Genomic DNA, 72089 nt, shown 5'->3' with positions numbered 1-72089 from the left:
TGCATGGACGCATGATTATGATATTTGTATTTGGATATTGTATTGGGTATGCCTGACTCTTTGGGCGCCCATCCATTAGCTTTATTTCTATTTTGTGCTAAAGCAAACTCAAAAAGCCAAAAGCGCGCTATTTTGTAATTTGGGCTATTATTTGAGCTTGAAGATGATTAATACATAAAATACATGCTTTGTGGAGCGCTCACACAAGGCATGGGGAGATATTGCACCCAATTGGTCTCTTGTTCATGTCGTGCATTCTTTCTACCTTGAGTTTTGTGCAAGACCTTCCGGCGCTCACTATGCGGGCATACAACATCCGATCTGTGCACCAGGCAGTGCCCAAATACAATTTTTAATAATAAATATTTAAAATGTGTGCCCATGCGCATACAATAATAATAGATATATGTCAGACCCTTTCAATAAATAAACATGCCTAAATAAATATTAGTGTCATGTGTTTAATGATAAGATGCGCGCCCATCAAAAATGATAATTTTTTCCTTGGATACACGCTATCGCCGCCAAGTGCTTCAAACGCCAATGCTGCCTGCTCTACACATCAACTGAAGCATTCACAATTGTTAGAAAATAATAAAATTAAACTGACAAAAGTAAATACCTAGTAGTCTGCAGCTAGAAAATAAATAAATAGTTGTGTGTGTAACCCATATTACATATAGCACTATTTTTTATTCTCCTTTGATTTGCCCATTGCAATTAATTAGATTGAACTTTTAAACTTTAGAATTGAAAATGAAACTTGAATGCTTTCTTGTTAATCCTCTGTAGGCTTCCTGTAGTAGGCAAAAGATAGTGCTTTCTCTTTCTCACTAGATTTAGAAGAAGTTTATTACGAGGGTAGTCCTACAATATTGCTTTCATTTTGAAATATATTTGTGAATAATCTATCTCTATTTTCATCCAGGATTGAAAATCTTCATGCTTTTCCTATCCTACATTTTTTGAAACTCCTATTGTTATTGCTTTGCTAATGGTTTCTGAAACTTGCGACTAGATAGAATAACATAGTAATTGGCTATCATACAAGAAGAAAGGCAAAATTAACCTTGTGAAATATATCATCTTGCTTTGGGTAATATATCACTGCTTTAGGCAATTGTCATTGCTTTAGGTAGTTTTCACCACTTCAGGCAATTATCACTCCTTCAGGCTGTTGAGATATTTGCAATCACACCTACTGTGGCCTCTTTGTATGAGGAAGTTCTAGGATTAGGACATGCAGGCTACAGGAATCCCATATGCATAGAGAGGAAAAAATACTACCCATCTAACAACTATAAAGCATTGTACTTGACTACCACTTTTACACACACATACGAATGAATACATGATGATGCTTTTCTTTATTAGAAGAAAAGGCAAGGATTCGATAAAGAAAGCAATGGGTAAGAAGCTCTTCCATTCATTCTTTTTTATAGTACTTTGTGAAGTCACCGAAAGTAAGGCACAGTGAAAATATCAAATTGTTGAGAGATTTGATATGCAAGAACATCATTATATATTTTACAAATAAGTCCATTCAAGGCTTTTCTACTACTTTTTGGGCCTATGAGGCCAGTTCGTGTACCATTCTAGACCCAGAAGGCTGTACATAGCAGTTTTAGGGTATAGTGCAATTTTGATTGTATTGATCGAAAGTAGGTGCACAGGTTATAGACTATAAGTTTCTATCCGGGTATTTCACTGTACCCTCTATATCACGTGCATTCAAGGACTATTTATAAACATCCTTATCTGTGAATATAAGTAATCCCTTTATATGGGATGCTCTTGTATGTAAAAGAGTGTAAAAATAGTATTTTAAATATCCCTTATGTTGAAGCCAGGTGATACATACATATATTTATGACTGATCTCCCTAAGTTTGCCTAGAAGCAAATAAAAGTTTTATCTACTAACAAGTTGAAAACTATATATATTATTGAACTGTCATTCAATGAAAAAGATTGCTTGATGTGTTGATGTGTACTTGTTGTAAAAGATTGGAGAACTTTCTTGGTATATTGTATCAATTTTGTGATAATGGCAGAGAATAGTGCAAACCCCATCATTGGAAAGCTAGACAAGAATGAGTACCCATTATAAAAATTTCATGTGGCAAACTTCCTTATTGGGAAATGTCTCCATGAGTGTATTTTAGGTGAAGAAAAGAAGCCAAAGTTAAGTAATCATGTGACTATAAAACAATGAAAGGCATAGAAATCATGGAATGCAAAAGACAAAAATATGATGTATTGGCTAACTACAATCTATGCTAGGATATATCAAAATTTGAAAATTTCACATGTAGCTTGGACAATTTTTGAGAATATGTTTTCAGTAAATACAAAGATACTGAAGATTCAACTCAAGCAAGAGTTGAATACTTTGAAGAAAGGGAAGATATATGTAAATGAGTATGTTTTCAAAGTGAAAAGCATTGTACATACCTTAACAACTATTGATGCAATGCTTGATGATGATAATTTGGTTTTATCTAATTTGGATGGCCTCAATAGTAAGAAGGCCTCACAAATCATTTCTCACTTTGGTATATGTATAAAAGTCATTTCTAGTTTTTAATAAATTGGTCTCTCTCATAATTACTAAAAATATCAACATGCAAGATGAATCATTTGAAATAAGTGGGTAACAAGTCAATGCATTTTACTCAAGTTCAAGAAGAGAACATGGCAGATCCTCTTCAAGAGGCTGTGATAAGGGATATGGTAGTGATAACCATCAAAATAGGCTGAATCAGTAGTTCAGTAACATGTAGATTTCAAGAGTCCATGGAAAATTTAGAGATAGAGGAAGCTCTAGAGAAAGAGGTGGATAGCAAAACATAAGTTCTAGCAAATTTCGTATTATTTGTCATTACAACAAGAAAACTATGCATTGTCTTCATGACAAAATTAAGATGAAAATAAGCATCTATTTGTTATGTAGCATATGATGAATGCTATTACAGAAAAAGATACACATAATGATGTGTGGCATGTTGATTCAAGTGTATCTAATCATATGACAAGTCATGCTAAATGGCTTGAAGAGATACAAGATCTACAAAATCTAGGTTATGTGCAGATGAGTGATGATTCATGCCACTCAAATTCACACATTGAAAGAGTTCCATTGTCCTTGCATAATGATTACTCAAAGAGTCTATCAAATGTATTACATGTGCCATCAATCACAAAGAATTAGTGTCTTTTGGCCAAATGGTAGAGCAATGGCTATAGGTTTGATTTAATATACAAGGTTATTTTATGAAAGATTTTAATGATAAGTGCAGGTTGGTTACAAAGGGAAGTAGAGTTGGCCGCATGTTCATCTTAGATACTCAAACTCTTGCAATGAATGCTAAAGGCAAAGGAGTGGTTGTAGACATTGAAATATGGTACAAACGTACTACATGCAAATGTGTAAATGCTAAAATTAATACAATCCAAAGGATTGGTTACATCTGGCGTGCTTTTAGAGTTGTAAAATTTCATAAAGTGTGTGAATCATATTAATATGTTTGGGAGCCTATACAAAACATATCTCTTAGTAGTAGCAAATATTTTATCACATTTATTGATGATTGTTCAAGAAAGCTATGGGTGTATTTTATAAAGGAAAAGAGTGATGTGTTTGAGTTTTTCAAATCTTTCAAGGTTGTTATTGAAATAGAAATAGGCTTAAAAGTTAGATACTTGAGGTTAGATGGAGAGAGACAGTACCTCTCTAATGAATTCATTGACTTTTCGAGGTCTCATGGAATAAAGAGATAGTTTACTTATGGTTATACCCCATAATAAAATGGGGTTGCAGAAATGAAAAATAGACATATTGCAAAAGTTGCACGAGTATTGATTGTTTAAAAAAATTCACAAAAATATTTTTGTTTTGAATCTATTCATGCTACTATTTATGTTATGAACATAACTCCCACAACTATAATTCATGGGATGAACCCCAAAGAATACTTTACATGCAAGAAGCTCGATATGTCACACTAAAAAGTGTTTGGTTATATTTCCTATGTTCATATGTTGGAAAAGCTACAAAAGAAGCTTGATCTAAAGGCTGAAAAATGTATTCTTATTGGATACACTTTAGAGTAGAAAGGGTATCATTGCTATAATCCTATCCACAAGTGAGTTTAGAGTATTAAATGATTTTTTTTAAAAATAATATGAACTATTGATATGCATTGGATGATGATGATAGTTATATGTAGAAAGAAAAGCAAGAATCACGGAGTCTTAGTGGATGTGAAATATAATCTAATACTACATCTACACTTATGCTTAGTCTAGGAGACTAAGGAGTGGTTCCACATCTTCAAGTGCATATAATAGTGTTGCACGTAAAGACAAATGGAAGAAGAAAGTGTTAGATGGTAGTGATACATCTACTAGTCATTTTGATTTTGATGGAGATTCTAGTGGTTTAGAGAGTTTGGATGATTATCAGCTTGGTATTTCTTTAGCTAGGACACCAGATGTGCAGAGAGGATGTGGTAGCGTAGTTAGATTCTCTATTTAAAAATTTTATTTTGAAGGTTATGTGGCTCACCATTTTGCTTATATCGTAAAGATGGTTACGGACTTTGAGCCCACTTGCTTTGAGAATGCTATTGGCTATGCTTATTATTGGGATGTAGAAATGGATGAGGATATAGCTTTGTTAGAAGTCAATAAGACTTGGAATCTAGTACCATTGCCTAAGGGGAAGAAAAATATTGGTTATAAGGAGGTCTAGAAAATTAAGAAAATTTCAAATGGTTCTATTAGCAAGTATAAGGCTAGGTTGGTTGTAAAAGGCTATGCTCAAACATATAGCATAGATTATGAAAAGACACTCAATCCAGTTGCAAGGATGGAACTTATTAGATATGTGATTTGGGATTTGATGGATGTTCTAGTAATTTAGAGATTTTGGATGATGATCTTGGTATTTCTTTAGTCAAGATACCAAGTATACAAAGAGCACATTGTAATATAAATGCTTCACTACATGATCCAATGGTATATAGGTCTGGCAAGATCAGATGTCCCATTAAAATATTTGGTTTTGAAGGTTATGAAACTCACCATTATGCTGATATAGCAAATATGATTGGGGATGTTGAGCTCACTTTCTTTGAGAATGTTGTTGGCCATGCTCATTAGGATGCAACAATGGATGAGGAGACTACTACATTATTGGAAACCAATAAGACTTGGGATATACCACCATTACTTAAGGGCAAGAAAGCTATTGGCTATCAGTGGGTCTACAAAAGCAAGCATAATATATATGTATCTATTAGTGGATATAAGGCTAGGTTGCTTGCAAAACGCTATACTCAAGCATACGGCATAGATTATGAAGAGACATTTAGTCCAATTGCTAGGATGGTAACTATTAGATATGTAATTGCTTTGGCAATAGCCAAAGGTTGGATTTTGTAGCAAATGGATGTTAAGAATACCCTCTTGCATGCTAAATTGCAAGAAGAGGTGTAGACGGAGTAGCTAGTAGGTTGTGAGGATTTAGAGCATCCCACACATGTATGTAGATTTAAGAATGTGCTCTATAGGTTGAAGCAAATACCTACAACATGGTCTTACAAGATCATAGAGTATCTTGTCAACATTGGATTTTATGTTTCTGATACTCATCACTCATTGTATGTAAAAAGGAGAGATGCAGGTTTGGTCATCATAGTCATCTATGTGGATGACTTAACTATTATAGGTTATAGTGATAGAGGGATACCTAAAGTTTTAAAGGATATTTTGAAGAAGAAGTTTGAAATGAAGAATTTGGATAAGCTAAGGTACTTTCTTGGTATTGAGGTGATGAAATGTGATGATGGTATATGGATGTCCCAAAGGCAATATGACTTGGATATATTGTCCAAGAATGGTATGATAATATGTAAACCTCTCTGATTGCCATTGGAGGAAAATGTGAAGTTAGGTATTGATGTTGAGGATGAGATTTCTAGAAGACCCTACTATGTTTAGGAGGATAGTAGGAAGTATAAATTTGCATAAGTATCACAAGGACAGACTTGAGTTATGTTGTCAATCAATTTATGAAAATGCTAGAAATCCTTATTTGCATATAGTTAGATGCATATTGAGCTATGTGAAGTCCACTTTGCATTATGGATCTTTTATGACATAGATAATGATATATAAGTATTTGGATACACAAAATGTAGATTGGGCTAGTAGCATGTCTGATAGACAGTCTACCCCAACAGGTTTATATTTTCACTTGGTACTAGAGTAGTTACATTGAGATATAAAAAGCAATCTACAGTTGCTTTATTGAGTACACAGGTTAAGTAGAAAGGTATTGCTATAGTAGTATATGAGATGGTATGGTTGTAAAAGTTTTAGGGTGATTTCATTGTGTAGGAATATGGTCTAGTTGTCATTCATTGTGATAACATGAGCAACATACAATTAGCTAGGAGCCCAGTATTCCATGCTAAGTGTAATACTTCTGTGCAATAAAAAATTAGTTAGTTAGTTCAAAAGTTAGTTAGTCAATTAATAAGCTAGTAAGGTTACTAACTAAAGACTAACTAAAGTAAAAACTAACTAACATTAATAACTAATAATTTTTATTTAATTTAAAATATGAAAAAACCAAGAGTTATAATCTATTTTTTTTCCCGAATTGAGAAGGACTGTAGCTACCCTTCACATAAGTTACAACGTGAACAAGAGTTATGATCTATATTAATCACTATATTAATGTGTATAGTATGGATCGTCCAAAAATATCAGATTTTGGGAAAAACTAGTATATTCTAGATATTAATTATTGTAAATATCCTAAAATGCTATGGAGATTTCTAGAATAGGATGTCACGTAAAAAAAGCAAGTGGTTTTTTTAGTTTTGTAGATTTAATACAAAAAAAGAAGGATTGACAAAATTGCACATGTCATGATCACAGTTTACAAGTAGTAAACAACACTTCAAATAGAGAGAAGAATGAGTGATCTAGAAGATTTCTAATCAAGTGCCTCTAGGTTTTACCCCCCTTTCGGAGCAAACAAAACTATTAGAATTGTAATTTGAGCATCAGCTTGTTAATTTTTCCAAGTTCCCCTCCATAAAGAGCTCTTCTTCTCAGCCGCAAGCCTTCTTCTATTGTTTAGCTATAAATATGAGACATGGGGAGCAATTAGAGAGGACAAGGAGACCCCAAGAGGCTGTGAGAGAGAGGTAGAGAGAGGAAGGTAAAAGGATACCTATCCAAGAGATTTCGAGAAGGAGCTTGAGAGAGAGACAGAGAGACAGAGAGAGAGAGAGTAGTTAACTCGAGAGGCTGCAAGAGAGAGAGAGAGAAAGAGGAGTTACCCCGAGAGGTTGCGAGAGAGAGAGTTAGCACAATTCCCACTATCTCGGTCTTTGACTAAGCCATCTTCTCTTATGCTCTCCCATCTCAAATCCATTCCTCCTTCTTTATCTCTCGAATGCACTTGCGGATGATGGCCCCCAAGCAAAAGATCTCTCCAAACACTAAAATTCCCACCACAACCAACGGGACCGTGAACCAAGGGATCGCAACTAGGGGAAATGCATCTCTTATGAATCAGGAGCACCCTGTTGTATTAGAGAAAAGAAATTGGGAGAAAAGAATGTTTACATTAATTATCGAAACTTAATTGAGTATGTTTCAAGATAATGAACGTACTAGGAAAATTTTGTTTATTGCATTCATCTTAGGTGATCGATTAAAATTACACTTAGAAGCCATTAAATTACACATGAATTGCATGGAAATTTTATGCTAATATATATATTAAAAGTTTCTAGAATATTCATTAAACCACAATTAAGACGTAGATTTTATACATCCACATGTGTTTGCTTGCTTGAAATAATAAGAAAATCCTACTACATCTCACAAAACATAGATTGAAATTGTGATAGAATACACTATAGGGTTCCTAGGAAGTTAAAAGAATTTCAAATCGTAAAGATTTCAAGGATTCTTCTCAAGGCCCATCTTGCTTGAAGCTGAAAGGAATTCAAAGTCCTTAACTATATGAATTATGCGACAAACCCTAGTTCAATGAGTATGTAAGGTTTCGTTGTAGGGAAGCCAATGTCCCAAATTGCAATCAACATTGCAAGGTTATCTTTGGAAATCATGAACGGTAACGGGGATAAAGTCGACACTAGATACTATCGCATCAAATTAGAATTTCATTCATTAGAGAGAACAAAGAATTGTCTAGTACATATTGTACACTTTTGCATGTGTTTGTACTTAGAAATACATGCTTGGAAAAAGAGTCATCTAACAAAGAAATTGATAAGAAGAAAATCTTTCAAATTGGATTCAGATTGAAACACATGGGAAAGGCATGTTGAGCACCCCCAGCTAGCCGTCAAACCTATCCAAGGGGGTTTTTGATAACCACGTTGGGAATGTGGACCAAACTCGTCGTGAGAGGTCTCTTCGTAGAAACGTCTATTCATAGGAGGATACTCATGTGCTAGAGGGGACTTTGGCTATAGATCCCCTACCTCTGGGTACTACTCAGATAGTCTACATGACTCGGGAAGGAATCTCGAGGCCCTGTTACTAGTGCAAGGGTGGAAACTTTGAGGAAAATAAGACACATCCTTATGAATTGCAAGAATCGTCCCATGCACGAGATTTGTATCTCAGTTAAAATTTTAATATAAAGTTTACTTTCAAGGAATTTGTCTGATTTGTTTTCATGTCAGTGCATAAAATTACGTAAAGAAACATGTGACTAATGAGTTAATTAATAAGGAAGCTGCTTGTATATGTTACCACTAATGTGCCCCTAGGTAAGTAGGAAACTAACTATATGAAGGGAAGCGGGTGGGCGGAACCCCCGGTGGGTCCATGCTACAACACGGTGTTCCTAGAGAATTGAAAGGCTTCTCAACATTCAAATCATGATGACATATTGACCTTAGTTAATGTAGGGTAGAACCCTATCTCATATCGTTTTAAGGGACCGAAATGGGACTTTACCCTACAGGTAGAGAGGTCGAGCGATGCATCCCTCTCATCTTCCATTCTCTTTGAACCAAGTGCGAGATGAGTCCACCTCATTTTAGATGCTTTTTGCAAAGTAGATCTCATTTGAGGACCGATGCTAGAAGGATGTAGAATGAGTTGACCATTAGAAACCTATGAAGATTCAGGTTGATCCTAATAGGGTTGGCCGATACGTTTTGTTGCGGAGTAGACTCGGGATTCGCTAACCAACAAACTCTGTAATATTTTGTGGGAGTACCAAGCAATATCGTTTAGATCAGACTCCCGATGGACTACTAAAATGTGCTAAGAAGCATCATTTAGATCAGACTCTCGATGGACTACTAAAATGTGTCGCGACCTAGGCACGTTACACTAAGAAAAAACACATTAAGGTACATTATCACTTTGTGAGAGAGAAGGTACTTTATAGGAGAGATTGACTCGGTATATGTCAGCACATAAGATTAGATAGTTGACATATTAACAAAGGCATTGGGTGCAGAGAAGCTTCAAACATTTTGAAGATAACTTAGATTTGCAGAGATATAGTAGTTGAGGTTGAGGGGGAGTGTTGAGGTGGCAAGCTCAACACATGTGGACATTGATGATGGACTGCTTGGTTAGATAAGTCCATATGTCTACACTTAACATGTCACCGATTATGATGATGCTCACATGGCCATTGACTGATCACTTATTATATTTGGTTTGTTGTACCTACATGTAGTTGGCATAGTTATAGCACCAATGAATTAGTATAGTTAGTTATGTACTATTTGACTTAATAGGACACTTATCTATACCTTTTCTATATTATATTGTGTAAAAGAAGAAGAAAAAACTAGCAAGGAAAATATTTTACCTTCCATCTCTCTTCTTATGTTCTTGAGTGAGATTCCTCTTATGTGTATAGTGTGTGTTTGGTGCATGAGCTCATACAAGTCCCCCCACCATGTGATTTGTGAGACAAAATATTGTATAGATGCTATCTCAAATCCAAGAAAAATATATTCTAGACTCCCCCTCTTTTTCACTACTAAATACAGTTGAAATCAACCCATAATCCACACAAAACACTCCTTTTATGTTCCTTGAATGTTCTTTCAATGAGAGAAATTAAGAATCAATTGATAGATGAAGAGAAAGATGATACTGAGCAAGGACACATTACTTCCTTATTTCCTCTATTCTTCTCTATCTAAAACCAATCCAATACTTTCCTCTCGCCTCACCAATGCATGAGGAACAACACCACTTACCTTCTTTGACTTTTACTCCACCTTTTCCTTATATCCTTGCCTAGTTAGCATGATGTTTCCTCTCTACTCAATCCATCTTGCTTGGGCACCACACACTACATATAACAATTATCTCCTCAAGTGGCATAATAGGTTTTTGACCATACATTAATTTAGCAGGCATAAAACCTGTCACTACACTATGTGTCATCTTGTTAGCCCATTGCCTTTTGGATTCTATGATGTAGTTAGCAACAACTTAATCCCAAACCATGAGAAGAATTTTTTAGCCCCTTTGTCTACAATAACCTTTCCAACACATCCATAGTGGAAAAACACCTCTTTGAAGAGAAATCTATAGATAGCTTTTGTAGTCTTCATACTGAGAGCTCTTCATTCCACTTGGTTTGTTAGATCCTCCCATGGGAGTACAATATACGTTCTTTCCAGAAACTTGTAAGCAAGCAATGTCAACTAAATTGGCCACCCAATCATTGTGCATGGACAATGAATTCGTCTGCTATGAGCATCCTTTATGTCTCACATCAAAATATACTTGGCAAGTATTACATGACTCCACAAAGTGTGTAATGTCTTTATACATGCCCCACTACTTGTATCTCTCTTTTATATTCATGAAGGTGCCCCATAGACCTCTATGGGAAGCACACAAGCTCTACTACTACTCTCGCATAACCTCTACTTGTGTGGCTCTATCTTGAAGATCTTGACATGGAGATCGTGCTTCTTTTTAGTATGCTTCCATGTAAATAGATCCTTTAGAAAAAGTCCATAGACCTTCCTCTTTATCCTTTTGAACTCCTCTTCTATCCAGTTTACCATCTTGAATGGAGTGCTAAGATATTATCCTCTTCTCAACCATTCACCTGCATATTCATCTTCGAAGAATATCCCCATAACTGAGACATAACATCTATGATGTTTTCTTGTTGTTGTATATCCTTTTTTCATGGTTGAATACTACTTTATTGATGTAGAACTCCTTACAATATTAGTATTTCCAAATAGTGTACCTATTGTACTTATTGAATTCTTTGCTATTTCAACATTTGTGATAGCTAGACCAACATTTAATACACTTGTAGCTACCTATATATAGCAACTAAAAAATAATTCCCTACTATACTACAAGCATTTTCAACAACCAATTCACCATCCTTTTCATTTGCCATTATCTTCTTTTCATCTTCAAATTGTGCCCTTAATAACATTTCAATCACCAAATTATCCTTACTTGTTATATGCTATAAATTAGTATTCAATGATATTATACAAGCTATCAAACATAGCAATATTCTATGATGTAGCACAATTGGCAATCATGCTCGATAGCGGTAGACAATTTGTTTCTATAACTACATGAGTTCTTACAAAGTACTCCTTGTCACATTTCAGAGATGGTAAAATATTTGAAATCTTCATTTGAGGATATTGTTGTTGCCTCTCATTCAGCACTTTCACTCTAAATTTGATAGCATACATATTACCTTTAGCATCATCTAATAGGCCTTCGACTTACTTAATCTTTCTTCTTTAGTTTTGATACATAATTCAACAACTTCTTTAATTTTTGAATATCATTTGTATGCTTCCTCTCCCAATGAAACTTTTGCCCCTTCCTCAATAACTTATAAATTCCAACCACATGCATGAAATGACGAATCCATATTAGATAGAAGATGCATGCAACCAAAAACCTTGTGACTTTTGATGCATTGGAGCAGATTTCAGCTTGCAACCTTTTAATACAATCAATCTTGATTGCTAAGGGCTTCCTACCATAAGGGCCACACATATTCCCTACAATCAACACCTCCTCAATACCAAAGATAGACTCTGCACCCCATAGACTGAGATGCATTTCCTCTAACCAAGCCAAAATCTTTTCACAGTTAGCTACGTGGTAAAAAGTGATCAAAATGCATAAATTGCAACTGCAATGGGCCTCAAGGTTTGATTTGATTAACCAAGTCCACTCCACTTCCAGGACTAGTAGTAGACATTTTAAAACCATTTGGCTCCTTTGCATGGGGCAAATGATTTGGAAATATGTTGTGAAAGTAAGAATAATGCTTCATTATTCTATCCCTTACCTCTAGCATTGCTTCAAGGCCTAAGGATAATCCTTTTATATTTTTCATGGCTATAACCCTATTCCTTTGAATCCTACAAGAGTAAAAAGTCTAGGACAACATTCATTTCATGTGATGAATGATAACTTTAGCCATAGTAAAACAAAATTGCTTGCCTTTCTTCTTGGACAAGAGGACATCCTACAATCCTTGTCATTCAACCCCTCATTCTTCTCATACAATTCGTAGCCCTTTTAATAGGGACATATCAAGAGAAGCCATAGTGAGCTATGGGATATAATCTCTCAAGACCTTATGAATTGCATTCATCATGTGGGAAACTAAGTATGTTGCCTCCATTGAAGGGTACACATGTGCACCAAGCCTAATGGCATCTTCATAGTAGTAATATCTTAGTTTTCCAATGCCAACTGAAACTAATCATAGCCAAAGTATAAATCTTCAATGGAATAAATAGCCTTGATAGGAAAGGCCTCTTCAAACTCATCTATAATAGGTCATGCACCTAGATTGCTTATCTCATGACCTTGTTCACTGGTTAGATATCTTGAATGAACCGCAAATGCCCCATTCTTCTTTGGAACTATAAAAAAAACTATCAGAATATGGAATTGAAGAGGGCTTCAAAATACTCATCTTGAACTTCTCATTTAAGAGCTCCATCAATTTAGACAAGTATGCTTGAGGCACATGAATCAATTTAAGACTCTGTGAAACATGTGAAATTGTAAAGATGACCATAGGAGTTGTGATAGTTGGATCAATGCAACCAATTTCAACAAGCTGAAAGGCCAAATACTTCCCATGCTTTGCTATTATCTTTATTAAACATTCATTTTCTATTGGTAAGAGAAACCCATCACTTCCATAACACAATCTCCCAAAAAACTCTATACTTATGACAATGATATGCAAGTATCATCCATTTTCTAATAGCATCCACCTTAACTAGAGAAAGCCACCTTTCATATGAGCCACACATGTAATCCATAATCAAGACCACATTTAACCCAAAGTTTGAGTTCTATCCTAAAAAACTAAGATTCACCTCTTCCAATCTAGTGAAGATCCTTTCAAAGTCAACTATATGCTTTAACAAACCTCCTAAATTCATTTTTATATTTTCTTCTTCTACACACTCTTTCATTAGTACATCATTTAGAAAAGGCATAGTAAACTATAGTATATATTGACACAAAACCTTGTTCATGGCATTCATCATATGAGCAACAAAATTTTTTACTCCTTGTGGTAAAGTGCACATCTCTAGCAAATCTAATGATGTTTTCATAGTGGTAAGATATTTGCTTTCTTATATTCAATTAAAAGGAATCATAACTAGAATAGATGTCACCAAAATAGTAAATATTTTCTCCCAGTAAAATCTTAAAAATTTCTTCCACAATTGGACCTAACACTACATTCTTTTTAGTCACTTTGTTTATCAGCTATCATACATATCTTGACGAAACCTCAATGTTCTAGCTATTTTTCTTTAGCATTATAAGCCCTTTTTTCGAATACAGAGTTCAAGAAGGCTGTAGAGTTCAAGTTCTAATCTTCTCATTTAGCAAGTCAATCACCTTCAGTTGATCAACTTTAGGCACTAGATTTGCCCACAAATTCCAAGGCACATGAGAGATAGTAAAAATAAATATAGGAGCTACAACATCTAGATCAACACACCTAATTTCATGCAATTGAATTACGAATTCTCTACCATGTTTGGGAAGTATATCCATAAATCACTCATAGAAATCTTTAATTCCTTTAGAGATTATGGACTAAACTAACGGTTGGCTAGTCTCTCACATTTGGCTGACAAGATGCTAATTCAATCTTATCCTCATCATTAGTAGAAGGCAATGGTATTGATGATAAGCTTAACCTTTATGGCCGAAGTTTTATAGTTTGTATCAATCCTCACTTCAACACTTTCATATAAACATATGCATTCTTGTTTCTCAAACACTGAAGTCACCTAATGCTACGTATCAAGTTGAACCATCCTATTTTAGTTTTTAATCTAGAATTTGATATTTTTGAAAACATGATTCATGGTACCAACGTAAGACAACCCATCATACGTTCTTTATATACATTTTTTTGCTTCAAGCAAACCATGTCTCCTAATATCTTTTTTGTGTATAGAAAATCTACTATTTTGTAGCTCTATGCATGCTTTTACACTGCTAGAAACATATCATATCATGTGCTCAAAATGCAACAAAATCTATAGAAAAAATACATGAACCTGCTATATGAGTCAAGAGTATTTTCCATCTTGAGCCATCATAGTCTCCCTTTGGAATTGTACTTTGCTAAAAATCCATTATCTCACAAAAATAACTCAAGTTTTTAATATTAGGAGGCAAAGTATCATCTTTTGGATTATTAAGATTTTTTAAATGATTTACACAAACAATGAAAATTTGCACAGCTCACTTTCCATTGTGGCTTCTAATCCTAGACGATGTTAAACCATCATCCAAAACTTTGGTTTCCATGCAAATTGTTGTAATGTATAACTATCCAAGGATCACAAGACATGAGGAAGAATCTTGTACAAGGAAGTGTTGTTCATTTTTGACATCCTCAATGGTAACTATCACATTAGGATATGTTGCAAACAAGTCCGCAACTGCATGATTAATAGTCGACATCCTTTATCCATGCTCCATATCCACTGGCCATCTACCATTTCCATGAAGACTTTTGAGCACATAACATTAATTTTAGATCCGTGATCAATTAAACAAATACAAGGCACCTTAAGATCTCCCATCTTTACTAGCATCTTAATGGTTGCTCTATTCTAGTGATTCCATGTACTTGACATACTCCTCTTCAAATTTTAGATAGAGTAGCAATCAAGTTTCATGGAGATGAATTTTTTCATCTTTGGAAAAATAGCATCCTTATATGTTCCAGAGTCTTTGGGTTTATGGCCCATAATATAGTACCAAATATAGTTGCATACAAAGCCTTGAAGAGTCTAAAATTTTAGTCTTATAGACCACCCTTTTCTTCCAATTTAGAAAATTTCAAGTGTGAATCTTACATGTCTCTCACCAACTCATCCATTATATCATCATTCATGAGAGTCACAACAAAATTTATTGTTTGCCTATTCATTGAGTTTCCTTATTTGTAGGTAAAGGAAAATCACCTAGGTGTATCTTTTCCCTTTGTGGCTTGAGCATTATAGGCACACCATCTCTTACATCTTTTCAATCTAACTTTAATCCTTGATCTATGGGCTCATCTCCCAAAAGTATCTCAAGACTCATCTTTGTAATGCAGAGTGCTCCAAGTAAATAAATAACTCAATCTTTTTAGATGTAAGAGATTCCTATATTATGTCATCCAACAGGGCAAATCTCTACTCAAACCCATGAAGCAACTCTATTATAATAGCAAAAAGAATTTGTTAGGCTTTGCAATCTACTCCAAGAAGGTTATATTTGCGACTAGCCTTATATATTCTATGAAGTATTCATCATTGAATGTTTTCTTGAAATCATCCTAGGCAGTTCCCTAAATTGTATAAATGTCATTTATGCATGCCTTGACTTTATATACCATTACTTGCACAAAATATCAAAATATCAACCCATCTAGTTCACATGAATCCAAAAAAAGCTTAATTTTTTTGTGTAGACCTTCAAATACTTGGATACATTCCTACCATCAAATAGTTTCACGTCATTTTCCACAACATGCAATGATTTTGTCACAATTGATTCATGCTTAGCAATATCCTAAAGTTAAATGTGTAACTACAACTATTGTTGGTGGTGTAGTTATTGCTATTACAAATACATATTGAAGGTTTGAAGTGATTACATTATTTGAAGTGATTACCTTATGACATTCGATTGCACTATATTATCTCCCATCTTGCAAAACTCTTCCTTTAACATTTCACATTTTAGTTCACAAAAGATGTTGGGGTATTTTTTCATGTATGACTAAAATTCATAAAGATTCAAGTAAAAAGAGCTCAACACATGGAGAAACAATTCTAGTCTTATAGGAAAGAAGAGAAGAATTGATAGTTATGAAACAAACATGGGTTCAAGATGTAGGGCTCAAAATCAATTTTTGTATTTCATGGAACCATCCAAGATTCATAAATCTCAGACATAACTAGCATATACATTAGTTATGGGATCCATATTTCATCATGGACATGGCCAATATCAGTCTAGAATCCATATACATCATTATTAGACAACATGAAACTCTTTTATCCTTCAATATAAAAACTTAATTGTGTATGAGCAAGCTCAACCCACAAAAACTTTCCAAATCATTGCTTTTATTTTCAAGAATAACTTACATACAAGAAGCCCTCAAAACATTTCACTTATTCTTCTCAGAATAATTCTTTCAGGATCCTAAGACTATAGGAGAATATATATAGGAGCTCTACTTCCATATGGGTAGAGTAGCCCATATACATTGAAAGTTCCCTATTTAAGAGCAATAAAAGCCCACAAGAAGCTCTTTAATTCTTGCTTTTCAAAAAAAACACCCTAAGTATAGGTAGTATGCCTATTGGCGGTTTGACACATGTAAAAGGACTTTCTCTTTTCTTCACCTACTAGACACTTAATGAAGACTCTCTAATAGGCTATTTAATTAGCTTAACACCTCATGAGAATAGGAAAATAGCATCCCATATGCATACATGTAAAAAAATAATGTAGATGGAACTTTCCATTACTTCTCCCCCACTAGACCTAAGACCACATGATACCATCTTTCTCCTTCCTCTTTACCTTCTTCTTCTCTCCTTGCTTCAGTTCTTACTTCTTCCTCTCCTCCACATCCCCTCTCCGATACCACCAACCCCCCTCCCCTTCTTCAACCCATGTGCCCCATACATCCTCCCTCCCCTACCCCTACCTTATCTTCCCTTGCTACCAACATGAACTCCCATACTCTCTTTTCACAACCCCTTGTTTATGCCCACAAGTTGGACATTCATGTTTTTTTCATACCAAGATTCAAATTTAGGACAATTTTTGGCTATTTCTACCTACTAATTGCATGTGTTCATTTGTAAACTACCACTTTGGGTTTCTCCATGTTCATATGCAAAGTGCATGACTCCGATTCGTGTGTGAGTCATGTGTGCTACATACACTTTGCGATTGTTCACACATGGTCTTCCATGTCCCAATACCCTCTGCTTTCCTCTTCATGCTGCTATTCCAATAATCAAGTATCCACTTTATACCAAATATATTTAATACAAACATCCAAATCACAAAATACTATATATAAAACCACACCAACATTCAAACCCATTTTGAAAACAAACACAATACATAATGCAATCCACACACACAATACTTTAATTTTTTTTTAATAAATAAAAAATAGAAATCCAAAGATAAAACCAAACACAAAATAACACATGTCCTAGAATCCACAAACCCTAATACATATCATGGAAAAAACTAGTCCACATACACTGAAGAAACATAAATAAATAAATAAATAATAAAATAACATATAAATAGCATATCCCACCACAACCATCACACCACATAGCCATAATCATAATCATAAATGATGTATCCACAACTACAAAACTATCCATAATAAAACCACTTATTGCACCTTCACTACATACACCCCAACACACATTGTGATTTTAAAGAAAACTAAAAAACACTCCAAACAAACACACATATAAAAAAATAAGACAACCACATTTTAAAAATAAAAATATCATACCACAACCATAGAAACCACAACCAACAAAAATAAAAACAATATCATACATACCTAATACAATGTTAAACCCCAACCCTTCGTGATCTCTCATCCCTTGTCCTTTTCGATTTTTTTAACTCACTTTTTCCTTGGTTAATAAAAAATTGATCATCTGCATATGAGGATCCATTGTTCCTTTTATTCTTCGCAAGTTTTTGGAGTCATGGTCTTAGGCTTACACCTTGTGTTCACCTTCACATCATGTCTTTAGATTTTGTGAGTGTGTCCTAGAGTGCAAGATTCTCCCTCCTCCACAAAAATAAAATGAGTTAACCATTAATATTGATAAAAAGAGCCCTCACCATTGCATGAAAACTTTATGCAACAATCCACTTCATTTTAAATTATAATCAACCTCTACGTTCACATGTGCACATGCACACATGCAAGACACATACTCATGATATTATTGAGTTTCAATAAAATAATATCGAGGAATTACAAAGTCATATAGCTAAGATTTTAATTCCTCCCTCCACTGCTATAGTCGTCTCTGATTTGCCTTCCATGGTTGACCTTGATCACCTTCAAAAGCAAGCTACACTCTATGATACTTTTTCTAACAAGGTGGAGTGTTTATAGCAAAGAATGAATTTTCCATATGAGGATTTTCTCTATTATTTTGAACTTATGTCACCTCCTCCTCCCTTCTTTTGGATCAAATATCAACACTAGTGTTCTACTCTTTATATTTCTTCTCATACTGTTGATTTAGGATGCTTCATTGATGGCTGGAAAAAACCTTAATCTTTTCATTTATTAAGATTGGTGTTCAGTATAGCAATGGACCATATCATTAGTCTTGAAGAAAATTTTCTCTACTTTGTGTTGATCTTCAAATTTTAGATGAGGAAGATATGAATCTTCATATTATGGAAGATATAATTCTCCAAGCTAGTTTATATGTGCACTATGTGGAATCAAATTTATCAAAGGCCCATCAGATCTTTGGGGGGGGGGGGGGGGTAATGTCACTCGCAAAATATATTTATGTATCACATTGGTTCAATATATGGGATTTTTCACATACCATTTTTATATATATAAAAGGGTACTATATAAAGGGTTTATTTACAAATTGAATAGAAAAGGGTTGTTTTCTATTTTTTTAAAAATCATAGATATGGGTATTTATAAATAAGCCTTAAATACACGTGATATAGAGGATATCCATATAGTGAATTCCCCAAGCATCAAATGTGTTCTCAATGAACCTCATGGTGTCACGAGAGTGTCATTGATATCCATCTCTAGATGATATTCGTATGGTCCAATATTGTCGATAGCATACCTTCTATAAATTTGACATTCAACATTTGCAAACTACTATGCTCAACCATATTAGTTCCAATCCTCCATTTACTGATATCTTTTTCCAAGCCTTTTATTATTGTAGTTCTCTTTGTATAATAGGCCTTTCTGTTTTCATTACTTTTATCAACAACTTACTCATTGCCTTTCTCACTATGTTACCCTACTTACTTCTTATCCTGATTGAATTTCCCTTTTATCTTTTGCTCCCTCTGCTACCCCCAATTGCTATCTTTACTAGGTATCTCTTTTCTACAATTCCCACCTTGTCTCCTACCATTACAAGTTCCCATCCAATTGAACCCCCTATTCCTTTACCTTTTCCACAAAGTCCCTTCAATCCTTTTTGTTTAAAGGGGTCACTCCTAAATATGTAAGCATATCATGTGGATTCAAAAGAAGAAATGTTTACAATACAATTTTTTTCAATCTTTTATATTTATAAGGCTAATATATATAGGGAAAATTTTACAAATTGAATAGAAAAGGATGTGTTTTATTTTCAAAAGTTTCAAATAAATTTTTAAAAGGGCCTTGAACACCTATGATACATAGGGTTTCTAGATAATGAATTCGAGCGTTTTTGTCAAAACTTTCTCTTTTTTCACATCTTTTTCCTTCCAATTATCCAATTTCTATGATTTATCCTTCCTACCTTTCCATTATTTCTTATGTATTTTCCTTCATGATTCAGACGAATATATCAATATCCCTCTACAAATTGTCCTCAATAGATCTAGATTTGACAATCATATCCTCCATCATGTGATAATGGATCTTATAGGATTCCTTAATATGATGATTTTCTAATTGTTCTATCATTTTTGGATCTTGGCATATTGCTACAACTTGTTCAAAATCATATCTTCAGTTTTCTAGAGTGCAAGTGTACTTAGGAGATGTCTTTGTGCAATTAGCTCCACAGTTTTATTGGTACTTGGCTTTAATGCACCATCACAATCACATATCAATATCCCAAGTCAATTCCATCATTATTTAGAAATCCGAATGAAGATACGTCTCATGCTTAGGTGACTGTTCTTTATTATTTTGCATGAGCATTTCCTACTAGAAAATGTAAATCTTTTGGAGAGGATGTGCTATTTTCAATTCATCTAAAATGCCCCCTTTATTTTATTAATGAGAATAAAGCAATGGAGAGATCAAAGTTAAGCATGTAATTTAAAAAGAAGCACTTTTATTTTAGCAAGTATATTGATATATCTTAATTTCTCATGACCATATAATTCACTTTCAATTTTTGAGAGGTTTACCATTCAAACTACTCTGATTGTATGTATAGAAGGGTATCTCTGTATGTGTAGATTTGGTTTATATAATGTGTATGCATTCTATCCTCTTCAAAAGAGTAAATATTATAGAGGAATGTTGTATGACAAAGATTTAGTTGAAGATGGCAATGCTTTTGGTGGTTCACATTGAAGCTCGAGATCTCTCTAATGTATTAAAGATTAATGTGTAGTGAAAAACATTCATATTCTTTAAAAGTTCACTCTATCATTTTATTAATGATTGAATGGTTAATAGATCATTGTGTTTTCCTTTAATTTCTATTTAAGATCAATGTTATTATGAAGATTTGGTTGGGGTCATTTATTGGGGTCGTGTTGAAGTTGGTGCTCATAAAGTTTATATAAAAGGATAACTAGCTAGATGATTTTTTTCTATTCTTCCTCTTTCCAAGGTCTTAGAAATATCATTTTCTCCAAGTTTTTTCAACCACTACTATAATATCCAATATATACTATAGTATTAGCAATAGAATCATGTATTATTTTGGATGCTTGTAATTTTAATCATGGATATTATTATTATTTGTGTACTATTTCATGAGAGCTTGACTCACACTTGAGCAAACTATAATATTTCATTTGCATATGTTTTTTAATTTTAATATAGGTGAAGGTTGGAATGGTGTATTCTAATCATTTTCACCTAAATAGGTTCAATGGACTTAACATAGAAGCATGCATGAAGAGGAGAACTATTCATGATCCCACAAGGTGGATACAACATCTCGAAAGTGATGGAAACCCTAAAACACAAGCAACTCAATCCTAACCATAATGTGGAAGGGGCCCAAACCAAATACTAATTTTTATGTGCATAAGGCTTGAAAGTGAATTGAGTAAGCTATCCATGTGTGCCTAAAACTTTAAGAAACTGCTCATCTTACTTCTATTCTTCCATCTTGTGTAATAATTACTTGAGAGTGAAAGACAAAGAGTGAGAGTATGTGCATGAGTGCCAAACTTGGGATAGTCAAGCTATTCTCTCTCTCTCTCTTGATTTCATTCTCTTCATCCCATCTTGGCAAGAGGTTGAGTTTGAGTTTTTGTAGGAGGAAGAGTTTGTGAGAGAATAAGGAACCCAACAAGAGTTTTTGTAGGAGGAAGAGTTTGTGAGAGAATATGGAACCCAACAAGGTGAGCCTCTCTACTTCTACTTCTCCTCCTTCATTGTATCTATCCTCTTCTCTCAATGGTGAACATTTTCACTTAGAGCATAGAAAATTGAGCTTTCAAGATTTTGATTACAATATGAAAAGCTAAATTTATGAGTTCAGTCTCAGTTCAATAGACCTTAAAGCTAGTCTTGTGTTGTTTTTCTTGGATAGGAAAAAGAGTATATGGTTGGTTTCGAGTATAGTCTAGCAAGATTATGTGAGAGATCTTTAACCAAAGAGGTTGGATCTATTGAAACAATTGAATTTTTATCCAATGTGGTGAATATTGTGCATTTAGCCCAATAACAAGCATACATTAGGCATAGGCTTGATGTAGGCTAAGTGTAAGTGAAGCATAGGCTAATAAGCATAGATATTGATGCTAGGCTACGCTAAGTATATGCTAGGCTAGGATAATAAGCATAGATGTTGATGCTAAGTATAAGCATTGGCTTAATGTAAGCAACTATTATTATAATCTAAGCTATGCCACAAATTACTAAGCCTAGGCAATGTTAAGGAAACATAGACTACTAGGCTTCACTAAGCCTAGGCCATGTTAAGGTAGCATAGACTAAGTGTAGCGGGCTATGCCAAGTTTATTCTTAGTTTAAAACTATAGGATGTGCTTTATCACAAATTATATACCATATCATCGCATGGTGTCCAAATCATCTTCTACAATATTGTTATTTGGACCATTTGAGTGATAGATATGGCATCAATTATGACACACAATGTCTCAATTAAAGACTATATTTGGAAGATCACAATTTGAATGCATAAAAGAAGTTTCTATTTCTCTATGATATAAAAGAAACTATTGAATTTTTAGTTGAAACTTATGGTGTTGCTATTGGTTGATTCTTCTAGTGATGTAATGCCTCAAGTTATTCCAATAAAACAAACGGTAAGATATGGGCCATTTTCCAATGAGAGTCTTCATCCACATCTTGATTCCATCATATGAATGCTAGCAACTTGGGCCTATCAAGTCTCTATGAAATGGATATGAGCATGTATGGATATAATTACATGTCAATGGAAAGCTCAATCATGAACTTCTTTTTGAGCACACACACACACACACACACTCTCTCTCTCTCTCTCTCTCTCTCTCTCTCTCTCTCTCTCTCTCTCTCTCTCTCTCTCTCTCTCTCTCTCTCTCTCTCTCTCTCTCTCTCTCTCTCTCTCTTCTCTCTCTCAAGCTATTCAAATATAGACCTTTGAAATAGATGATTGTAGTCTCTTTATTCAAGAGAATAACAAAAAGAGTACATGAATGTAATTACGTAAGTCTTTATCATTTTGTAAGTGGAATATCACACTTCTTATATACAAGACACAAGGACAAAGAACTCAAGTCATATGTTACAAACCATATCAATGGTAAGGAAATGTGTAATCTAGAAAACCAGCACTTTGCTACACATGTGAGGCCTAATTTATGTTGATGCTTCCCTTTTCTAGTAACCATAAACTACCACTACACAAGCATTGGATTATGGTAATTATGTAGGAAGACATATCTAACCATTTTTATATGTAACTAATGGCTTCTCTTGCAAAAACTGTATGCTTAAACACATTGAATCCCTCATATTCCTAGTGACTTATTGTCATTTCTTAAATGTTATAGATGCCATTTGACTAAATTTGGAATCTTGTGGAGCAAATCTTTTGAAAAGGTACATCTAAGATTCATTTCCAAGAATCTCTCTGGGAGTAAAAAAGACCAAAGTGTACCTACCACTCTGCAAGGAGTCATGCAGCTACCACCTTGTCCTCTCTTAAGAGATCATCCATATCAATCCTTAGAAGTTCTAATCAAGTTCGTAATATAAATATGTTCTCCTCCATTTTCCTTCTCTCTCTCTCTCTCTCTCTCTCTCTCTCTCTCTCTCTCTCTCTCTCTCTCTCTCTCTCTCTCTCTCTCTCTCTCTCTCTCTCTCTCTCTCTCTCTCTCTCTCTCTCTCTCTCTCTCTCTCTCTCTCTCTCTCTCTCTCTCTCTACTTACACACTCTCTCATTCTTATCTTCTACTCATACTTGGATATTCAACTCACATGGTATCAGACTTGAGGAAGTTACTACATGTATATACTCTACATCGCATGCGTTCAAGGCCTATTTATAAATATCCTTATCTCTGATTTTTTCCTAAATAAAACATAATCCTTTTCTATTCAATCTATAAATAAAACCTTTATATTACACCCTTCTATAAGTAAAAAATGGTATTTTAAAAATACATGATTTTGAATTCACATGATGCACACATATATTCATAAGTTACCTGAGGTATCACAGCAAGTGATCAATTGTGGAACCACAAGACTCCTCCTTGACTCCCTCTTCAATCTAGGTTTCATCCATCCTAAGGTGCTAAGTGCTCATTTTCTTACCTCTACTTTTGCCCCTCTAAAAGGGGATATCATTGGGCTATTATCTTTCATTTTCTTCTCCATCTCTCATTTCCAAGATTCCATGGCTAGCATGTCATCCACAAAGGCACAACTCCTCAACATCGATAAGCTAAATGGATCCAATTACAATGTCTTGAAGTTGAGAATGGAGCTCTACTTGATGCAACTTAACCTTTGCTAGGTTGTGTCATGAGAGAAGAAAATATTAGACAAAATCAATGATAAGTCCATTGTCAACAATGTCCAAGTATGGGACACCAAAAAAATCACGACTCAAATGGATATCATCCTCCACTACAAATGTAGGCAACAACAAAGGATAAGGACCCCACTTCCAAAGAAATTTGGGAGCTCTTTAATAGTAGTTAGGAGCACACAAATTTTGTTTACCAAGTCTTCCTAATCAAGAGACTCATTAAGTTCACAGTGCAAGAAGGACAATTTTCTTCTAAATCTCTAAATGGATGGATTACTTTGCGTGATGAAGTTCTCATTTTAGGGATGGACATATGTGAGAAATTCCAAGCCATGTCATTACTTGCTTTCCTCCCACCTTCATGGAGGTCTTCTATCAACCACTCTAGCTACATTGACTATACAACTCTAAAGCTTGGTCCACATGAAGATTTCTCAAGAGGAGGCTTTATGGGATCATTGTAATGGCCCTAAACTAGTGGCTCTTGCCACTCAACCCTGCCAAATCTCGACATCATCAACCAAGAGGAGGTTCTACTCACCCAAGAAGCAATCCTTACAACAAAAATCAATGTAGCTATTTTCATAAGTATGGACATATTGATGAATATTGCTACTCAAAGGGTGAAAGCTATGGTAACTCTCTAAAATCTTAGCATAGAGCATAAGCAAATTACTCTATGGTTTCTAATATGATGGAGAAGACACTCCCACTACCGTAAGGTTTCTTATGGCCATGCACAAAGGAAATAACAACATGTGGTACTTGAACACAAGAGGCACACATCATTTGGCACATCATTTTGATTGGCGCACTTCTTATCATTCTCTTAATCATCCACTGAATGCTCTCTCTTGGAAAACCATAGTGCACAACACACATATGGATATGGAAAAGTCATAATGACCATCCTAAATGGTACAAAAGTTGAACTAGATAGCATTTATTATGTGCTCGCACTTCAACACAATTTTATATTTCTTGGAGAACTCACTTCACATGGCATCTTAGTTTCCTTCTCTAACCATCATTACAAACTTCATGTTAACACTCATGCAAGGAATTTGGCTACTATTTCTTGTAATTAACCTTATCTTCCTTAAGCCCTTTATCATTAGTGGTAGGACTCTCTCTCTCCCCCCTCCCTATTTTGCCACCAAGTCACTTTTCCAAGCAAATCCCACCCCCTCCATCACAAGGAACTTTTAATCATTTCCTACATAGGAAAAAAAAGAGGAATTTCCTATCAATTCCCTAGTTAAAATTAGACATAAGTAGGGAAAGTAAATAATAAGAACAATGGAACATTTCCTAGTTAGAGAAACTAGGGAATCGCATATGTAGTTTCCATAGGGAAAATTTCCCTACATAGGAAAATTTCTCCTATGTAGGAAAAATTTCCTATGTAGGGAATTTTTCCTATAGAAATTCCATATGCGATTCCCTAGTTTCTCTAACTAGGAAATGTTCAAATTTTCCTATTATTTACTTTCCCCACTTATGTGTAATTTTAATTAGAGAATTGATAGGAAATTTCTTTTTTTTTCTTTCCTATGTAGGAAAATTTTTCAATGTGGGAAATTTTTTGTATTTTTTTCTACATAGGGAAAATTCCCTACATATGTTCATTTTTTTATATAGGAAATTTCTTATATGATTCTAATTTCTCTCTAACTTGAAAATATTGCATTTTCCTTAGTTTGCATATTCCTACTTATATGAATTTCTAAGTAGGAAATTTTATGGCAAATTTTCAACTAGAAAATTATATAGAGAGTATTTAGATAATTTCAAATAGGACACTCATCTAATAGATTAGGTAAGATTTTTTCACTATATAGGATTTTTTTCCCTATGTCAAGAAAATGTTCCTAAACAGATAATATTTTCTTACATATGATGTTTTTCATATGTCATGAAAAAGCTTGTATATATGTAATTTTATTGACTTGCTATAGGATTATGAAGCGAGAGCAAGAGCAAGAGCACAATAACTAAGGAGAGTTGAGGTAGGTGGAAGTAGGCGCAAGCAAGCACAAATCGAATCGGCAATCGACCTAGGTAAGTTAGTGCCACGTGGCATTTCCTGTCCACATTCTTGACAAGAAACACAACAAGAGATGTATTCCTTGTTATGTTCCCTATCAAAAACAGAAGGTGGATTTCCATGACACCTTTGCACCTATAGCTTGGATGGCTACCATTAGAGTCATTCTTGCCTGGATCATGTCGTAATACAATTAACAAACAAATAAGTTCATGCACCTGTTTACAATGGGCTGGCAACACAAAGGTGTCACGCAAATCCGTCCATTTTTTTTGGAATCTATTTCGAGAAATCCAAATGGACCTTGTCGAACTGTTGCTCCATTTCCTTCAAATGCCACTTTGAACCACTGCACATTGAATAGTATCATGGAGAAGCTACGGTAATCCACTTTGAACCACTGCACATTAAATAGTATCCAAATGGACCTCGTCGAACTATTGCTCCATTTCCTTCAAGTACCACTTTGAACCACTGCACATCAAATAGTATCATGGAGAAGCTACGGTAATCCACTTTAACAATACTTTGCAAGTTTCCAAAATACTCCATCTCATCTACAACCGTGTTTGGATCCGTTGCTCATCGTCGGCTCTCTTGTTGCTCAAACCTTGCCATGATACCGTAGTCTGTTGTGGAGTGCATTTTATCAATATGCTCCACGTAGAAATGCTATCCGCGTGACCATGCTGCACTATATATTTGGTACTCAATTAGTTGTCACATATAAAATATAGATACCACAAACCCTAAACACATCATCACCTTTGGACTGTACATCCCCTCGAGAATTCCCACTCCTCGGTTGAGACCTCCGCCCCTTTGCGAGACGCTGCGATCAAGGCTCCCTACGACCATCGCGTTGACATAAACCGTCGCATCTCCTCCATGCCCTCAGGATATCAAATCGGTCGATGGCGTGTACTACATCGAAATTCAGATTGCACTTTCTCTCGATTTTACCTAGCTTGTTGGTACCTTGCGAGCCATGTCTCCATAGAGGCATGGTGCAACATATAAAAGCGATTCACTTTCTCCTCCATTGCAACATCCATTCTTTTTCCTACCCCATTTCCAACCATCATATTTTCGGTCAGTCTATCATCGTCCTTCAACAACCATAGCATATTGTTATCTAGATCCACCATTGGTAGCCATTGTGAAATATGCACTAGCGCCTCAGACACTAACCAACCTTCAGCCATGCTACCTTCTGGCCGAGCTCATTGTCACACAAAGCCTTTCAGGGTTTTCATGAAGCGCTCCAAGAAGAACATCCATCGCGTATGGAAAATTCCAACAATCTCCACTTCATCTACAAGATGCACAAGAATATGAATTTGTATTGTGAGCATGCTGGTAGGTAGATATTTCTCAAAGAGACAGACCGTCTCCACTACTCCCCATCTCGTGGATTAAATAGTGGACATCTTAATCTCCTTCTGTGAGATCCATTGCAATAAAGTCGACAACCTGTAAATGACCCTGCATATTTCTAGAGTACAGCATCCTGTGATCGCGATCGGTAGTATAAATTGCCACAAATGAGAGAGCATTATGAACAATGACTACACTCCAAATAGAAAAATGTGTAGGCCACTTACAATCCATTCATAGGACAAACCTGACATATCTTATGCCAATCATGGGATTTTAGCCCTATTAATTGGTCATCTTTAGAAAATTCAAACCTGGGAAAACACATTATACTCGTCGGAGTGCAGATAGACTTGACTATTTGCTTCACAATGCCCTCTTCTTTAGTGGACAAAACCAAAGGAGCACGAGGTAGCAGCACGCGACCATTAGCACTCGACTGCGGGCCAAAGCGCCTCCATCTTGCCTACCTCATTCAAATCCATTCATGCCCCTATAGTGTCTCTCTTTCCTATGATGTGGTCCCATAGCAAGCTTCTCACATTCTTAAAAATATGCATGGGATCCAACAAGTGATTGGCATGTAAGTGGGTCCAATATGGCAACTCATAGAAAACTGAGAACTATCACGTTCCGTTTGGATGTGACTCCACGTGGATCATTTTCAACTGGCATGACCCTCTGACAAGAAAGTGGCATGTCCTTGATATATCATCTTCTTCATGGTTCGTGACCTTCGGGAGTCTAATTGTGGCCCGGACAATGGACATGCATGAAAACCTGAGGTAACTAGACTTGTCCCAATACCTCTATCCAGTGAATATAAACTTGAATGAGCTATGATAGACATTACCAACGAGAATGGAAGCCTATTTACCTGAGCACTCTCTGAATCCCGGAAAGTCATGTATCGTCCACATGAGAATGGCTCAAATATTGGCGGACCGTCAACCATCACGCTTGCTCATATCTTGCACAGTGACCCCTCCTCCCACAAAATCTTAAGCTCATCGACTAATGGATGGAGATATACGTCCATATTTTTTACTTTGTAGTGGCCAGGGTTGAGTAAGCTAAGGATGAGATGTCCTTTCTTCGTAGAAAGCCATGGAGTGATATTATAATTGACAAGGACTATAGGACACACACTGTAAGGAGTTAAGCGTAGACCAAATGGATTCATGCCATCCATTGCAAGACCGAGTCGAAGATTTCTTAGCTCTCGAGCAAAGCCTTGGAAGGTAGAGTCAATGTGGCTCCATGCGCATGAATCCGTTGATATTTGTTGAACTCCATCTATGGACCTATTCTGCGCATGCCACGTGTGTATGCCACGTTGTCAAGCTCGCCATGCTGGACGTACGAAACATGTGGTTTATGTGGGGGATAAGCGAAAAGTGTCTAAGAACTTTTTGAGGGATGGTTTACCCTTGAAAGTCCTATCGATACCTATGAGAACCACGCTTTGGACATGTCTCCAAAGTCTTGTATTCTCCTCGAAACAGTATGCAATCGTTGATACCTGCATGGATACTGTTGTAGTCCATGCCAAGCTTTCGTAAAACATGTCGTGCATTATCACCAGACTCAGGTATGGTATTTGCAAGTGGTAATATATGATACTTCAGTAACCTGAAAAAAATCATAAAACTCCTTGAAAAAGCACAAATGTTTTTAATGATAGTGTCAAAAAGAAATCGACAAAGCGTACAAACAAGGTACTTAATAAACTCGGTCACACTCGCATCACTCCACCTGTATTTTGCTTACACACTTAGGACTGCAAGCAGTATCTTTAGGCGAGATACTCAGGACCCATCATATAATGGTATAGATGCTTCCTCTCTAAGCGGATCAAAAGTCTCGACATCCATGGGAATCAATGCATTGATCATTGCCTCCATCTCAGGCTTCAAGATTGTAGGCAAGTCTCGAAGGCTATATCTATCTCCTCTTGTATTGACGATATAGATTGGGTAGTACCTTCCAAGTGGTGGATTGGCTTAGGCACTTCATCCATTGCATGCCCATGAACTCTTCTAATTGGCTGCAAAGGGTGCACTCCTCCTTGGGATGAGATGTCACCTCCCTAGATAGAAATTTTTCTAGCCACACCCAATCTTTTTGTATATGGTATTCAATTAGCTTGCGAGTACAATGCATGATTGATATTAATTTTTCTTACTGTTTACTGAAAATCCAAGATCGCCTTATCAATTATCTCAGATTGAAACTCGCCAAAGCACCGTACGTGTTCTATAGACAATCGACGTTTTCATCTAATTGCCAGCTTACATTGAGAGCAAGGACATGGGACATGTTGATTAAGATACACCTCGTGATCTTGAACATCAAGACCTTCATCGTTTTTCATTTTGTCTACGTTACGACAAACAATTTGTTTTTGTTATCATTCTTTTTTTTTTCTTAAATTGTTTGAGGATGGATTTCTTCTCTTGTAACTTAGCAAAAATTAACGTATGTAAAGTCTCCATCCACCCACCCATCCACAAATTAACGTATGTCGGAGTGTTTCCCGTCTCATGGCGTTGCACCGGAACCTCGCCACCACTCTCTTTTTTTTTTAATCCGTTCATTATCTCCTCTCCTTCCATCTCTCTCTCTTTTTCTCTTTCTTTATTATGCTGTATGTTTATTCCCTCTCTCTCGTTCCTTCTTATTTTTTCTCTTTCTCCCCCTCCCTCATTTTCTTTAACAAAACATCTCTCTCTCTTTACTACAACAACAACAACTACTACTACTACAACAAACAAGAAAAAAAAAACTATTATTACTACCACTACTACAACAACAACAACAAATAAGAAAACTAGACAACAATGAACAAGAAAACAAAAAAAACCATTACTACAATAACAACAACAACAACAATAAAGAAAACCACCACTACTACTACTACAACCATGACTATGACGACTACGATGACTACGACCACGACTATGACTACGACCACGACCACGACCACGACTATGACTACTACTATAATAAACAAGAAAATAAGAAAAAAATACTACTACTACTACTAAAAAAAACAAGAAAAGTAAACAACAATAAATAAGAAAAGAAAAAAAAAAACTACTACTACTACTACTACAAACAAGAAAACAAAAACCTTTTCCTCCTTCTCTCATTCCCTCCCTCTCCCTCCCTCTCTTTCTCTCTTTCCCTATTATGTTTAATGTTTTCTCCCTCTCTCTCTCGTTCTTTCTTTCCTTTTCTCTCTTCCTCTTCCTCTCTCATTTCCTCTCCCTCCCTTACCCTCACCCTCTCTTTCTCTCTTTCCCTATTATGTTTAATGTTTTATCTCTTATCTCCTCTCCCTCTCTCATTTCCTCTCCCTCCCTCACCCTCACCGTCTCTTTGTCTCTTTCCTTATTATGTTTAATGTTTTTTTCCTCTCTCTATCTCTTGTTCCTTCTTTCCTTTTCTCTCTTCCTCTCCCTCCCTCACCCTCACCCTCTCTTTCTCTCTTTCCCTATTATGTTTAATGTTTTTTATCTCTTCCTCTCCCTCTCTCTTTCCCTATTATGTTTAATGTTTTCCTCTCTTTCCTCTCCCTCCCTCTTCTTCTTCCTCTCCCTCTCTCATTTCCTCCCTCTCCCTCTCTTTCTCTCTTTCCCCATTATGTTTAATGTTTTTTCATTCCTCTCCCTCTCTCATTTCCTCTCTCTCCCTCACCCTCTCCCTCTCTGTTTCTCTTTCCCTATAAAGCTTAATGTTTTTTCTCTCTTCCTCTCCCTCTCTCTTTCCCTATTATGTTTAATGTTTCCCTCTCTTTCCTCTCCCTCTCTCATTTCCTCTCCCTCCCTCACCCTCTCCCTCTCTTTCTCTATTTTCTTATTATGTTTAATGTTTTTTCTCTCTCCTCTCCCTCTCTCATTTTTCTTGTCTCTCTTCCTCTCCCTCTCCCTCTCTCATTTCCTCTCCCTTCCTCACCCTCACCCTCTCTTTATCTCTTTCCCTATTATGTTTAATGTTTTTTTCCTCTCTCTCTCGTTCCTTGTTTCCTTTTCTCTCTTCCTCTCCCTCCCTCTTCCTCTTCCTCTCCCTCTCTCATTTCCTCTCTTTCTCTCTTTCTCTATTATGTTTAATCTTTTTTCTCTCTCCTCTCCTCTCCCTCTCTTTCCCTATTATGTTTAATATTTTTTCTCTCTCCTCTCCTCTCCGTCTCTCATTTCCTTTTCTCTTTTCCTCTCCCTCTCTCATTTCCTCTCCCTCCCTCACCCTCACCCCTCCCTTAGCCTCTCTTTCTCTCTTTCCCTATTATGTTTAATATTTTTTCTCTCTCCTCTCCCTCTCTCATTTCTTTTTCTCTCTTCCTCTCCCTCTCTCATTTCCTCACCCTCCCTCATCCTCTCCCTCTCTTTCTCTCTTTCCCTATTATGTTTAATGTTTTTCCCCTCTTTCTCTCGTTCCTTCTTTCCTTTTCTCTCTTCCTCTCCCTCCCTCTCCCTCTCCCTCTCTTTCTCCCTTTCCTTATTATGTTTAATGTTTTTCTCTCTTCATCTCCCTCTCTCATTTCCTCTCCCTCCATCTCCGTCTCCCTCTCTTTCTCTCTTTCCCTATTATGTTTAATGTTTCCCTCTCTTTTCTCTCCCTCCCTCTCCCTCTCCCTCTCTTTTTCTCTTTCCCTATTATGTTTAATGTTTCACTCTCTTCCTCTCCCTCCCTCTCTCATTTCCTCTCCCTCCCTCTTCCTCTCCCTCTCTTTCTCTATCATTTCCTCTCCTCAACACACATCAATTTTAACAAAAACAAGTAAAAGAGAAAAATAAAACACAAAAACAAAGCAAGAAGGAACAATGCACGCACTGTAAAGAATGGAAGAAGGGTTCGGCGGCTCCTCTTTGCGACGATGGATCTTCTTCGCCCTCCATACACTTCCTCCTCTTCTTTGTGAACGGTGGTGGTGGCAATGAGAAGCTTTCCTTGTCCCTCTTTCTCTCTTTCTCTCGCTCTCCCTCTCAAATGCAAGATGTTCACTTTCCCTTTTGCTCTCTCTTTCGTGTATGCGCGCAAAATAACACGCTCAGGTTTCGGTACACATTTTTTTCGTCTGAATACTGTCACTATTTGCATTGCATTTGGGATGCTAATAGCGACGTTGCTATTTTGCGTTGGAAAGCGCCGTCGCTATACCTCCATATCCTTGCAGTGATACAACACTGCTTACAATATGCATCTCCATCCTTAAATAATTTGGATAAATAGCTTCTCCAAGTAACCTATAATAAATATGCATCTACATCCTTATTTCGAGTGTTCTTTATACTAAGCTTGCATGTTATGGCACCAAAAAGAGTGCACAACAAGAGAAAGAAATGTGTCTCACCTCATAGTAGTCATCAAGTCGTCATGAAGCTATGTTCAGGATGCATTCCTAGGAGGGCAAGTCATAGACTAGGAGACACCATCACATGTGAGACCTTTGGACACTCCTCCAACAAAGAAAGGACATGGTCCAAAAAGATGTGCCTTTATTGATGACAAAGGACAAGTAGATGGGGACTCCAATACCATGGATGAGGTTGCTAAGCACACATGTAGTCACTTATATGTCCATTTCATGTACATCATTGTTTTTTTTGTTATTCATTTGATGTTTATAATTTTATACATGATTGCTTTTGTGCTATTGATGCCAGGAGGCATATTTCACACTGAATTCCATGATACCACGGTGGATTCAGTGAGATTTTGCAGTGGATTAAGCAAAACTATATTTATTTACCGAGGCTCGTACATAAGGTGGATTCCTTGTGCGAGAAGTTGACGGGAATGCTTGTCCTTTTCGCACGTCATGTTAATTTAATGTGCATGTGGGTGATTCCATGGCGGGTAATTTCGTAAAATACATATTTAAATTAATGGACGTTAATGAGTTTAGAGTGTACTCGTATTAAGTTAAGGTTAGGACAAAGTTTCAATCTATTTATTTATTTTCTACCTAAAGATTGCTAGGTATTCTCTTTTTTTTGTTTAATTTTATTATTTTCTAACAATTGTGAATGCTTCAATTGATGTGTAGAGCAGGCGGCGCTGGCATTGGAAAGCACTGGGTGATAGCGTATATTAAAATTACCTAAAAGAAATTATCATTTTTGATGGATGCATGTCTTATTATTAAAGGCGTGGTGCTAATATTTATTTAGACATGTCGTCGTGCTGTTGCGCATCCGAGGTGTGGAATCCACCAAAAAGTTTGTGTGTGTGACATTCGTGTTTCATGTATACCTAGTTGTTGTGTTTGCATTTTGTTCTGCGTGTGGCTTGTGTGTTTGTGTGTGTATGAACCCTAGCTTTCCCGTAAGTGTGTTTCCAGTTATCATCTCAAACCCGTGTGTGTGCTGGGACTTCGCTCCATTGTAAATAATATTATTTGTGTGCATTTATCTGTGCATGTGTGTGAATGAATGCTTGTGTGTGTGTGCGTGTCAAAAATATTTTTAAAAAAACTGATGCCAAGGAAGATTGCTAAAGCTGTCAAAGCAGTACAAGAAATCCCGGATCTAAGATAAGAAGAAATACAAGAATGCCCTACAAGTGGACGAATATGGGCTGCTGCAATCAAAATGGCCCAGGCCTCAAAGAAAGACCAAAAGTGTGGATGCTTTGAAATTGGTCCCTGGATTAGAGGTTTCAGCCCAAGAAAAGCCATTGGAAGCAGTACTAAAGGGTTCTCAGGATATAATTTTACAGGGTAGCCTGGATGTCCTTGCAGATCTAAAGGAACTCCTTGATTACAGAATAGAGTTGATGTTGAAGTGGCGAGCACTATATGTGGACTTGGTACAAGCTGGCATTTAGGATCTTTTTGTCTTGCTAAATGACCGGTTTTATTGCAAAACAATTCTTTCCACAAACATTGCCCAAATAGATGAAGTTGTACCTGAAGCACGACTTTCAGCACTTTCTTTGCAGGCAGCTGAGGCAGCTGTAAAGCAACATGTCACATGGAGGTTCAAAGGATTGTTTGATCACTGTCAAAGAGTTTTCGAAAGCAAAGTCGCGACCACAGAGGTCCTTGAGAAATTCCAAGATAGAAGATCAATCAAGTGAATAAGCAAGATGAGAAAATGATGTCAAGTCTTTGTTTTTATTTCTGCCAATAACTAGTGATAGTCTTTGTAAAGAGTCTATTAAGGACATCCATGTTTTCCTTCTGAATGATGAAAACTTGATAGATATAGATCTCTTTTTCCTCTTCTGCTCTTCATGGTGTTGGACATTTCTTTGAATCAGTGCTGTAGCACAGGCTTTCTTTTGCACTTCATGCTTGAAATGCTTAATGTGGTTAAGCAGCTGCCCAGAACAATTTGCTCTGATTACATGGTGCCAACTTTCCTTGAATACAACCATGTAGGGTTTGATAACAGAAAGCAGCACACCTCTTTACATGAGGTTGCTTTAAAACTCCTGCGTTTCTTAAAGCCATAAGCTTGAAACTCATTATGTAAGTCTAGGAAAACTTCTTTCACATCTTCCAGTAAGACAGCTTTCTTCACTTTTTGTAAGCTTGTATATCCAGAACCCACCACAATGTAGTGAAAACAGATTACTTATCCACAAAGACATGAGACATTTTCTTTGGAGGTATAGTAAATAACTCCCAACAAAAATTGTAACAACTAAATGTTTCTCTGTTTTCTTTCAGTCCATAAGTGCTGATAGAGAAGAAGTAATGCACACCAATCGTTTGGCTGGTCATTGGTTTTTGGCTTTCATTTTCATGTGTTGTTGAACCTTTAACAAAACTCGAATCATGCCTTTCATGTTAAGCACAATGTTTTGCTCACTGTCAGGTTCGTCAGTATTCTTATACATTGCATCCAGATATGGCTGATCTGTGTGATGGGAGTATTACTCTCAGCTTGTTTTGGAACTAAGATAAACCACAGCCTCAAAATGTTGTAATTGTTTATGTCAATTTACCAAAGTTTGGGATAGTTTCAATTTTCCCTATCTCGATAGAGTATGTAAACCTGCAAACATGAACTTCTCCATGACTTTGTTTTCCCTTTTTCAAGCCTGCTGGAATACCTGCTCTTAGTCATGCTGTCATGATCCTCATTATGAGCAACTCTGCATTTTCTAACCACAGATTCTATCGTCCAGGAATCGAAGTAGTTTGTATCTTATGATTCATTGGTCAAAGTTCAATGGATTGAAAAGGCCTTATGTTATATTGTGATGGAATTGAGCAAAAGTTATAGGAAAGGGCCTGTATATTTACTTCATTCGGAGATCGATCTGTCAAAATCCTACACTTGCTTTGGCTCAATTGGCAATCCTATCTGAGCTAGTCTCTCTCTCTCTCTCTCTCTCTCTCTCTCTCTCTCTCTCTCTCTCTCTCTCTCTCTCTCTCTCTCTCTCTCTCTCTCTCTCTCTCTCTCTCTCTCTCTCTCTCTCTCTCTCTCTCTCTCTCTCTCTCTCTCTACAGATGTCGTCGACATCCACAAAATTGCAAAGGTGTTCTGCTATGCTAGATAGCATAGAGTAAATTCATCACATCACATCTTGTTGCTTGTCCACGCACTGCCCTTCAAAGCCAACACAGTAATGCAATCGTTCATTCTCTCTCTCTATCTCGGAGTCACCCCCGGTGTCTAGTCTTCATCGCCCCCTTTTTTTTTTGATACACTGCGCTTTTCTCCCCCCAGCCGGCTCCCCATCTTGAGAATCCTCTGTTTGTCGTTTCCTCTCTATTATTACCAACATTTTTTTTTGGCTTCTAATAGAATATAGATCTGAATACTGCTACACCCCTCATTTCATCTGGTGATGGCTCCATGAAGATAGAATTTCTCAGAGCTAGATTAATTACTAAGCTGTTGAGGCCTCAAGCCTCTTAACTAGCCACAACTAGTCACAATTAACCCATTTGCTTAGGCCCTTTGTAGTGTGGAACAAATCACCCTGATAAGCTCTGCCAGTGAATACTATCCAGCCCACGTGCTATGATTCTGATTGGATGAGCTTCGGTGTTGAAAACTCATTGATCAAGAGAAATAAGATCAGAGGGAGAGAAGAGCAAGTACAAATATTTCAGTGTCTCAGCCAAAAAGAATGACTGCATTTTATCATCCTTCACTCCAGTGCATAGCCAGAAGCTATACGTGATTGCCTTTCAAAAACCTGAAAGGTGTCCTATCCCCAATCACGATAGATTTGATTCCCAATTCTACGCCACAAATACATCAAGGACTCCACTATCTCTGGCCTCACGTTATTCCAAGATGTGCCAATGGACATATCCTGACCGTTGCTGAATTAATAATTTTCTCCTGCAAGTTTTATTGGAGTGCATTGATAAATATGATAGCATGTTTTCACAAGCTCTTTTGCAGCATCTAGATATCTGATGGCCTTCTCACCAGTAGCATCTATTGATCCAAGAGCAAGCATTCCTGGGACAAAACATGCGAGTTCATCCATCTTTTCTATTAATGAATGAGCTCCAGAACGTTCTACAATGTACAAAAAAAAAATTGATGGAGTCGATCTTTTTGTTAATGACATAAGGCCCTCCATTGCTGTTCCCACATATCCCTTCTTGTTTTGACCTTCCTCCTCATTTTTTTGACTGTTTGTTCCTCTGCCCCAAACTTGTTTCTAGCATCCTCAGCACAACCTGTAATGCTTTACTGTTTCTGTCTTGTTTCCTAGTACCCACACTTTTAGAAGATATTCATAGAAACTGTCACCCATTTCTCCAAAAGTAACCTTAGAAGTAGTAGGTCTCCCACTATCTCGGAATGTGGAGCTGCTTTCACAGATTGAGACGATGCAGGAAGCCAAGAAAAGCCATAGAAGACATCACATGCCCACCATTGTTGAAGGAGGATCTATCAGGTTTAACCCCAGCTGAAAGGAAATGCAGCAGAAGACCCCTCTCTCTACTATACTGCTCACGTAGAACAAAATGCAAACACAATGACTAAGTATGTACAAAGAAACAAATGTCACACACACAACTTTCTGGTGGATTCCACACCTCGGATGCGCAGTAGTAAAGCATGTCGAAGGGTTTTCGAAAGCAAAGTCACGACCACAGAGGACCTTGACTAATTTCAGGATAGAAGATCAATCATACGAATAAGCAAGATGAGAGGATTTCTAAGCAGCAAAAGTAATAATACTGTACCAGAAAAATCTACAAAATCCACTATTCAATTAGCTACAAATATAGCCATAATTTTTGTTGGCAGCATTACCAGATATGCGAAGAGGATGGGCATTCCCAGGATACGCATTCCACATTATTATTCAATGCATTATCTTTGTTGGTGCCTATGAGGGAAGAAAATATCCCAATCTCTGTATTCAAACAGCTAGTTCTTTAACTTGACTCTGCTTAAGTAGCCAATCTAAGACTACCCTTACAAGAGGCACAAAAACCGTGCACACAAGTGGTGTGATAAAATTTAGCAAAGGGATTCGATTAGCCACATCAATGACTTGCTTCATATATTACCATAGATCTGGCAAGCTCCCAACGAGACCTTGTCTATGCAGCGATGAAAGAACCGAAAGCAAGCTTTCAGCTAAGCATAGAATCCATCCTTCAACATAGGTACCTTCAGTATAAATCTGGTTATCAACTACAGACAGAAATTTCAGCGTTGTTCTTTCAGCAGCATCAACCAAAGGATGGATCCATGGACCCACAATCTCAACAATAAACCCCACAGGGAAAGGCAAATAACTGATTTTGTCAAAACAAGAGTCTCTGAATCTTATCAAAAATGATGCAGCACCTCCTAACAGTTTACAATTCTATGCTGTTTAGTATCTGCATATGAGAATATCCTAGTCTGTAATAGTTTGTCATCAATGTAGTACACACTAGGCCCTTCAGCGCTGCAAATCGTACATGGCGTTTTTGCTTTTCTTCAATTCCCAGACCCTTGCTTCAGGAAACAAAGACCAAACATCTTCAAGATGTGAATTACAATGGAATACACATGCTTCCCAGTGTCCCACGGATGGCTAGTCATTCTTTGAAAAGACTCTGAGAACTGACAATTCTATTTCACCTCGAGGTACTAAAACCAGGTCCATCTGTTCTTGAACCCATATCTTGACTAGCTTATCACTTTCAAGAGCTCATGATGCTATCTTGTTCTTAGTTGGGTGACATGAGACTGACAGCACAGTGTCAATATGACCCTCCAACTTTTGAACTATGTTTCTTGATTGAAGATCCCACAGATATATGCAGCACTTCTGAACCACTCACTATATATTTTCCATTGGTTACAGAGAAGGTAGAGAACATGCAATATTTCTTGTTGACATGTCCCGTGTAGGTTTTCAAAAACTTTCTTGTGCTATAATTCCAGAGTCGCGTGAATTAGATGACCAGGCAAAGTCCGAAATGCCTTTGCTATGGCCCTCAAATTCTTTCAGAAAGGTGCCGTCAGCGGCACTCCATATCCGGACTGTCTTATTGGCAGATGAGCTTCCAAGCAGCTTGCCTTCTGAAGAGAACTTCACACTAGAGACAACCTTCCTGTGCCCTGTTAATGTATGCTTCAGCTTATAAGGTTTGTAAGCATTCCCTTCCATGGACTTGAATCTGATACTTCTAGAAATGCGATTCGAATGTCTCCTCTAATGCTATGGACATTCTCTAGTGAAAATCCGCATGACTATGACCCTCCTATTTCCGTTCCTCTGTTCCCATTAGCATGACTATGACCCTCCTATTTCCGTTCCTCTGTTCCTCTTCCTTTGTCATAAAAGGCTCTCCGCTACTTTTAAGCCCCAATCGATTACCACCAATCAAGTTCAGACCACATTCCCCTGCTTTCGTTGCTTTTTCTTCACCAAATTCTCTGCCCGTAAGGTGTCTTCGAATCTGGGATCTTCATCTTGCCTCCACAAACAATCCTCCTTTTAGAATTTAACATCTCCATCTGTCTGTGATCATCTTCACTTGAGGAGCTGACTTTTGATGACGATGTCTCATAATCTGAGCTACTATCTGAACTGTCATCTGAATCAAAGCTTTCAGAGTCAAAATCAGAGTAGTATCTTATTTTCTTCCTCTTGCTTCCCTCTTTCCAATGCCGTTTGCCTCTCTTCCTCTTTGAATCGCTGTTCTTCTCCCCTTTTTTCAGACCCTACAATATGCTCCCCTTTTACTAGAAAAGCGATCCCTCCCACAATAGCCATCCTGGGTAGACCAGGTCAGCGGTAAATAGAGCTCGAACAAAACAGATTTGAACCCAATTGGCTTGTTCTCCTCAGCCATAGAAAATATTAAGGTCTTTATAGTTCTGACGAAGGTGAAGATGAAATGATTCCAACAATTACCCACCATTCCTATCATTTCACCATCCATGCCATTATAAAATAGAGCAGGACATACACGCTGTAGTTGAGCAGAGGATATCATATCTCTGTGCATTGGGAGACTCAGCATCAGCAGTCCCCCGCCCCCCCACCGTATTTCTTCTAGTCATACTTTACTTGGAAAGGAACAAACAGATCATCATGCCCTTGCATAGGATAGGCTGTACTGAACCTATCCAAAATATCTTCACCAATATCATCCCATGTAAGCAATGCAGCTCTTAAAACTCCCTTAAAACTTTGACTTGCAGTGAGGTTTGCAGACAAGTACAGACCATCAGAGCTGTATATTAGCCAGGTTTGGCCATTGTTCATTGTAATCTTGTGCTTGGTGCAACTTTCATATGATGTAACCTTCAAAACCGCATGAATGGAGGAAATTTTCAACATGGAATACTCATCAAAAATCAATGTGACATAAGGAGACCCTCTCACAAGAGGCACTGTGAGTCGACCTAGAAGCTCAAGAGATACACTCAGATCATCATAGTATGACACAACATGCTTGCCAACAATAGTCTTCAAGCTCTCTATGGCATCTGTGTTTCTTTCACCAGTTATAGAGTGGCAAAGCACAAAACCTAAGTATGTATAAAGTAACAAATGTCACACACACAACATTTTGGTGGATTCCACACCTCAGATGCGCAGTAGTAGGACATCCACCCCCTCTGATCATGCGCATCCTCTGGATGGGCCAACTACCCATGATCATTGTCGTTAAGATCCACGAACAAATCAATCTCTTGATTGACTATTTCCAGTATATCGGCAAGGTTATCTGTCATATCATCTGTCTCTTCTACTGGAGTTTCTTCTCGTTGCTCTTCTCTTGCAAATTCTTCCAATGCATAATCCTCATCATCTCTTTTCTTGAAAATCTTGATTCTTTTTCCTGCAGTAGGCACTCTAAGCACTGTCCCATCCAATTTTGTCAGCTCATATGTTGCATTATCAAAGACATGTCTGACTATATACGGCCCAAACCATCTTTTCACCATCTTCCAAAGTGCAGTATGCTAATTTTCAAGGCTGCTATCAAAGACTAATACCCAGTCTCCCTCTTCTATTGCTCTAGGCCGCAAGCGATGCCTGCTGTCAAACCTGTCCTTATTTCTAAGTCTAGTAACCTTCAACCTGTCAATAGCTAGCTGAATATCCTCTAGTCTTCTCTCCAACTGCCGGATCCAAAGAGCTAAGAGCTCCTCTCTCGTCAAATCCTCGTGCCAAGGTAAAACTGACCAAGTCAAAGCACAAGTCTCAATCAGCATAACTCGTTTCTGACCATACATCAACTCTGCGGGCATATATCCTATGGTAACACTGTGAGTCATACGATCATCCCACAAATCAAATGGTAGAAGTCTCGGCCATTCTCCAATCCGTCCTCTGCATGCTTTGGCTAATGCTTTCACTATCGGCGGCCGGGTGCCCTCTTTCACTCTTTCCATTTCCCTCTGGATTGTATGCTATGATTAGAGCCAACTTGATTCCTAGCTGAGAGAAAAACTCCCTAGCTTCATTTGCATCCAATTCACCACGATCTGCAGTAATCTTACCCACACAACCATACCTACAAAAAATTTATTCCAATAAGAACTTACACACTGCACTAGTGGTCTTCGTTCTCAAAGGTCTATCCTCAACATGATTGGTAAGATCCTATCTAGCCAAAACAATATATCTCATTTGCCATAAACCCATAGAAATAGTAACCAAGTCAACTACCCACTTATAATGAATGCATAGTGGATAGGTCGGATGAAGCTCATCTCGATGACGCACTACGGAATACATCTGACAGTCTCTGCAAGTCTCTACAAAGCAAGAAACATCTCTGTACATGCCTTTCCACCAATATTTTTCCTTGATTTTCTCATAAGTAGCCCACACTCCTCTATGACCAGCCCCCCAAGGACTCTCATGAAACTGTCTCATCACCTGCTTTATCGCAGACAACCCGCAAGGGTAATCCACCCCTTTTCTTCGGGTGCTTCCAAAGAAATCCATTCTTAAGGAAATAACCATAGGCTTTTCTTCTGATCTTCTTGAACTCTTCATCTGTCCATTTATCCCTTTTGCTTAGTGTACTAAGGTACTTGCCAATCTGCAACCAATCTCCGACATAGAGTTCTTCTATGAAAGCCACAATATCATATACATGACAAACGTAATCAACCATAGTGGCTGAAATTTTTGCATCATCCTCTTCTCCAAGTAGTGTCTCCTCATCATCATATCTGGCTCTAGACAGCATATCTGCCACTGGATTATCCTTCCCTGCTATGTGTTTAAATTCTGGATTTAATGACTTGATGCATGTGATCCATCTCAGCATAGCTATATTCGGAGTAGAGCAACTCGTAATCATACCTATCAATGGCAAGTAATCTATCTCTACCACAATTGAGGCTCCAATAAAGTACTCCTTGTCACATTTGAGAGCCGTAACAATTCCCAGTAATTCCCTCTTGATTTGCGGATACCTCCTCTGTCTCTCATTTAGGACTTTCACACCAAACCGAATAGCATACCTGTTTCCATCTACATCATCTTGACCCATAGCCCAACCTATGCCAATTGGACTAGTATCAACTGTCAATACAATAGGCCTTCCGCAATTATAATCCACTTTCTTGAGAGTAGGGGCAATCTGGAATAACTTCTTCAATTTTCACATGGCTCTAGTGTGGCTCTCATCCCAAAAAAAAAAATCCCCTTTCGAAGTAGCTGATATAAACAATCTACTATGTGTGCAAAAAATGAGGTATCCAAATCATGTAAAATACACAGGCTCCAATGAATCTTCGTACCTCTGAAGTGGTAGAACAATACTTCTTAATCTTGCCTATAGCATCCACCTTCTCAAGTGAAGGTTTCCTGCCATAATACCCACACATATGTCCAACAATGACAACCTCATTTACTCCAAAAATAGATTTTTGCCCTGATATTGTCAAGTTCACTTCTTCTAACCTGGCCAAAATCTTTACACAAGCTAAAATATGATCAGCCACAAAGTATCTGCATCAACTCTGGCATCATTATGATCCTCTGCATTATTCAAATCTTGTTGTAAATGAGCAATTCTGCACTCTGCTGGCTAAATATCCTTAGCCCTCTGCTCTATGAACTGCATAGGAACAACCCTAAACTTTGGATGTTGAAATATTTCAGCAGTAAACTCTGTTGGCTGAAAGTTTTCAGCCCTCTATGTCTCTATAGGCTGATCATAATCAGTCGGAAACTCTGTTTGCTGAATTTCTTCAATACTCAACACTTTTTGTTGAGTCACCTCAATCTCTAACTCTATTTGTAACACAAAATATAAAATTTCATGAAACATGTCCAGGGACTACACAGATACATTACTATGACAACTCTACATATCAGTTTTCAGCATATTTTTCATCTTTGTCATCGTATCTGCACAAACCATACTATCATACATCCCATCTGTATGCTCATCATCCTCTAAAATACCTGCATTTTTCAAATTTTTCTCCTTCCTGCATATGTGCTGCTTGGCAGCTCTAGGCAACTTAGAAATCTTCTAATAACTCATTGAACTGTTTGCTGAAATTCTAACAAAATTGGAGGAGAAAACACTGATGCCAGGAGGCGAGAACTCCAATCTCCTCTACTTTGTACCACCATTGTCTTGCGGAATAGTGGTACCTAATGAAAACTCGAATCCCTCACAGTGGGCAAAGATGCATCTTGAAGAGTATCCATGTTTCTAGCATGATTTACACACACAGTCATAAACTGGACTGCTCTCTTACCATCGTTACTGCAAATATGTACATAAGCAGATCCATCATCCATTACTTTCGTCTCCATGCACATCTGTGTGATGAATGGCTGTCCTAGGATTATGGGGTAAGAGCATGAATCCTGCACAAAGAAATGGAAATCCTCCTCTACATCTCCAATAGAAATCTTGACACTGGGACAGGCAGCATACAAATCACCTATATTATTGTTGGCGGCTCTCATATGCCACCCATGCTCTACATCCATAGGCCATCTATTACTTTCATAAACTCCACGAACTATGAGATTAATCTCTGAACCATGATTCACCAAAGCAACATAAGGCACATGTTTCTCCCCAATTTTTACCATTGTTTCTGTAGTTGCCCTAGCCCAATGACTCCGCGAAAAGTGACTGCGCGGTACCAAGATAGGCTCATCAGTTTCAATATAATGCACAGGCTGAACTCTCTTCTCTGTCTACAGAAAAATAGAAGCATTCTCAACCATAACCTCATCCTCATCCTCATCCAATTCCCCAATCAAAACTCCCTCTGTATCAGTAGTAGGCAATGCATGTGTTTTCCTCTTCAGGACTTCTTGGAACTGATCTTGAAACTCTCTTTTCGAGATGCCCAAAACCTTAGAAATAGTAAAACTCACCTCATTGCCAAGTATCTTGTCACTAAAGATTTTCTTCATGTTCATCGATGTCTCAATATCGGACATCAATCTAAACCCTGACTACTTTCTCTCTCTAGGCTCTTGCCTCTTTTCTTTCTTTTGAGCATCTTCCATTTGTTGTTCTGGCCTTGGTCTCAAAGATGGCCCTGCAGTAGGTGGAGTAACAAACTTACCCCCTCTAGTCTTTTTAGCTGCATTTGGATTCTCTTCATCCCTCTTATGCTTCTCCTCAACAAGTACATCTGCTCCCTGAGACTTAGCCAAGTAGGCATAAATAGTGTACATGTCAGCAGGCGAATCCCAACTTGTCTCATATATGATGCTAAAACCTGCACTAGTCAAAATAGTCTGTTGAATTTTTCCCTTGTTTGCCATCTCCATAGCATAGGTCCATAATGCTGATTGACTCTCTGAACCTTTCTCAATCTGGACTCCATATGCAGAAGCATCTCCTCTAGCTGCCACATAAGAAGTACATGTATCCATATCATCTACTAATTTCTTCATTCCGCCTTTCCCAAAATTGGTAGCAAGCAGAGCTCCTGTTTCAGTCAACCAGATCTTGCCATCTTGTGCCCAAAATACCAAATTCTTCCTCCTTGCATCTTGAAAAGATTCACAATCCCTGCAATGCTGATGGTCCATACTATCACACCAAATACATCTTCGATCTCTTCTAGGTTCACTAAGAGTACTTCTAGGTGCACTAGGAGCACTAGAAGAAATAGTACGCGCAGTCGAAGTAAACTCTTCTTTCAAATTCCCCACCAGTTCTGCTTTGACTGACTCCAGTGTCAAATCTGTTATGCCTTTGATTATGTCATCAAGAGAGGAAGGAACCGACGGAGCGGATGGATTTGGAGCAGAAGGAGCTGGTATCGGTCTTGGAACAGGAGGAATAGGAGGATTAGAAACAGTAGGCACTGGCATAGGCCAAGTAACTGGCTGAGGAAGAGAAGAAATAACAAGGATAGAAGCTGACATAGGAGCAGAAGACGGTGTTGGTGTCATAGATCCATTCTGTAAGCGGATCTTCCATATCCGCCTCTTGGTCAAAGTCGAGACCGCATCCTGGGCATCTTGCCAATCTGTTTTAAGACCCATAGGCTTCGTGCGATCCTCAAGAAGCTCTCCTAATTCTTCTTGAAGAGCAGGATCTGTAGCTTGCAAGAAAAGCTCAACTTTTTCAACATCCAATGCTCTTTGTTCAATAGCATCAAGCTGACTATACCTCTCTTCAAATTCTCGTATCAATTCTGAAGTAGCTAGACCTTTGTTTGGCATGTAGACCCACTCTCGGAATGACTGCCGTGTAGCCATCCCAAAGTCTTCAAGAAAATACTCCTCTTTCAGGGCCTTCTTAAAATCTTGCCAATGCGAATTTTGAAGGAAAAGATCAATCACTTTTACCCTCAAGGTGGGTGTGACAAGGCAAAGAAAATATTTACTCATAAGTCGTGTTGGTACTCCAAAAAATCCCATCTTGATCTCATACGTCTTCAAAAAAGCCGATACATTACGACCATCAAATAGCTTCTTTTCATTCTCAACTGCTTCAATCGCCTTAGTCGCGCTGATTGCATTCTCTTGCTCCAAATATAGTTGCCTTTGCTGAGACAACTATTGTTGATGTAACTGTTTCTGTTGCTGCATATACAATTGTGTCTACTGATTTTGAAGCTGCATATACATAGACATATTTTGCAAAATCTACTTTAAATCATCCGTAGAAGTACTTGAAGCAGAAGTTGATGATGAAGCTGAAGTAGAGGACAAAGCAAGAATCATAGAAGAGGTTGAAATTGATGCTGAAGTATCTCCCATCCTGAAATTTTTTTAATGCGACGCCTTCATGTCGGGTTCACCAAAGGATGTCCAAGGGTTTTCGAAAGCAAAGTCGCGACCACAGAGGACCTTGACTAATTTCAGGATAGAAGATCAATCATACGAATAAGCAAGATGAGCGGATTTGTGAACAACAAAAGCACTACTACTGTGCCAGAAAAATCTACAGAATCCACTATTCAATCAGCTACAGATATAGCCATAATTGTTGTTGGCAGCATTACCAGATATACGAAGAGGACGGGCATTCCCAGGATACGCATTCCACATTATTATTCAATGCATTATCTTTGTTGGTGCCTATGAGGGAAGAAAAGATCCCAATCTCTGCATTCAAACAACCAGTTCTTTAACTTGACTCTACTTAAGTAGCCAACCAGAGAGTGCCCTTACAAGAGGCACAGAAACCATGCACACAAGTGGTGTGATAAGGTTTAGCAGAGGGATCCGATTAGCCACATCAATGACTTGCTTCATATATTACCATAGATCTGCCATGCTCCCAACGAGACCTTGTCTATGCAACGATGACAGAACCGAAAGCAAGCTTTCAGCTGAGCATAGAATCCATCCTTCAACATAGGTACCTACAGTATAAATCTGGTTATCAACTACAGACAGAAATTTCAACGTTGTCCTTTCAGCAGCATCAACCAAAGGATGGATCCATGGACCCACAATCTCAACAATAAACCCCACAGGGAAAGGCAAATAACTGATTTTGTCAAAGCAAGAGTCTCTGAATCTTATCAGAAATGATGCAGCACCTCCAAACAGTTTACAATTCTGTGTTGTTTAGTATCTGCATATGAGAATATCCTGGTCTGTAACAATTTGTCATCAGTGTAGTACACACCAGGCCCTCGAGTGCTGCAAATCGTACATGGCGTTTTTTCTTTTCTTCAATTCCTAGACCCTTGCTTTAGGAAACAAAGACCAGACATCTTCAAGATGTGAATTACAATGGAATACACATGCTTCCCAGTGTCCCATGGACGGCTAGCCATTCTTTGGAAAGACTCTGAGAACTGACAATTCTATTTCACCTCGAGGTACTAAAACCAGGTCCATCTGTTCTTGAATCCATATCTTGACTGTCTTATCATTTTCAAGAGCTCCTGATGCTATCTTGTTCTCAGTTGGATGACATGAGACTGACATCACAGTGTCAGTATGACCCTCTAGCTTTTGAACTATGTTTCTTGATTGAAGATCCCACAGATATATGCAGCAATCTTCTGAACCACTTACTATATATTTTCTATTGGTTACAGAGAAGGTAGAGAACATGCAATATTTCTTGTTGACATGTCCCATGTAGGTTTTCAAAAACTTTCTTGTGCTATAATTCCAGAGTCGCGTGAATCAGATGACCAAGCAAAGTCCAAAATGCCTTTGTTGTGGCCCTCAAATTCTTTCAGAAAGGTGCCGTCCGCGGCACTCCATATCCGGACTGTCTTATCGGCAGATGAGCTTCCCAGCAGCTTGCCGTCTGGAGATAACTTCACAGTAGAGACAGTCTTCCTGGGCCCTGTTAATGCATGCTTCAGCTTATAAGGTTTGTAAGCATTCCCTTCCATGGACTTGAATCTGATGCTTCCAGAATTGCGATTCGAATGTCTCCTCTCGTGCTATGGACATTCTCCAGCGAAAATCCGCATGACTACGACCCTCCTGTTTCCATTCCTCTATTCCTCTTAGCATCAGCTTTAGCTCTTCCTCCGTCACAAAAGGCTCTCCACTACTTTTAAGCCCCAATCGATTACCACCAATCCAGTTCAGACCACATTCCCCTGCTTTCGTTGCTTTTTCTTCACCAAATTCTCTGCCCGTAAGGTGTCTTCGAATCTGGGATCTTCATCTTGCCTCCACAAACAAAGCTCCTTTCAGAATTTAAGATGTCCATCCGTATGCGATCATCTTCACTTGAGGAGCTGACTTTTGATGACGATGTCTCATCTGAGCTTCTATCTGAACTGTCATTTGAATCGGAGCTTTCACAGTCTGAATCAAAGTAGTATCTTCTTTTCTTCCTCTTGCTTCCCTCTTTCCAATGCCGTTTGCCTCTCTTCCTCTTCGAATCGCTGTTCTTCTCCCCTTTTTCAGACCCTACAATACGCTCCCCTTTACCAGAAAAGCGACCCCTCCCACAATAGCCATCCTGGGTAGACCGGGTCGGCGGTAAATAGAACTCGAACAAAATAGATTTGAACCTAAACGCATGTTCTCCTCAACCATAGAAAATATTAAGGACTTTATAGTTCTGACGAAGGTGAAGATGAAATGATTCCAGCAATTACCCACCACTCCTATCATTTCACCATCCATGCCATTATAAAATAGAGCAGGACATACACGCTGTAGTTGAGCAGAGGACATCATATCTTTGTGCATTGGGAGACTCAGCATCAGCAGTTCCCCCCCACCATATTTCTTCCAGTCATACTTTACTTGGAAAGGAACATATGACTTTACTTGGAAAGGAACAGACAGATCAGCATGCCCTTGCATAGGATAGGCTCTACTGAACCTATCCAAAATGTCTTCAGCAGTATCATCCCCTGTAAGCAATGCAACTCTTAAAACTCCCTTAAAACTTTGACTTGCAGTGAGGTTTGCAGACAAGTACAGACCATCAGAGCTGTATATTAGCTAGGTTTGGCCATTGTTCATTGTAACCTTGTGCTTGGTGCAACTTTCATATGATGTAATCTTCAAAACTGCATGAATGGAGGAAATTTTCAACATGGAATACTCATCAAAGATCATCGTGACATAAGGAGACCCTCTCACAAGAGGCACTGTGAGTTGACCTGGAAGCTCAAGAGATACACTCAGATCATCATAGTATGACACAACATGCTTGCCAACAATAGTCTTCAAGCTCTCTATGGCATCTGTGTTTCTTTCACCAGTTATAGAGTGGCAAAGCACAAAACCTAAGTATGTACAAAGTAACAAATGTCACACACACAACTTTTTGGTGGATTCCACACCTCGGATACGTAGCAGTACGACATTGCTTAATAGATGTTATCTTAGTGGGTAGTTCAGGGAGGTGAAAGCTTGCACCATGGATGCTTAGTGAAAGCTAAGGAAAAAGCTTAGCTATAAAAAACTTTTGGGGGAAAAAGTAGAAAATCAGGCCGTCAGTAGAGGGCAATAAGGGGGTCGCCGATGAAGCTCCACAGGAGGGCTGCATGGGTCTGGAATGTACATTCCTATCACTGGCATAGCCAAATTTAATCAGTTCAGTGCAAGGCTAATTCTTGGAAGTGACAACCCTGCTATCCAGGAAAAAAAAGTCTACACTGCTCACTGCTTGTCAAGGACTGCTGGATCCCTTCGAGTTGGAGCTGAATTTCTTGCCAGGCACTATGCAGAGCGTTACCATTTTTATCCCAACCCCCACATGGTGGAATCATACAAAAGTCTTCAGCCTTGGTGGACTAGCAGTGAAAAGCTATTGATACTATGATCCTAGAACAAGGGGATTTGATTATGAAGGAATGCTCCAAGACCTAAAATCAACTCCTAATGGCGTGGTAGTTTTATTGCATGCATGTGCTCACAATCCCACTAGAGTTGACCCTACTAGAGAACAATGGGAATGTATCCGCCAAGTGATTCGGATCAAGAACATGCTGCCTTTCTTTGACAATGCATATCAGGGTTTTGCTAGTGGGAGCCTTGATACAGATGCATATGCAGTTCATTTATATGTGGCGGATGGGGGTGAGTGTTTGGTGGCTCAAAGCTTTGCCAAAAACATGGGACTTTATGGTGAACGTGTGGGAGCTCTAAGCATTGTGTGCCGACGGAGTGTATCTGTGGCAACCCGTGTTGACAGTCAGTTAAAACTTGTGATTAGACCTATGTGTTCAAATCCACCAATCCATGGAGCCTCTATTGTGGCAACAGTTTTGGGTGACAGGGATCTCTTCTCTGAGTGGACTATGGAGCTCAAGAGCATAGCAGCTCCAGCAACGAAGCTAAAGAAGGAGTAGAGATAGAGAAACAAAAGAGTTATCTTCCAGCATCACCAACCATGGAGAAGACGAAAGTTTTATGGAACCTAAGAATTTCAACATTTTTGATCAATCTTGTTGCCATCATGGAAAAGGCTGATGAAACACTGTTACCTACTATGTATAGAGAAATTGGCTTGGAACTTGGAGCAAGGTCTTCCCCCTGGGCATTTAGAGTAATTCTTGAGCTTGAGATACGAGCTTGAGAGTTGAATTTTCAACTTGAGATCGGGCATCCTAAACCCAGTGGACTGTTCAGATTCAATTTTGTCTTGTATTTTGTAAACATCTTGGCGGTAATACAATTGTTACTTGGCATCATGTTTATCTTGATTATTTACTTCGCTTGATCTTCCGTCTTGGAATTTCTCAAGAACCTTTGTGGTCGTGACTTTGTTTTCAAAAACCCTTCGACAATGCTTATTTATTGAATCGCTTGACAAATATTTATTATTTTGTAGACGCATAGGTGCACAATTTAAATATTTCATTATTGGACATTGTATTTGGGTACATCTTGACTTTTGGGCCACCCAACCGCTTTGTTTTTTATTTGGATAAAAGCAAATACAAAAGCTAAAGCATGCTTATTGTAAAATTGGGCTATTTTTGAGCTGTGAGATGAATAAATTTATAAATACATGCCTTGTGAAGCACTCACACAAGGCATGGGGGGAGATTGTATCCAATTTATCTCTTTTCTTCATGTCATGCAAATCTATATTCTTACTTTTTGAGCTTAAGTAGAGTTCTTTGTTCTTGGGGACCTTTCGGTGCTCACTACGTATGCATCCAGCATCCGATTTGTGCACCAGTGGTATCAGAGCAAAGTTGAGATCAAAGGCTTCCAATCGCTTACCATCTCGTGTGAAGGTAAAGCTCATGGAATAAACGGGCTCTATAGTCAGTCTCATGACAAACCATCAATACCGGCATGTTCCTAGTGGTGAAGAATCCCCTGCTATGCTATCAGATTGCAAAGAACCTCTTCTAGGAAGCGGAGGACCACCTCTGAAGATCCTTTGTAAGTCTCTTTGGTTAACGGAGAACATAGAAGATTAAGCTTGGAGTTAAAAGCTTAATAAGCTTTATAATAAAGCTTGAGCTTCAAATTTCAATGATTGCGGTGTTAACATGTTCTTGATGGTGCCGATTCAGACGAGGATGTCCTGATGTCGTGGCGATTAGAAAAATGATTGATTTAAGCTTTTAAATTTAAAGCTTAAAGCCTTTAAGTCTTACTAAGGCTCAAAACTCAATTCTCAATCTTTCCCATAGTGGCTATTCACACTGAACCAACCCTAAATCGATTTTACAACTCCAGCAAGCCCTTGTTTGTACCTGTACTTTGACAAAGACAGTTTCCAGCAAGCAAACTGACACACACAATCTATTTCCCGCTTGAAAGAAGACCTTCATCAATTTTCGTACCTGTAAAAAGAAGAAAGCTCGCAAAAAGCCATACAAAAAAAAGCAAGCCTTGTAAACCCAACCTTGAGCTATACTCATCCTGCTAACAAGATTTCGAGTATGTGAGGTTGTTTGAGATTTTGCAAAATGTTCGATCAAAATATGTAAGATTTTATGGCTGAAGGTAATTTACCGAAACCAATATTGGAGCAAAAAATGGACCTAATTATGATGTAGCTTCAAGAGGAACAAAGAGCACATCAAACTTTGCAAGCTCAACTGGCTACTCTTCAATGATCTATTGTTGAACAAGATGGACTGCAACCTGAAGATATTATACGATGTACAATCGATGCGACACTTGAAGTATAATCTATTAGGAAAGAAGCCAAGATAAGTAAAAGAAATTTCAAATTTCGTACTTTTAATTGACTACATGATGAAAAGACTGTTATCGCTTTTATCAGTTAGTTTGATGATTATCTCCACGAAGAACAGTATGCCAAAAAAGACAAACTCAAGTGTGTCACTAACCATTTAGTGAACAGAGCATTGTTATGGTGGATTGTTGTTCGCAAAAGTATTGATTGTCCTACTACTTGGGAGGATTTTCAAAAGAAATTTTTACAGAATTTTCTTCCACCTCAATTCCGTGAAAAAGCAATCAAACAATAGGATCTTCTGCAACAAAGAGATTGTGAGCCTATTTCACAATACACTGAGCATTTCTGGAATGCCTTATTGCAAATGTTTAAATATGTACGTGAGGCAATCTACAAGCGCAAGCTTATGTCTGGTTTGCTTGGTCACTTCTATGCGGATGTGAACATGTTTAAGGCAACAACTCTTGAGGATGCGATTTCTTTGGTCCATGATGCTGAAGACAAAATTAGAGAATGAGACAAGTGACCGTAACAATTCCCAACTAATGGTAACTTTGGTACAAAGCAATTCAATTCTAACTTTCGAAGATTCAATCAAAATCACTTTGTTCCATCTTCTTTCAGTAAATCATGGACACGATCCCTTGATTTACCATCAAACACAAATCCAAATCCTAAGCCATCTTTCCAGCCAAATTCCAAGATACCTAAACTCCCATCTATTAACAATAATGTTTCCAAAGCCAAACCCATAGTCTGCTACAAGTGCCATCAACCTAGACATCTAGCGGTGAATTATCAATCCAAAAAGCCAACTGTTCACATCAACTACTTGGGAGCAATTGACGATGAAGACCATGAAGAAATGCTAGATTTCATAAAAGGCAATGACGATATCAGTGCTACTTTAGATACTTTACCAGGTCTGCCAAATCCTTATTCTTTATTAACTATGAAATGTCTTGTACATGGTAAATAAAAATTTATTTTACATGATGATGGCGCATGCATGATTTTATTTCTGCAAAATTGGTCAAAGAATTGAATTTACATATTGTTCCAACTCATTATTACATCAAGGCTGCATTCTTAGGTACTAGATACAATGGTTCACAAGAAGTTCATAATTTAGAAATTAAAATTGGCAATTATGTTGAGCGCATGAATTTCTTGGTTGTGCCTTTGCAATCTAGTAACATTATTTTAGGAATGCCTTGGCGTCATAAATATAATCCTGATAATGATTATTCCACGCATTCAATGAAGATTCATTCTAACAAAAAACAAATCACATTACATGGTACACACAATTTTGATAATTTTTCATTACTTAGTCACACACATGCTAAACTTACATTAAGAAAAGGTAGCAAATTATATTTAATATGGGTGAATGAAATTGAAGCTAAGGAAAATCAAATGCATCCTAGGCATGCACAATTTCTTTCACAATTTAAAGATTGTTTTGTTGCTAACTTACCACCTGGTTTACCACCTATACATCTTGAAGATCATAAAATAGACTTAATTCCTGGATCACAACCACCATGTAAAGCACCTTATATACATAATTTAATTGAACAAAAATAAATTCAAATCCAAGTTGAAAAATTGTTAACCCGGGGACTCGTTAAGCCCAGCAGTTCTTCTTTTGGTGTACCTGTCCTATTAGTTAAAAAGAAAAATAATACTTATAGGATGTGCATTGATTATTGTGCCCTAAATAAGATCATTGTCAAGAATAGATATTTGATCCCTAGGGTAGACAACCTCATGGATAAACTACAAGGAGCCACAATATTTAGTAATATAGATCTTAAATTTGGATATCATCAAGTACGATTGGCTACACATGATATTTTCAAAACTATATTTAGAACTCAATTTGGACATTATGAATTCCTTGTTATGCCTTTTGGTTTAACTAATGCACCAGCCTCATTCAGTTGTATGATGAATCGCATATTTTTGAAGCATCAGCATTGTGTAATTGTTTTCTTTGATGACATATTGGTTTTCAGTAAGAATGAGAATGAGCCTTATGAACATTTATCTTTGGTTTTCAAATCGTTGAAAGAGAATCAATTATATGCTAATCGTGAAAAGAGTGAATTTTTTCAAACCCAAATTGAATACTTAGGACATATTGTTTCTTATGATGGTATTAAAGTTGATCCTAAAAATATAGAAGCAATTTTGAATTGAGCGATACCTAAAAATGTGCATGAATTATGTTCTTTCTCAGTTCTTGCTTGTTTTTATAGAAAATTTGTGAGAAAATTTTCATTTTTTACATTGCCTTTGACAAAATTATTAAAGAAAAGTATTGTGTATCATTGGTTTGATAATCAGCAAAAGTCTTTTGAATTACTAAAACATGCCTTAGTACATGCCCCTGTATTAGAAATACCTGACTTTAATAGACCATTCTTCCTAGTAGTCAATGATGCTAGTGGATCCGGAATTGGAGTTGTCCTTATGCAAAATTCACATCCCATAGCCTACTCTAGTTGCAAACTTAAACCATCTGAACTCAAGTATTCTACCTATGATAAGGAATTGCTAGCTATAGTACAAGCTTTATGTTAATGGAAACACTATTTAATGGGATCTGAACTCATGATCAAAGATGACCAACAAAGTATCAAACATCTCCTTATTCAGCCACAAATCTCTGATTGTCATATTAAATGGGAAACTTTCATTAAAAGCTTTCATCCACTTATCCAATATCAACTTGGAAAAGAGAATGTTGTTAACCAAGTATCCATAATATCTTTGTTATATCTGTTGATTCTCTTATCCCTATGAAAGACACCTATGACCAAGACCCTAGTTTTCAAGCTGATTGGAATAAATTAGTTGCAAATAATTAGATTCTAATAGATTCATTGCCTTACTCTGAAGGATTTATGTTTTATGAGAAAAGGTTGTGTGTAACTATTACACTTAGATAATTTGTGTTGCAGGAAATTCATTTTCCCCCATATCAAGGCCATAGAGGTATTATTTCTACTTTGCATACATTAGTTAAATATTTTTACTTGTCACAGATGGAATTTGATGTTTCTAACTTTGTATTTGAGTGTTTAATTTGTCAAAGAGTTAAGCGACACTATGGTAAGCAATATAGTTTGTTAATGCCTTCACTAGTTCCTGAATGACCATGGAAACATATTTCAATGGATTTTATAATTGGTTTTCCTAACACTCAAGCTAATCATGATATAATTTGGACTATTGTAGATCAATTCAGCAAACAAGCATATTTCATTCCATGTAAGAAAACATTAACTGCATCTCAAGCTGCATAATTGTTTTTGAAGAGTGTTTTCACTATAACCATGGTTTACCAAAAGTTATTATTGTGATCATGATTCTAGATTTTTCAATAATTTTTGGACTACATTATTTTCTAATTTAGGTACAAAGATTGATTTCTCATCTGCATTTCATATTGAAACAAATGGAAAAACAGAAGCTACTAACATTACAATTTTAGATCTTTTGCGTGCATACACAATTTCAAAACCACAAACATGGGATACACACTTGCATTTACTTTAGTTTGCATACAATTATACACCACATACAGCTACACAGAAATCACATTTTCAAATCTTTTATGGACATCGATTGCCTACACCTATTACATAATTGTCAAACAAAGTTAAAGCTGCTGATGATATTGCCAATATGCATGCTACTATTTTTGTTGAAGTTAAAGACATGATTGCAAAAGCCTAGCAATCATATACAAAACAAGCTAACAAGAAAAGAAAAGCTATGAGTTTCAAAATTGATGATTATGTTTAGCTATGCATTGAAAAGAGAAGATTACAAAGTGTTGAGAGACACCTAGTTGTTAAGTTAGCCCCTAGATTTTATGAACCTTTCAAGATTATTCACAAAATCAATGACAATGCATTTAAATTAGAACTACCCCAACACTGTAACATCCACAATACTTTTCATATCAGTTTTTTTACGACCTTTTAGAGGCCAATTATGTGTTCATCCTATTTATGAAAACCCCCCTTTGTTAGAATAAGAAACTGAAATCCTTGAACCTGAAACTATTCTAGATACTGACTTTATGATACTAGAATTGGCCGTAGATATTCTAGATATTTGGTTAAGTTTAAAAATCATCTTGTTGAAGAGGCCCAATGGATGCACGCTCGCGATCTAAGTGCTTACCCCTCACTGCTCGCCCCACATTGAGCTAATAGCAATTGAGGACAATTGCTATCCCACCCCAGGGATATGATGCCAAGAGGCATATTTCACAGTGGATTTCGTGAGACCACAGTGAATTCCGTGAAGTTTTTGCAGTGGATTCCATAAAACTATATTTATTTACATGGAATTGTACACAAGGTGAATTCCTTGTGCGAGAAGTTGACGGGGACGCATGTCCTTTTCAGGCATCATATTAATTTAATGTGCATGTGGGTGATTCCATGGCGGGTGATTCTGCAAAATACATATTTAAATTAATGGACATTTATGAGTTTAGAGTGCACTCGTATTAAATTAAGGTTAGGATAGAGTTCCAATCTAGTTATTTATTTTCTAGCTGAAGACTACTAGGTATTCACTTTTGTCAGTTTAATTTTATTATTTTCTAACAATTGTGAATGCTTCGATTCATGAGTAGAGCAAGCGATGATGGCATTGGGAAGCACTGGGCGATAGAGTGTATTCAAATTACCTAGAATAATATATCATTTTGATGGGTGTGTGTCTTATTATTAAAGACGCAGTGTTAATATTTATTTAAGCGCACTTATTTATTGAAGCTCTTGACAAATATTTATTATTTTGTATGTGCATGGATGCACAATGTAAATATTTCATTATTGGACATTGTATTTGAGCATAGCCTGACTTTTGAGCCACCTAACCACTTTATTCTTTATTTGGACAAAAGCAAATACAAAAGCTAAAGCATGCTTATTGTAAAATTGGGCTATTTTTTAGCTTTGAGATGAATAAATTTATAAATACATGCCTTGTGAAGCGCTCACACACGGCATGGGGGGAGATCGTACCCAATTTGTCTCTTCTTCATGTCATGCAAATCTATCTTCTTGCTTTTTGAGCTTAAGAAGAGTTCTTTGTTCTTGGGGACCTTCCGACGTTCGCTACGTACACATCCATCATTCAATTTTTGCACCATCTATTTTTTTTGTTGCTTTTTATTAACTTTAGTGTTTATAGAGACTAATGTGCACCATCAGGGTCTAGATAATAATAAGAAGGTGGGTGATGATGGTTATCAAGGGAAGGATGAGGATGTAAAATTTACAAAACACTCAAGGCATCTAGGCACGTAGGTCTGTCTGGGTTTGATGAAGGATATGTTGAGTCAGTTTTATGTCAAGAATAGGATGTTGCCTCCTAATATGCCTCTTTGTAGATTGATGGCTCACAAGGCAGTTAGATTAGCTACAAATTATGCTCAATGGTTGATTCCTTCCTTTGATTCCATAGGTTATTTAGATGAGTGTGTCCCACTTGGTGTGAAAGAAATGAGGATCTTGAGAGGGCTCTTGGTAGAGAATGGCAAGACCTTAAGGGCAAGAAGTTATTGGTTTGGGATGAGAACCACATGCTAAAAACATGGTGGAGATGTATTTAAGAAAGTAAGTAATCATTCATACTTTTTTCATTGTACATTTAAGAATTGAATATTTGTATCCCATTCTTATGTTTGTTGCTTTTCAATTGTAGAGTACTCTGATAATGCTCAATACCATGTTTGTGTATGGTGTCAATTCATTGAACTGCCAAAGCTGAAGGAAGAAAAGCTACTACTCACACTCGCAACACCACCAATGTGTAAGTCTTCTTCCTCTAACTATGCTCTTCATTGCAATGTGATATTTTTACATTCTTATAGTATGACTATGTTTCTTTCCAATAGTATTTTTAGGGCACGGTACTGCAAACAAGGAATCCATTCTAGATAGATTGAGTCTAGACTTGAGGAAGTGGACTAAGATTGAGATGAGTATAGAGGGAAGTTATTATCATGGTGTTGCTCCATGATATAACTCGCCTTGCAGTTTAATACCTTAGCTTGTATGGAAGGTGCTTTTTCTATCTCTAGCTATAATTTTCTTTTTGTTTTGGTATGATAGGATGAATTCCATATCTTCGTCTCAAAAGAAAATGTGAAGATTGAGGTTCTTGGTCTAGATGAGGCAAAGAGGAAGAAGCGTTTAGATAAAGCTATAAGAGTGGAAGAGGAGCACCTCAAAGATAGAGGTTACAAGTATCTATGCATTACCAATCCCCAAAATGGGGATGATTCCTTTAAGTTGTTTTTTGGCCTAATGTGGGATGATGATGCAAGAATGCTCAAGATCACAAGAGACAAGTTGTATTGTCTCACAAGTTCAAAAATCTCTCCAAAGAGGTAATTTGTATTTGTAAAGAGGTAATTTGTATTGTCTTACAAGTTCAAAAATCTCTCCAAAGAGGTAATTTGTATTTGTAAAGCAACTTGTGTGTGTGTTGCTTCCTTCAATGCTTCCTATTTGTATCTTATTATGTTTCCTATTTGTATTTCTTCAATGATTCCTATTTGTTTATGTTTTTATGCATTACATGGAAAGAATATTGTTTCATCTTATGAGTCTTACAATGTCTAAAGACCCCCAATACCCTCATTTTGGTGATTACAAGCTCTTTTGGATTTACATGAAGAAAGAGATTTACTAGACTCGTTTGCATTCAAAGGTAGTGCTACATATTCAAAGGATACAAGTAGAAGGTCTCGACTCATCTAAGGAGTTCTTCAAGATGAACTTGAATAATCATGTTATGTAGGTTGACACAACACAATACATTCATTGCTTTCTTTAATGTTTTCTTAATGTATGTGCCAATGCTAAGTTTTTGTAAAATGTGTATAGGGTTTTGTATATCTCTTGGATGGGATGAGGTCTTTAGATGTTGTAGAGAATATGCCAAAGCTTGTGTTTTTAGCCAAACATGTGATTCATAGGTTTGCATCTAGACTAAGTCTCTATTTTGAACATTAAAACCTTGATTATAATGAGAGACACATGGTTGGTTTATTACAATGGTTACGTAGTACTCATTTTCTCTCTTGTGCTAAGTGCTTCAGTCACTATGGAGTGGATGAAATGACATGTGGAAGCCATGTTATGTTATTGATTTCTCTACCTTCAATTCCACATGGAAGCCCAAGGTTGGGTGGTTGGTTTATTGATTGAAAACTTGTCTCTTGTACAAGGGAGACTCTACAAAATTTATGGATGTTCTTTTTTTTTTCCTATCTTTACTTTGCCTTTAATCCAACGTGGAAGTTGAAGCAAGGGTGTTATGTATATCATGTTGGAAATTGCTTGCTTGTACAAAGGAGACTCTACCCAACTTTTAATAGGAGATTGCATGAATTTACTTGAGTCATTTGTATCGATAATTTTATAGGTGGATACTAAAATGTGTAAAGGAGGAAGATGTTGGATGCAACTCTAGAATTCACAAGAGAGTGGATTGATATCCACGATAAGAAAACTACGCATTCTACAGCATTACATTAAAGAAAATGGACGACATGGGAGGCAAATATTTGTCCTTGGTGGATTGATTATCGTGTGGGAGTTATCCCTAAGCAAGAGAAAGGTTTGCATGAGAGTAAGCACTTTAACCAATGTAAAACATCTTGTTGCTTTTGTATTGATAGTTTTTGAGCTCATGCATAGGAGTCTAAGGGTTGAATCATGCTTGTAGGGTTCATGGAGGAAGTTGATATTCATGAGTTACTTCCCACTCCCACTACTATATAGGAGAAAGCCACTAAGTGTACTAAAGGCGTAGAAGAAAGTACCCGGACCACTAAACCTAGAAAGGATGCTATGTAAGCCACCCAAGGTACTCAAGATAATGCATAAGCTACTCAAGCCACCACGATAGCCACTACTACTCCTCTTGCTACAACCATTGACAAGGGAGATGAAAGGATTATGGAACAACCAAGCCTCTCGCACGGATCCATAGAGAAAATGTGTCAGAGTCCTCTATGGAGCCCACAACCTCCTATGTTGCAGAATCATCTCTTGGCTGAGAGAGTTGGAAGAGGTGACCTATGACTCGTATAGTAGGTGAGTAGTCTTATATTAACTTGAAATTCATGTGTTTTGTTTGTTTTTCATGAAAAAGACTTATATTTATGATAAAAAATATATTACTTGAAATAATTGTTGCAGGGTTCCAATATTAAACATATGTTGATGCTCTACTAGTGGATGTGACTCAGATTGATATATTTTCCCCCAGGTAAACATGGCAATCACATATTGCAAGAATATCAATTGACACATTGCTTGTACAATTGCATCTTGTTTACTTTACATAAATCACGATTTTTTTTTTTGAATAGCATCAACAAGTTTTTTGCAACACAAAAGGTGCATCTTTATAGTAAAAATAAAGTTCCATGTCTAGAGGTAGCTCGATTGATATTTGCAAATTTTTCTATGAGCTTCCTTGTGGATTCTCTAGGTCCCACTCCATTAAGTTACTTTTTCTTTCATACAAGGTTTGCATCAAAATCACTTCTCATATGTCATGATCATAATGTTTCTTTTAGAGGGCATGATTGTTCCCGAGTGGAACACATTCTCAAAGGGTGTAGTGGTTGCATGGATCTTGCCCGTGAGTATTTGGCCAAAGAGGGATTCTTGGTCACTATGTGCTTCGTAGAGCATATAAGTGAGTTCATTGTAGATGCAGTGAGAGTGGGACTTGTGCTTCACCACACTTGGACGCTCATGTGTGATTCCAAGGCTTACCGGCATCTTGTTACTAGAGAGGTGGTAAGATAACGATGAAGTTAATAAGTGCTTTGAATATATTATTGTATGCTATAAACAAGTTTTGTGTTGCATTCTTTAAGCATAAACTTGGACCACTTACTCTATTTCCACTGGTGAATAGGTACTTGATCTTATTATGTGCCTTTGGCATCGTGCTAGCCATGTTGTACCCCACTACGATTGAGAGGTTGGGGAGAATATTTCGGAGAGGTTGTTTGTAGCATATTGTAGCTACTTTGCTAGATGATTGTGTCTTTCCCACATACATTGATGGTGTCATTGTTAGAGGCGAGAAAAGAGGTCTCATATTTTCTATCGGTAAGTAGTCTTGTATGTTTTTACTCTCACGATTGCCTTATGGGGGTCTTTTCATTGTTTCTATTTGCATTGGCATAAACGTTTTATATCTTGATTGGTGATAGGGTTAGGTGGTTATTGGCCACATTTACTGAGCACTATGACTATGTCTTGGATGTGTTTACGAGGTGCGGTGGTTTGGCACAGGCCAATGCAAAGGAGATGAGACATTGCATGTTTCTAGAGCTAGACAATGTGCTCTATGGGTAGTGTTTGTCCACCATTGCATGTGGACCAATATCATGATGAGGGAGAGGATTTTCTTGAGAGATTGTAGATGTCTCATTTAGTTGCTACTTTTATATGTTTATCATTTGATTCATCATGTGACTAGAGTTTGATCGATGACTATGCATGTGACTATATGGTTGGGAGCATGCCATGCAACCTTACTGCATTGTTTAGTCTAACATTCCACTTCATGGTTGATTGTGTTGATACCATACCATTTAACTATGTGGTTGGCATATGATTATATTGGTTTTTATTTCCCTGTCATTACTTTGCCTTAAACTCCATGTGGAAGCTCAAGTGATGGTGGTTGATATATCGTGTTGAAAAATGTTTGCTAGCACAATGGAGAGTCTTCCTAAGAGATTGCATGCATTAGGATATTTGATTTGGTTGGTTATAGTGAGAATATGCCATGTTGATTTTCTTTTATTTTAGTTTCATGTTGAGCATGAATTAGTAATCATACTATGAATCTATACATGCAAATCGTGTATGATTTAGGATACTCCCATGTGAAGATATGTTGTGTAGAGGTATTTATTTGTAGAATTAATATCTTGCACAAAAAATATAAAAAAAAAGGATTCATTGCAAAAGAACAAAAATGAAAGCTCAAAAAAATAAAATCCCCTTAAAAAACACCATGAAATTTAGGAAAATCTCAAATTTGAAGAAGATGATACTTGGATAGGATCTTTGGGATTAGTATACAATTGTCCAAGTGCTCATAAATGACTTTATTTGTAATGGCCTGCACATGGGTATGGGGATCATTGTGCTCCTTCTTAGCGTGCATCAACCCCTTTTTTCCTTATAATTGCTAGATAGGTTGGGAAGGATGGCTAGCTCACATGGAACTACGCCATTACCACTTAAGGAATATTTAGCCTTAAGGCTTGATACCTCCTCCTTCCTTAGGAGGGGTTCCCATTGCAATTACAAATTATCCAAGACTTGACATATCTTTAGAACAGTGTCATGATGTGGTATCAAGTGAGAAATTGTGACATAACGCAGAAGAGGTCTAGGAGCACTCTTATCTTGATTTGTATATTGTTGTGAAATGATTCAACCATCCCTAGTGTGAAAATTCCCTTAGACACTTCATTAGATTTATTTGCATGATATATATAAAGAGAGTTAACCCATAATGCCTCGAACTCAATCATGATATCATTTTTAGGATAGTGATTTAACAACATGGCCCATTGGCTAACAAGAGCCCTTGCCAATCCGCAAATGATTGATATGCCATCTCTATGACCCTTGACATATCTAAACTTTCTAGTCATGATGCAATGTTATATGTACTAGACCTTGGCACTTTTAGTCACAACTCATGGAGACTCTTAGCAAATGCATCACTTGTCAGGACTAGAATGGTCTTGATAGTTGCTCTCTTTCACTCAAGCTCACTCTTAATCCTCACAACTCAAAATCCCCCCCCCTCCCCCCAAAGCCCTATGGCCATGATGATGACTATACAACATAGATACTCTCTAATACTCTAAGGTACTCGGTGTTTGTATAATCCACTCTGCTCTATTTGCCTAATCTTGAAATCCCAAAAAAAAGATGTTCCATACAAAAAGGTTGAAAACAACCCATTTTATATATACATAGGCACCTCCTTCACTAAATGTCATGGCCTCTTTCACGAATGTCCTTAAACCACTTTGGGTTGGTTCCCACTAGGTCTCATTATTTATGCAACATGTGACACTCGAATCATCTCCTTTTCATTAAACCCAACTTAGAAGCCCATGAAGTCTATCTATATCCTTGATCTTGGTGCGCACACTTGGTTTAAAAGAAGTGAATTACTATCCATTGGTATATGCAAGAATAATGCTTTAATGCATACATGGGTGGATTGTGCTTAAACAACCCGACAACATATGCACCAAACTTGCATTTCATAAATAATATATTTCCATGAATGCAAAGCTACATCACGGTATGGTGTTGTAATGTCATGGCACTGAGTCCATTGGTCTCGTGCTACCACAACATACACATATAATTAGGATTTTGATCCTAAGAATGCTTTGATGGCCATAAATAAAATTGAGAATGTTATATTTCATCATCCTTCTAATGTTTATGTTTTATATCTTTGTCACACAAAATGTTACACCTATGGGTTTATCGAGGCCATCCTTGTACTAAAACATGTGTCAACACATTTAATGATAAGCATATTTATATATATTTGATCAAAATAATATATTTTAAATAATAAATAGAATTAGAGATATTGTGCTATTTTTTAAAAAAATGATATTTTAAAGCATTTATGAGATAATTTTATGTATTTTTAAATTTTACTATTTGTTTTTGAAAAACAAGAGAATAAGACTCGCTTTTAGGCCATGCAAACTTTTCACATTAGCACTTTCACAAAGTATGTTGAAAGAATGATCACTTTTTATTTTCACTACTTCATGCCTATTGTGAGAGATATGAGAATTCCACAAATTATGGAACAATTGCTAACACTCCCTTTGACTACTAATCCATTTAGTGTGGTAAACACTCTAGCATCCTTCATTCATACATAATCACGATCCTGTCACTTACATCTCACCCACCCCCTCTCTCGAATAAATTGGTTGTTATGGCTATGGAAAGAGAAAGAAATACTATATTTTGGAGAAAGAAGACTAAAAATTTAGATTTTGAAATAGTTCATATCATCCCACATGAGTGATATCATCATGTAGAGGGTGAATAGTAGGCTCCATCTCTTTATTCACATGCTTCATTTGGTGTACCATTGGAGGAGAAGATTCAAAATGTCTGATATTGTTTTTTTTTCATGGTTTTAACCTCTCCAATCCTCCAATTTCTCATATCATTCTCCCTTTTTTAGGTTCCCCCTTAGTCTTATGCTTGGCCCATTTAAATGTCGACCTATAGATTGTCCCACCCCTCTCTCCACAAATAAAGGTGATTTGACATGAGATTGTGCTCTAAATGCATGAAATTCATGAATATATCATGATTAGACATTCCTCCACTACCCTAAGGTTGACTTTACAATTGGATCCACTTTCAGCTTTAAAATGCTTCATGTTCTATACCTTGACCACCTTGTCACATGGGCTTTCTTTGGGTCTTCTTTCACCATTTTACAATTCGAATGAGTTTCAAAACCTTCAAAAGTGCTTTTACAACTTGCAACATGCCTTAAAACTACTCTTTGAAATAGCCTCATATAAACCAAAAGCCAATCCAAAGAAGGCTTTTCCCAACAATACCACCCAACCAACCATAATAAATACCACAATCTAGTATCTATGAGGTAGCACATACACCATCCAATCAAGATGCAATAATAACATATAAAAAGGAAAGCTAAGGATAACCAATATATATAAAAGACATCACAGTATTTCATGAAGCATCAACATCTTCCAAATAGTTAAAGATTATGTGCATTTACCAAAGGCCAAAAGTACTTGGCATCATCTCCAATATGGTATATGTACATTGAGACATCTAGAAAAAACCAAGAGAACTCACAAACCCTTTAAGCATCTATGCCACAAGATTCTAAACCATATAGCTTCATATGTAGATATCAATTACATGATATTCTTGATCATTATCTCTTTCAATTCATAAAAGAGAGTACAATATATTGACCAAAATTCTAATTCACCATGATACATCTAATGTACCAAACATTGAAGTGAAAATGTAAAAGCATCAAGGCACTTAGTCCCAGAAGTACTCCACTTTTTAATCTTTCATAAAAGGGCTAAAAAAGTATCCAATAAGACCACATCTACCATAGAGAAACAATAGCTACTATAGTATAGCATCTATATACCACATGCAATAGGCATTTATTGCACCACAATCTCATCGCACAAATATCCTTATACATGATCCATATAGAATGAATGCAATAGAAGTTTATCCTTGAAGAATGTTTCAATGTGGAGAATAGAATCAATAAATATGGAGCTATTAGACATCCTAAGATAGCTATTTTAACAACAAGAAATGGTCATGCTAGTTTGATGATGAGACTATTATAACCCTCAAACTTTCAAGTGTTAGAGCCCACATAAGCAATAACATATGAGGGAAGGGTAGTCACTTGTCAAAATTGTGACAGCTTCTACCATCTCCATCTCTCTATCAGTTCATGATCCTAATTTGACACACTAGCTCCAAAATGAAAATTGGCATAATGTGTCTAATAGGAAGCCTATGGACACCAACAATACCACGCTTTCATCATGCTCCTTACTCTTTGACTACTCCTTGAAAATTTCCACTAGCTTCTACACAATGGCCATTGGCAATACATCTAGAAGCTAGTATTTGGTGTAAGTTTTTGGGTATAACTGGGTGAAACATGACATGGTGAAGGGGAGACTCATTGTAACTAGGTTTTCTTAATCAAGTATTGGTTTTGGGATACTTTGAGCCTTTGATCTCTTGCATGTATATTTTTTCACCTCTCCTTAGTCTCTACTCTACATAATATATATCATCATCTCTTCTCTTATACAAGAATATGCCTAATCTCTTACTATTTTCAATCCTTGCTTAAGAATCTTTCTAACATCATATGCATTGATTTATCCCTTCCCACTCTTATTCAGTCTCATAGCCAAAGACCCGGTGTCTTCATATCATACACACATATTATCATGTGTGTCAAATGCTGAAATTCACATTAAGGTTAATGGAAAAAAAAATTTGTTTATTGTCCCGTCGTGACAGTCGAGCTGGAAGGGGAGAGGGGAATAGAAGGGCACGGCCATGCGCACTAACACGAAGGAGAGGGAGGATCCCCCTCCCCTCCTATTTAAACCAAGCATCGTGAGATGAGAGGGGGGCATTCTGAAATACGGCGAGCTGAAGAGAGGGAAGGCAGACGACGCTGAAATACGATGGGCTGTGAGAAGGGAAGGCCTTGAGAGAGGGGAGGATGACCGGGAGCTGGTGCAGAGCGTGAACCAGCCGCCGCCATGGTGATGCCCTGCCGCTGAGGACCTACGCCATCAACCTTAAGGCCGGCTGCTGCCAATTGTACTCTCCCCCTTGGAAACGTAGAAGCTTCCAGAAGCTTCTAGAAGGGAACTTCATAAGCCCCCTTTCCCCCCGTTAAGCCCTCTTCCCTTGGAACCACAACCCCCCCCTCCCCGTGTTGAAACCCTTGGCCCCCTTCCCTTGTGCCATTTTGGAACACCCCCCCCCCCCCCCTCTTAATCCCTTAAACCCCTTTCCCTTCACCTTGAAGTCACCTCCCCCGATTTTAACCCCTATAAGCCCTTTTCCTTGGGCTTTATAAGTCCCTTTCCCCCCAAAAAGTACTAAGGCCTTAAAAGGTCTTATTACCCCCTCCTGTTTTAACCCCTTAAGGCCCTTCCCTTGAGGCATCTTGAAACCCCCGTGTTTTATAAATTTCCTTAAGATTTTCCCTTAGGCTTTGGGTTTACTCGCCACCCCCCCCTCCTCGTGGTTAAACCCCTTAGCCGTTCCTTCCCCTTTTCAAAATACCCTTGGGCTTTGTTTTTTCTTCCCCACTAGTGTAAAAGAGACGAGAGTGTTGAGGGCTTTTGACACCTTCCTTTTCCACTCAAAAAGCCTCGAGGGAGCCTTCTAAACTACTTTCAACGGACGGTGCAAGGGAGCGACGGTGGAATCCCAAAGAAGAGTTGTAAAGCTGCTTCCACGTCCGAAAGACTACAATTGCGATGCCTCCTAAGAAAGTCCAAGGCGTAGCCGCGGGAGGGTCGTCACCCAACATCCATGTGGATATCTCACCCCAAACCTAGGTTTTCATTCCTAAATTATTATTTGATATTGTTGTAATTCAATCGTGCAAGGTTAATTGTTAGTAATAGGATATATTTTTGTCCTAGTTGTTCACGTTGAAGGAACTTAGTCATTAATACGTTTAATGAAACATGCAAAATAAAGAAAGCATAAAAGCATTTCTAGCAAATAGCTTATGCATTGAAATGAATTATAAGACTAGATTATTATCCATTAAAATAGTATACTTCGGTTAAGCCTAGAAGTATAAACTGCATCTCGCACTATTAACCCATATCGCAATGAATCATCATGGAAAGTACAAAGCATGAAATGATTCTTACGATGCATAAACTCTATGAATTATCATTGTTAATTGCATAAATTAATAGGAAAAAGGTTGCTTGGTAGCATGAATTTTATTCGCAAGATTATAGGAAGATTAGTTGGAATTAACGTAACCTATGCTTGACCTCAAATTGATAATTTAGGGTTGAAAAATCAATTTACGCATAGACAACAAGTCATGCAGAAATGATCCCGTAATTATTTTCTAGAGTTAAACAAATTGGCGTAAACCTAAAACACCTAAACCGTAGAATACTCGTTTGTAATGAGTTAAATTCCAAGAAACTCCTATACCTTAAATACTTGCCCACATTCACTGAATGTAGGGACAATGAATTGTAATCGTAAAGTGAACTAGGGTTTGTCCCTGAGAAACTTACAAATATAAAACTTGGAAACCCTAGGTTTAATGACGTTAGCCTAGTAACCTGAAACATATTATTTCGTGACTCCATAGACTCATAGTTCAATGCAGCACTTGCGCAACAAGTGCGGAGTCATTTGATCTTGTGATTGGATCACAAGGGGATGGCCAAGTTATCGCAATGAAGTTGGCATGTCCTTACGCAAGTTATCTTGCAAGAGGATGAATAATTATCCTAATTTAGTGGTCTTTCTTGAGTAAAGAAGATTGATTGGAAACTCAAGACCAGCCCATAAACTGAAGTACCCAATGAACTTAAGGTTTGACCAAGTTGGATTAAGAGGGTACACCCTAACCCAGGATATAGGGGATCTTTGCAAGTTGCAAGTCATCCCAGATTGAGTATTGGTTGCATTCGAAAGGAAGGATTCATTCCTTAGCAGTTTGCCAACAACAAAAACAATCAATAGAAATGTTTGTGCTTGCTACAAATTTTAGAGTCTGTTTTGCTTTGTTTGATCAATGAACTAAAATATAAATGGATATCTATACTTCAGGCTGAAGTCCTGGACGGAGACGCAACTTCAGTTACCCCCGACTGCCTGCCTAACCCTAACCAAGGGGGTTGTTGACCGCACCAGAAAAGTGGACCGAACCCGCCGCGAGAGGTCTCTCCGTTGAGCACTACTTGGAGCAGGAGGACGCTTGGGTGCCGGGGGGGGCTCCGCCATAAATCCCTCGCCTTTTGGGTCCTACACAAGAGGCTAACGTGACTGGGGATTGGATCTCGAGGCTCGCATACTAGTCTACAGGCGGAAACTTGGATTAGTGATTCGTGTGGATTGTTGGATAGCCTTCGGGCAGATTGTGGATAAGCCTATGGGCTAGACTCTTTATATTTCAAAGATAAATATGATAACATGTTAATAAGGAACTTGTCTGATATTGTTTTTCTATGTCAAGTGATAAGATTACGTGAAGGAACCAGTGCCTAACGGGTTAATTAAAGAAGCTGGTTGTTACATGTCCAACTAATGTGTTAGGTAATTAAAACTAAAACAACCCGAGGAAAGTGCAGAGGATGGGCCATAGATCCGTCCTATAGATGGGTGGTTCCGGTTGACCAGGAACTTTTCTCAAATCACGATGGGTAGCAGGGAAATCGTCAAAGAACAGAAGCAACAAAGCGTTGACCTAGAGTTATATTTGAACCCGATTTACGCTGTTTTAGGGGAACAGAATGGGACTATGCCTTATGGCAGAGAGGTTGAGCTTTGTATCCCTCTCATTTCCCAATGTCCTTGAACCAAGTGCAGTGTGAATTAGATTCGGACCTGGCGTTTCTGCGTAAAGTAGTTCGCTTGGGTCTGACGCTAGTTGCTGTTAGGAAATGACCAATCAGGAAAACCCTAATTCCAGTCGATCCTAAGTTGGAACGGTCGGAATACTTCTGCTATATGGCAGACGCGGAAAGCCCTAGATCCCAAACCTCGTAACATTCTAGGGAGTACCGGGTGAACCTTTCTAGACATCCTTTCCAATGGACTGCTAAGACGTGTCCTGAAAATACAAGTGGACACGTTACAGTTGGTATCAGAACCGACCAACAACGGAATTGTTTTTATGAAATCTTAATAAGTTGAAGTAAAGCAAATGTTATTGTCCAAACATTCCCTTACCTTCAATGCTGTCTTGCAGAATTAGGAAGCGTGGAACCAGTTCTTAGTATTTCGAATCACGTTTATGACTGCAATGCATTCTCCGCATTATCGACAAAGGGTTGAGATGATGAACATCCTAGAGCAAATCTATAATCCATCACCTTTGTACATGGAAGAAAGATGGATGGGTGCTTCAGGAATCTACTATATAGCCGCCCACAGGTTTGCTTATTTACAAACCAACTTAAAGAGGATTAAGTGGTTGGAAGACCTGAAAGTCGTGAAGCTGTTCATTTTTGTGGAAGCTCACGTAAACTCAACTTTACATATTCGAGGTCAAAGGGTTGAGATGAACTCATATGTATATGAGGAAGTAACCCGTGTAATCTCCGTTGAGAGGATTAAAGTGTTGGGCCACCATGAGAAGAATGGATTCCAACGGAAAGGATATCCTGAACTTCCAATGATTTACCGATTCTTGAAAATCCATGACCCGAAACCATACTACTATACAGTTCCTGTAGATAAATGTAATACAACATTGTTCTCCCCAAACTAAATGTAACAGTTGGCTTATCATCACAAGAAATTTTGTATTCCGAAAGGGCTATGCCCATATAAATACAAATAAGACTTCTTTTTATCAATGTTTGATTGTGCATGAGAATTGATAAAAAGTTAAGTAGCTACATTGCTTACATGATAGTAGAATTGAAGATGTAATATAAATCAATAAGGATTATCGTATAATAACGTTAAGAAACCTTTATCTAGGCACAATCCTAGGTACAGGTTTCTAATTCGCCTCCTACATCAAGTACTGCTGTAATCCAGGAGAAGAAGTTCCTTCTCAAGCAGATTAAGCCACCCGAGTTTGATGGGAGAGGCAAGTTCGTCCAAGCTGATGCTGAAATTTGGATTGAATCCATGGAGGATTACTTCGAAGCAGCCAGTACTACACCCACTAATCAGGCTATGCTCGCTAAGTTAAAGCTCACCGGCGAAGCCAGGCTTTGGTGGAAGCAATGGTGCAGGGATCAAGGGATTGCGGAGGGATCCGTTACCTGGGAGAAGGTGAAGAAAGTCATGCAGGAAATATACTTACCACCTGCATATCGTACGCAGAAAATGAATGAGTTCTACGAGTTAAAACAACTGGGACTCACTCTTGACGCATACTATTCCAAATTTGTCTCACTTCTTAAGTATGCACCGCAGATGGACATGACTCAACAGGTGTCCAAATTTTGTACTGGTTTAAATCCACCAGTAAATACCCATCTCGAATCTATGTGTCCATCAGATCTTTAGGACGCACTCATTCGAGTGGCGCCTATAATTCAGGAGGTGTAGTCTAGACCAAGGGGTAACAAAGCTTGGTCTTATAATGACCCGAACAGAGGAGCATTCAGACCTCAGATAAAGAGAGTTCAAGGTCATAATCAGGGACAAAGAAAGAAAGCAAGGACTAACAATTTCAACAACCTTGTTCCTACTCAAAGCAATGGCCAAAACCTCCATTGTTTCCATTGCAATGAACCCGGTCACTTCAAGAGGCAATGTCCCAAGCTTGGTGGGGGACACCGCCAAGTACCTTTCCAAGGAACGGGCCGTGGTCAAGGAGCTACTATCCGAGGTAGAGGAAGAACCGCCTGTGTTGTCAATAGGTAATTGTGTGAAGAAGAAGACCCGACCATGGAAACATAATTCAAAAGGGCGGCAGTCCATGCCGCTCTTCACAAGAAAGAACCGAATTGCTAGTTCTTGGTGATTCAGACACCGTCGGACTATCAAGGTAAGAGTTTCAAGACCTTGATTGATTGTGGAAGTACACATTCCTTTATCTCACTAGCATGTGCAAAAAGATTAGGAATAGCCACAGTAGAAGCATCTACCCTGCTTGTGGAATTGGCAAATGGTCATGAGGTTACTTGTACCAGGAAAACTGCCAAGGTGGAATTCTTTCTGGGAGGAAAGAAGACTTCGGTCAAATTCAGAGTCATGACTGGAGTTTCCTTTCAAAACTCTG

At 37.5% G+C, this 72089-nt stretch overlaps 2 pseudogenes; one reads left to right on the top strand and one right to left on the bottom strand.

Moving 5' to 3' along the window:
- Nucleotides 1-38992: 38992 nt before the first annotated feature.
- Nucleotides 38993-48464, bottom strand: LOC148036331 (uncharacterized; annotated as a pseudogene).
- A 1401-nt stretch (nt 48465-49865) lies between these two features.
- On the top strand, nt 49866-52265 carry LOC148036330 (aspartate aminotransferase, cytoplasmic pseudogene; annotated as a pseudogene).
- The last annotated feature ends 19824 nt before the right edge of the window (nt 52266-72089 follow it).

Source organism: Lygodium microphyllum, chromosome 5 (assembly GCF_053477565.2).
Source record: "Lygodium microphyllum isolate KBCC chromosome 5, Lygodium_microphyllum_v1.1.10, whole genome shotgun sequence".
NCBI classification, from domain to species: Eukaryota; Viridiplantae; Streptophyta; class Polypodiopsida; order Schizaeales; family Lygodiaceae; genus Lygodium; species Lygodium microphyllum.
The sequence above is the reverse complement of the archived record's forward strand: the minus strand, read 5'-3'. Positions and strand labels throughout refer to the sequence as shown.